General features: G+C 47.5%; 1 protein-coding gene across 2 annotated transcripts; it reads left to right on the top strand.

The window, feature by feature from the left end:
• The first annotated feature begins 31,916 nt into the window (after window positions 1-31,916).
• DYNLT4 (dynein light chain Tctex-type 4) lies at window positions 31,917-60,762 on the top strand. 2 transcript variants are annotated; one of them, XM_085602804.1, is made up of 2 exons: window positions 31,917-32,048; window positions 58,931-60,762. In XM_085602804.1, the coding sequence occupies exon 2, from the start codon at window positions 58,956-58,958 to the stop codon at window positions 59,661-59,663; it is 708 nt and encodes a 235-aa protein (XP_085458930.1). In that variant the 5' UTR covers window positions 31,917-32,048; window positions 58,931-58,955; the 3' UTR covers window positions 59,664-60,762. The 2 variants fall into 2 exon arrangements, with proteins under 2 accessions (XP_085458930.1, XP_085458929.1); XM_085602803.1 differs by lacking the exon at window positions 31,917-32,048 and adding an exon at window positions 32,373-32,637 and having other exon boundaries at window positions 58,931-60,751.
• The last annotated feature ends 11,327 nt before the right edge of the window (window positions 60,763-72,089 follow it).

Below are 72,089 nucleotides of genomic sequence, written 5' to 3'. Positions count from 1 at the left end.
GTCATCAGGATACTGCTGGACAACGGTGAAACCACAGCCCTCATCCTCCTGGACCTCTCCGCCGCCTTCGACACCGTCTGCCAACACACACTACACGCACGCCTCCACGCCGTAGGGATCTGAGACAAAGCCCTGGAATGGACCACCTCTTTCCTCTCCGGCAGAACCCAGAGCGTCCGCCTCCCCCCATTCCGATCCGAAGCCTCCGAGCTCATTTGCGGCATACCCCAGGGGTCCTCCCTCAGCCCGACACTGTTCAACATTGACATGGCCCGCTCGCGCATGTCGCCCGACAGCACGACCTCAACATAATCTCCTACGCCGACGACACTCAACTGATCCTCTTCCTCACCAAGGACCCCATCACTGCCAAAACCAACCTCCACGAAGGAATGAAGGCGGTCGCCGACTGGATGAAGACCAGCCAACTGAAGCGGAACTCGGACAAAACGGAGGTCCTCGTCCTCGGCTCCAACCCTTCAGCCTGGGATGACTCCTGGTGGCCGACAGCACTGGGGACAGCCCCGACACCCACCGACCACGCACGCAACCTGGGAATCATCCTCGACTCAATGCTCTCCATGACCAAGCAAGTTAACGCCATCTCCTCCTCCTACTTCAACACCCTCCGCATGCTCCGCAGGATCTACAGGTGGATCCCGACAGATACAAGAAGAACAGTCACCCAGGCCCTCGTCAGCAGCAGACTCGACTACGGAAACACCCTCCACTTGGGAGCCCCGACCAAGCTCATCAAACGACTGCAATGCATCCAAAACGCCTCGGCACGACTGATCCTCGACGTACCACATCACAGTCACATCACCCCACCTAAGAAACCTGCACTGACTGCCCGTCAACAAGAGGATCACCTTCAAGCTCCTCACCCACGCACACAAGGCACTCCACAAGACCGGCCCAGCCTACCTCAACAAATGACTTTCCTTCTACACCCCCAACCGCCAGCTCCGCTCCGCCGACCTCGCACTCGCCACCGTCCCGGGCATCTGAAGAACAACCACCGGCGGGAGGTCCTTCTCCCACCTCGCTGCCAAGACCTGGACCACCCTCCCACTGAACCTATGACAGACCCAAGACCTGCTGACCTTCAGGAGGCTACTCAAGACCTGGCTGTTCGATCAGTAGCGCCCCCCCCCCCTCCAGCACCTTGAGACCCTCACAGGTATGTAGTGCGCTCTACAAATGTTGTTTGATTGACTTATCAGCAGACTAGATGATGGCAACGCTCTCTAGGCCGAAATCTTCAAACAACTCCTACACAGACTGCAGACCATCTAGAATGCAGCCACAAGACTCATACTTGACCTCTGTAGGAAAGTAGGATCTGCTTCTTATGGTTACCCCCACTTTTTGCTAAATGTGATACTGTTTTCGACTAGTCTGACTTGGATCCTGCTAATCAGGACCCCAGTCTATCTGCTTTCTCCTTAAACTGTTATGCTATGTACTTAGGTACACTCCAGATTGGATACTGGGGTACCCTTGTCAGTCCCTAGAATATGGTACCCATGTACCCAGGGCATAGGTACCCCAGTGGCCTCCCATGGGTTGAAGCATGTATTATGCCACCCATGAGAGGCTATGCAAAATGGAACTACAGGCCTGCCATTGCAGCCTGTGTAAGTTGGTGCATGCACCACTTACTAAAGATATAGGCTTACTATATCTAAGGGTCACTGCACTCAACACCTATAAGTCACCCCTCTAGCAGGCCTTAATAATCCAGAGGGCAGGGTGCTTGGTTCTAAGTGAGAGTGTGCCACTGCATGAGCAGAACACCCCTGCAGCGTACGGAGTCCATTCTCACGGGTTGTCAGTGAGGCAGCCATTTGCGACATATAGAGTGGCATTATGCAATGTGTAATGACCAACTCTAAGATGGCTGAAACAAACCCTATTGTGTTTGGTGTCAAACATGTTGGAGTCATACTCCCACACCGGTAACCGGTGTGGGAGGTATAGCCGGTGTGGGAGGTATGATTCCACCCCTCAGAAGTGAGCTTTGTGGGGTCCCTGGTGTTCCTGGTACCAGCCCTCTAGTCCCAGACAGCACAAAATGGTTGCTGCTGACCAGAGACACATTTCTGCCCTCCTGCTGCTGAGCCAAGCTCGAGCAGGGGAAGGCAGAACAATAGGCATTCTGTCACAGGGAAGTGTGACCACCTCCCAGACAGGATTTAGTGTATTAGGGCTGGATGGGAGCGCTTGCAAGCGACAAACTCTGCATGAGGGGCACATTTGGTGTCCCTGTGCATAGTCCAGTTTAAACTAGTCCTGGGAGTTGTTGGCTCCCACTCTGGTGCAAACCGGACAAAGGAACTGGGAGTAACCTCCCCACTATCCAGACCCTGCCCTGGGAGGGTCCCCTGAATCTTGCCAACCCTCCTCCGTGGGTCCATAACGGCTTACCTGGCTGTAGGACCCTAGATTCAATGTGGACAAGATTCTGAACCAGAAACTACTGAACTTCGACCGTCTGGACACTTTGGACTGTGCTGGACTTCGTTTGTGCCCGACTTCATCTCCCTTTGAGTCTGAAGCATCGTCTGTGCCCGTGCACCATACAGGATCCGTGCTGGACCTGTGGAGCATCAACGACAACCGAAGATATCTCCCTTGGAGTGAAGGAGTCACTCTCCTACATTTGCAGGCACCGCAACACTGCTGTCTGGCCTGCTGACCCTGAGCTCCTATGGACTCCGAAGGCTTCAGCACCACAGGAGGTGTGCCTCTACGTCCCTTGAGGCCCGAGCTGCCCTCTCACCAAGTTTGAGGTCAGACTCCCTCGTGGGGGCTGCAATACCTGAACCCCTGTGCACCGTGTACATTTGCAAGTGCATATGCTTGTTGGCGTTTCCCGAACAAGTGCACTGGGCTCCGAGTAGTCCCAACCTCTGGCACCATTTCCTACCAAGAACTTGGACCTCCTCACACCGAGTGCTCCATGGGGCTGTTGTTTGGTCTCCTGTGCCTCTGGCCTGTGGGGTCATTTGAGGGTCAACTTTGCTTTTTTTGGTCTTCCCTGGTTGCACCAGACTGGCCCTGACTCCTGTGTGTTTGATGAGACTCCTGGACCATGCTAGTCGGAACCGTACACTCCCTTGACCTTCTGCATGGGTTGCCGTTGTCAAGGCTTGTTGATGCTCCCGCCAGACACCGACCCCTCAGCACTCGACATCCTTCGTGGGACAGCTCTTATCCAGCTCCTGGTCATCCTCGACATCTCCTGGTCCTCATAGCTGCAGAGTCAAGGACTCCATAAGTACACCTGAAGCACCCGACACCGGAGGGCATTCGTCTACCGAGACCCTGGTCACTCCTGAGTGACCTAGACTCTGTCCCCTCTGCTTTCAGGTACTCTTCAACAAGAATCCACCTTTAGATTCCAACTGACACTTTTCTTCCTTTCAGCAGCGGCTCTTCTTTGAAGTCCTCCATTGGGTTTGACAGCTGTTTCCGACGCCACTTAAGACCTATGCACCCTGCTTCCCTGGGATAGGTAACTTGGGTACCTCGGTATCCACGGGTGGAGTGGCTCTCCAACCTCCTATCTTCCACGGGGTTTCTTCGAAGTCCACTGGGAAGGGTCCTTAAACTCTAAAACTTCCACCGCAACTTTCCCATAGAATTGTACAGAGCACACGTTCGTGTTCTGACACTGCACCCATCTTCCGTGGGGTCCCTATCTACTCACCTTGGGTGGTTCCTAGGGGTCCCAGCGATTCTACGTCCTCTCGACACTGTCTTGACTCGAGTCGTGGTTCTTATACCACTTTCTTAGTATATGGTTTGGTCCCCCCCCGGAGCCCACTGTGTATTAGTGCTATTTACTGTCATTTCTGTGCTTATGTATTGTGTGCTTTATGATTATCTCCGTGTAGGAGATACTGTGTCGTACTAGATAGTGTTATATTAATAAATACATATTTTTATAACTACTGTGTGGTTCTACTTTCAATTAACCAATATTATAAGGTTGCATTCTGGCAAAAAAACTGCTTAACATTCCTTCAAGACTAAGCCTGAAGGCTGCTCTCCATAGCTAACACCTGGATAGCTTTCTAAGGTTATCTTTGAGCTCTTAAATCACCATAAGGGTTGTTTGGACTGGTGCACGGTCACCACACCTCATCTCAGGAAGCTTCACTGGCTTCCCATTCTCCTACATCACACCAAAGACAGAGAACAACCTCTCTCAACACATCAGAGCCTCCTCCTCACTTCTTAAGTTCCGCAAGAAGCTGAAGACCTGGCTCTTTGTAAAAGCAGCTTCGGACCACACACCTACACACCTTGCCCAAGCATGTGGGTGGATACCCTCTCGGGTGATTAGTGCACTATACAGAACAATATAACATAACTTTTCAGAACTGAAATAAGGATAATATTTGTGTGGAGCCAGAAATCCCTTTGGGTTGCGGGATGGGGGACATTGAGTTTCAAAGTATACATTTTAAAGTGCTACGGCCACGACTGGAAATGAAATTTATTCTTTAGAGTGTTTTGGGGTTCAGTGGAAAGGAATTATGGGAAATGTTGATGTAAATATTACATTTTAAAGCACCTTGTACAAGTAGCAGTCTGCCGACAGCCACATGGAGGTTGAGCTGTGCAAAGTTTACATTTCATAATGTGGAGTATATGCTGTTCAGGTGAAAACTAAGGGTAATATGTTCATTTTGCGTAAATATCGTCATTGTTCAAAAATATGTCATTTGCAACAATGTTAGTTGCTAACTTTGTTTTTTGATCATCTGTTTGAGACAAAAAGGAGATGGTTGACCAACAAAAATAAAAACCTTGCAAAATAAAGCATTGTAAGTGAGAAAGAAGTAAGTATCTCTACTTTATTCTGAATAATGGTCATATACCAGAATTGAATAGACAAGCGGCACTTGCATAAATGAACAACTTGCGAACACTCACTACACCTGGATTCCCTTGCTCTGACTAAACTTATACCTAGCCTTTACATCAGGATAATTCATACTGAAGCAAAACCTACATCCGGGTACCATAAATCAGACTCATGCCAGACCCACACTTCTGAGCATTTCATCCCTGGCTCAGTTTACACCAGGCTATCCCAGACTCAAAGTACAGGTGAGTTCTCTAGTCACAAACTCGATCCAACTCAGGCTTAGGCTAAACCACTACAGACCAGATATGCCTAAGCTAGGCTATTGCAGTGTTTCCTGGGGGTCCACTGCGTCTATTCAGGGGGAAGGTCCGTGGACCCATTTGACCTTCAAACATTATTTTCAGTCAAATAACATGAGCATTTTGAGCTAAGTAACCAGTGGCGGCTCCTCCGCTATGGCGGAGGAGTGTCGCCCCACTGCTTTTAAGCAGTGCCACCACAGGAAAAATAAAATAATAATAACTTTTCTTGTTGCGGCAGCTATGCGGGCGGGAGGGGTGCGGTTGCTCTGCTGACAGAGCAGGGGAGGGGAGGACTGGTTTGCACTCCCTAAAGTGCGCATGAATGTTTGGCCGGCCCTTGGAGCCGGCCAAACATTCATGTGTACTTTGCAAGTTCTCCATGTGGGCTGCATTACAGCCTGCATGGAGAACATGCCCAGCCTCCCATTTTCTGGCTGAGCACCGATCCAAGGTGCTCAGACCCAGGGCCGGTTCTAGGATTTTCGGGGCCCTGGGCAAAAGGGAATGTGCGAGGCCCCTGAAATTTACATAAGTGACACCTTCTGATCTCGGGGAAGCTGCTTTGTGCAGACTCCAACTGGGCTGTAGATCCTCCTCTCAGCCACCCAAGCACCTCTTGTACAGCCCATTTCGGACTGAAGGTGTGAGAATTGCTTGGGGGCTGAGTTAAACCTGTGTGGGCTAAAGTGCTGACAATGGGCGCCCTGCGGAGTCTCTGAATGGGCAGCCCGAGAGGTGTCCCCCACCCCTAGGCCTTCCCACACCATCCCTTAGAGGCCCCAGGAGGGGAGCCCCCTCCCATGAGCCCAATTGTAAAGAGACGCATTTCCTTCACTTTGATCGGCAGTGGTACACGAGGACTGGTGGGGTGTTGCCATTGTGCGGGGCCCCATCCTGGTAGGCAGAGTGCGAAGCCCTGGGCAGCTGCCCACGCTGCCCATGCCTAGCGCCGGCCCTGTTCAGACCAATCACAACACTGCATTGCAGCATTGTGATTGGCTGTCGGGAGGCTGGAAGCCGGTGCATCTGGCTTCCTGCCCTGGAAGCGGGGAAGAGGACTGAGAGGAGACGGCAGTGTCGACGGCAGGCAGAAGACAATTGAGTGTGTATTTTTTAATTTTTGTATTTCATTCTCTCCCTCCCCCCCACGACCCGCCCTCTCACCACCTTCAAATACTGGCCGCCACTGTAAGTAACTAAGTACTGTTTTACAAATTATCTTAGTCAGTATCTGCTTGCTCGTTCAGTGCACAGCATACAGAATGTGTGATTGCGCTCCAACCTGAACTGGGAATCCGCTTCTTAAAAAACAGTGTTGAATTGCTTATGAATTTCTAGAAAGTCATTCACATCTGCACACTAAGCGTTCAGGGATCTATGCACGTGCACAAGGTTATCTGCCCAACAAGCTCTTCCAGACTGCATGTACTCCCATCTACTGCTTTACATGGGCTGGCACCAGGGGCGTAACAATAGCCCTGCATCCCGCGTGGTGCACTGGGGCCCTGAATACCAGGGAGCCCCTCTGGCACTGTGCCTGGGCTGGCCGAGACCTCCTGACTGAGTTCGTAGCGTGGGGGACCCCCTCCATTCTCTTTGCCGGGGGCTCCGTAACTTTCATTACGCCACCGGCTGGCACTAACAGATGCCAAAACTAGCACCTGATCTGCAAGCTTTTATGCAAGTCTTTGACACCTTTTGATAACAAAACCCTGCACGGTCTCCATCTTTGTCCATTCCAAGCTCGATTGCTTCCTTGTCTGTCAGAGGTCAATGTCAATCCAGTTTCCACTTCTACTGAAAGCTCGCATTTCACAGATGTGCCTACTGATCTGGGGCGTGCCATGGGAGTTGCTTTGGGTATTCCCACGCAACATCCATGGAACGTGATGCATTCCCAGATTTACAACATTTTTTAAACCTGGGAATGCCTCAGAATCGTACGCCTCCACGTTGCAGCACGCATAGAAAGAGAAAAACACCTCACATGATTGTTTTTGTGTAGGACGGTGACCCTTCCTGCACAAAAACAACCTCCCCTAAAACACAGACACCCTTACACCATGGCACACGGGTGCCTGTGTTGGCGCATGGCAGCCAATTGTGTCGGGGGGAAGCACAGGGATACAACATATTATTGTAAATATGACGCATCCCTGTGCTTTGAAAGTGACGCAGCGCAGCCAAATGGCTTGCGGTGCCGCACTGTGTCACTTTCTTGTAAATAAGGCACTAAGGGGCATATTATCAAGCAAGGCGTTAAAATGATCACCGCTTTAGCGGCAGAAAACTGCAGCTAAAGCGGCGATAATGGGCTTGATAATATGCCCTGGAGAATTCCAATAGAAGCCCATGTTGACACCAGAACATGGGTGTTAGACCTGTCAGCCCTTTGGGTGGTCCCTCCTCATCATTATTTATTTTGTCCCACTTTTGCCTCAAACCCTGTTAGTATTTTTTCCTTTTTGGGAACCACCAGACTTTTTAGTATTGATGCAGATTCAGGGAGCCATTTTATCTACCCCTGGAACTTCTGTCTGAGGGCCTGAAACACAAAATGGTGGCCACCCATTGTCACCTGTGACATCACTGGAAACTACTAGCACCTTCCAGAACATTCCAGAACCCTGTGACAGTGTGAGGCAGGTTTAGAATGTTGGGAAGGCATCTCCAGGTTGGCAGTTGGAGTTGGCAGTTGGCACCTGACTGGTGAAGAGAGAGGAGCACAGAACTGAAGGAGGAAGGAGTGAGGCAACAGGGGTGGAAACTTGTGCCTGGAGTGGGGTCCAGAAACCCACCCTTGATACTAGTCCCTGCTGACTGAGCCCAGCCTGGAGCCCTGTGTGGGAGAAAGCAAGAAAAACCATCTTAAGGACCTGGACAGCCGGAACAGGCCTTAAAAGTAAAGAACAGCAAGATCCTGACCTGGTTACTGGTAACTTCCTGAAGTCCGACGTCGAGAAGCCTGGAGACCCGGAGCCCGAGGTGGAGAAGCGGCGCTGACTGGAAAGCAGACGTCGTACCCGGAGCCGCCAGAGGTCGAGAGAGGGCGCCGACGGAGGTCGTGGAGACAGCAGAGGTCGAGGAGGAAGTAACCTGAGGTCGAGTGTGCGGCGTCGACGGGGGAGTGAAGTCCGCCCTCCGGAGTCGCCGGAGACCGAGGTGAAGTGTGCCGGAGGTCGGGAGTGGAGATCGCACTCCGGAGTCGCCGGAACCTGAAGAGAATCGTGCCGGAGGTCGGGAGTGGAGGTCGCACTCCGGAGTCGCCGGAATCTGAGGAAAGGAGTACCGGAGGTCGGGAGTGGAGATCGCACTCCGGAGCCGCCGGAAGTCGACATTGAGCCAAGGCCGCCCGACGTCATCGAACCGGAGCCGCCCGAAGTCGACATCGAGCCAAGACCGCCCGACGTCATCGAACCGAGGCCGCCGACATCGAACCGGAACCGCCTCCCGGCGTCGACAAGAACTGTCATTGAGCCGAGGCCGCCGACATCGAACCGGAACCGCCTCACGGCATCGACACGACTCCAGCGGCGTCGGAACTTCATAAAAAGGGCAGTAAGTGGAATAGAGGGCGCCTAAGGCCCTGTGAAGCCCTAAGAGACCATCCTAGAGGCTAGAGAGGTGCTGGAACCAGCTTGATAGTGCCAGGGGTGAGCTGAGACTAATACAGAGGGGTTGTGTAGTGTGGGAGAGCCAGATCTCTAGATTCCCCCTTGATCTACCTCAGTTTAGGCCTCGGCCTTGTCCAAGCCAGGTAGTACACCCCTCAGGTCATCCAAAACTCTACAAGCTGGGATTGGGCCAAATCATCCCATAGTACCTCAGGAATGTGAACTGATTTTCAAGTGTCACTGTTGGCTTTTATTATTTATTGAGAGCACTGTATTTATTGTATTCATCCTATTTATGGCCTCACAGTATTTATTGCCTCACAGTATTTATTGTTTCACAGTATTTATTGTCGCACAGTATTTATTGTCTCGCAGTATTTATTGCCTCGTAATATTTAATTGCCTTTTATGTAATGCACTTATATTTATGCCTTGATTATTTATGATCGACCTTATTTATTGAATCGTTGAAGTATTATTTATCTGACTTACCCTTCCACAGGAAAAGCCTTGTGTACTGTGATTGTATTATTATTTATTTAATCAGCAACTAAGAGAAAAGAAGATAAAGAGATATATTTTCTGAATAATTTTTAAGGTGTAGTGTCGTTTTTGGAACGGATGCACGCATGGTTATTGTGTGGGTATGGCGTAAGCTTAGCACGGTGCCTGATCCCTGACCACTCGAGCCAAGCTACCACAGTGTATGACTGGGAGAACACCACCACCCTTCCGGTGTGGGAGTGTTTTTCTAACATAATTGGTGTTCAGTGGTGGGATAGAGCTGTGCCTACGTATACTCGACAATAACCGTGGGTAGTCCATCGGCCTACACCGGGAGTTTTCTCCAAGCGGACTTCCTAATTGTGAGTTTTTGTTTTTTCCAAATTTACTCTGGTGGTGGGAGGAGGTATTATAAAAGGTACCCCCCTGCATAGCTTCTGCAAATAACTGTCCTCTGACCTGAGTGGGCAAGATGGAGTTTGTACTGGAGAATTTAGAAACGTACACTGTGGCCCAACTCAGGGAGTTTTGTCAGCGGGAGGGGGTGTATTGTCCCCCAGGAGCAAAGAAGGGTGCACTCCAAACCAGCTTAAGGGCTTGGGGGGAGGCACGACGAGAAAGCAAGGCTGAGGAGGAGGACAGGGATAGAGAGCCCGACAGTGAGGGTGCTGGTTTGTACCAACCTGAGGTGGGGAACCTGTTAGCGGGGCCCAGGACACTTTCTAGGAAGCGTTACAACAAACAAATGATGGACGGAATGCTGACAATGCAGACATTCTCCCCCAGTCAAGAGATCTGGGTTAAATCCATCGTTCTTTTGCCCACTACGCCACCCCAGTTCAGACATGGCCATATGCAAATCAGTCTTGACCCTGTGCCTCATGGGAACAGTCCAGCCCGAACTGCCAAGCCATGTCTTCCCTGGACCGGAATCAAGCATCCTAGGACCGGTTTCTGGCTATCAGCCGTCATCAGCCAGGATAGCTTGACTCCAGTGGCGTAGTGAGCACGGGTCCCACGTCTGGGAATACCCATCCCACTTAGGGCGAAAAGCGTTACAACAAACAAATGATGGACGGAATGCTGACAATGCAGACATTCTCCCCCAGTCAAGAGATCTGGGTTAAATCCATCGTTCTTTTGCCCACTACGCCACCCCAGTTCAGACATGGCCATATGCAAATCAGTCTTGACCCTGTGCCTCATGGGAACAGTCCAGCCCGAACTGCCAAGCCATGTCTTCCCTGGACCGGAATCAAGCATCCTAGGACCGGTTTCTGGCTATCAGCCGTCATCAGCCAGGATAGCTTGACTCCAGTGGCGTAGTGAGCACGGGTCCCACGTCTGGGAATACCCATCCCACTTAGGGCGAAAAGCGTTACAACAAACAAATGATGGACGGAATGCTGACAATGCAGACATTCTCCCCCAGTCAAGAGATCTGGGTTAAATCCATCGTTCTTTTGCCCACTACGCCACCCCAGTTCAGACATGGCCATATGCAAATCAGTCTTGACCCTGTGCCTCATGGGAACAGTCCAGCCCGAACTGCCAAGCCATGTCTTCCCTGGACCGGAATCAAGCATCCTAGGACCGGTTTCTGGCTATCAGCCGTCATCAGCCAGGATAGCTTGACTCCAGTGGCGTAGTGAGCCACTTGGCAGTTCGGGCTGGACTGTTCCCATGAGGCACAGGGTCAAGACTGATTTGCATATGGCCATGTCTAAACTGGGGTGGCGTAGTGGGCAAAAGAACGATGGATTTAACCCAGATCTGTTGACTGGGGGAGAATGTCTGCATTGTCAGCATTCCGTCCATCACTTGTTTGTTGTAACGCTTTTCGCCCTAAGTGGGATGGGTATTCCCAGACGTGGGACCCGTGCTCACTACGCCACTGGAGTCAAGCTATCCTGGCTGATGACGGCTGATAGCCAGAAACCGGTCCTAGGATGCTTGATTCTGGTCCAGGGAAGACATGGCTTGGCAGTTCGGGCTGGACTGTTCCCATGAGGCACAGGGTCAAGACTGATTTGCATATGGCCATGTCTAAACTGGGGTGGCGTAGTGGGCAAAAGAACGATGGATTTAACCCAGATCTGTTGACTGGGGGAGAATGTCTGCATTGTCAGCATTCCGTCCATCACTTGTTTGTTGTAACGCTTTTCGCCCTAAGTGGGATGGGTATTCCCAGACGTGGGACCCGTGCTCACTACGCCACTGGAGTCAAGCTATCCTGGCTGATGACGGCTGATAGCCAGAAACCGGTCCTAGGATGCTTGATTCTGGTCCAGGGAAGACATGGCTTGGCAGTTCGGGCTGGACTGTTCCCATGAGGCACAGGGTCAAGACTGATTTGCATATGGCCATGTCTAAACTGGGGTGGCGTAGTGGGCAAAAGAACGATGGATTTAACCCAGATCTGTTGACTGGGGGAGAATGTCTGCATTGTCAGCATTCCGTCCATCACTTGTTTGTTGTAACGCTTTTCGCCCTAAGTGGGATGGGTATTCCCAGACGTGGGACCCGTGCTCACTACGCCACTGGAGTCAAGCTATCCTGGCTGATGACGGCTGATAGCCAGAAACCGGTCCTAGGATGCTTGATTCTGGTCCAGGGAAGACATGGCTTGGCAGTTCGGGCTGGACTGTTTCCATGAGGCACAGGGTCAAGACTGATTTGCATATGGCCATGTCTAAACTGGGGTGGCGTAGTGGGCAAAAGAACGATGGATTTAACCCAGATCTGTTGACTGGGGGAGAATGTCTGCATTGTCAGCATTCCGTCCATCACTTGTTTGTTGTAACGGTTTTCGCCCTAAGTGGGATGGGTATTCCCAGACGTGGGACCCGTGCTCACTACGCCACTGGAGTCAAGCTATCCTGGCTGATGACGGCTGATAGCCAGAAACCGGTCCTAGGATGCTTGAGTCTGGTCCAGGGAAGACATGGCTTGGCAGTTCGGGCTGGACTGTTCCCATGAGGCACAGGGTCAAGACTGATTTGCATATGGCCATGTCTAAACTGGGGTGGCGTAGTGGGCAAAAGAACGATGGATTTAACCCAGATCTGTTGACTGGGGGAGAATGTCTGCATTGTCAGTATTCCGTCCATCACTTGTTTGTTGTAACGCTTTTCGCCCTAAGTGGGATGGGTATTCCCAGACGTGGGACCCGTGCTCACTACGCCACTGGAGTCAAGCTATCCTGGCTGATGACGGCTGATAGCCAGAAACCGGTCCTAGGATGCTTGATTCTGGTCCAGGGAAGACATGGCTTGGCAGTTCGGGCTGGACTGTTCCCATGAGGCACAGGGTCAAGACTGATTTGCATATGGCCATGTCTAAACTGGGGTGGCGTAGTGGGCAAAAGAACGATGGATTTAACCCAGATCTGTTGACTGGGGGAGAATGTCTGCATTGTCAGCATTCCGTCCATCACTTGTTTGTTGTAACGCTTTTCGCCCTAAGTGGGATGGGTATTCCCAGACGTGGGACCCGTGCTCACTACGCCACTGGAGTCAAGCTATCCTGGCTGATGACGGCTGATAGCCAGAAACCGGTCCTAGGATGCTTGATTCTGGTCCAGGGAAGACATGGCTTGGCAGTTCGGGCTGGACTGTTCCCATGAGGCACAGGGTCAAGACTGATTTGCATATGGCCATGTCTAAACTGGGGTGGCGTAGTGGGCAAAAGAACGATGGATTTAACCCAGATCTGTTGACTGGGGGAGAATGTCTGCATTGTCAGCATTCCGTCCATCACTTGTTTGTTGTAACGCTTTTCGCCCTAAGTGGGATGGGTATTCCCAGACGTGGGACCCGTGCTCACTACGCCACTGGAGTCAAGCTATCCTGGCTGATGACGGCTGATAGCCAGAAACCGGTCCTAGGATGCTTGATTCTGGTCCAGGGAAGACATGGCTTGGCAGTTCGGGCTGGACTGTTCCCATGAGGCACAGGGTCAAGACTGATTTGCATATGGCCATGTCTAAACTGGGGTGGCGTAGTGGGCAAAAGAACGATGGATTTAACCCAGATCTGTTGACTGGGGGAGAATGTCTGCATTGTCAGCATTCCGTCCATCACTTGTTTGTTGTAACGCTTTTCGCCCTAAGTGGGATGGGTATTCCCAGACGTGGGACCCGTGCTCACTACGCCACTGGAGTCAAGCTATCCTGGCTGATGACGGCTGATAGCCAGAAACCGGTCCTAGGATGCTTGATTCTGGTCCAGGGAAGACATGGCTTGGCAGTTCGGGCTGGACTGTTCCCATGAGGCACAGGGTCAAGACTGATTTGCATATGGCCATGTCTAAACTGGGGTGGCGTAGTGGGCAAAAGAACGATGGATTTAACCCAGATCTGTTGACTGGGGGAGAATGTCTGCATTGTCAGCATTCCGTCCATCACTTGTTTGTTGTAACGACTTTCTAGGAAGGGCAGCAGTGCCTCTAGCGGTGGCTTGTCTGAAGTGGAGTTAACAGACCGGAGGGAGAAAAGACAGCTCACATGGGACTTAGCAAGGCTGGAGAAAGAGAAGGAGGAACAGAGGATGGCTCATGAGTTGAGGTTAAGGGAGATAGATCTCCAGATCCTACGAGTCGGGGCACACCCTATTCCTAATGGTGGCAGCGAAGAAAGAGAGTTCACCAGGGAACCCAAACCCTATTTGCCGAAAGACATAGTGGCTAGCTATGGTGTGGGCGACGATATTGCCAAGTGGCTAGCGGCCTATGAGGTCTCATTAAGGGCCCATGGGGTTCCAGAGAAGTACTGGGGAAGGGGATTGTACAGGTACATGCCTCCAGCTGGTAGGGATGCATTATTGGCCCTAGAGCAGGATGAGCAGACCCACTACCCCACCATGAAAGTGGCGCTCATACGAAAGTTTGGACTAACACCCGAGAAATACAGACAGAAGTTCCGGGGTAGCCACAAACTGGGCACACAGAATTGGGTGGACTTCCTGGATTATGCAAGGAAGGCATTAGAGGGTTGGATTCAGGGCAGTGAAGTGAGGAACTACGAGGGGTTGTTTGATTTAGTATTGAAGGAACACCTGCTCGAAAAATGTTTCCCTGAACTGCGTCAACACCTGGTGGATAGCAAGCTGACCAATTCCCGGAAGCTTGCTGAGGAGGCGGACATTTGGGCTAGTACCCGGGTGTCCACAAGGGGGACTGGAGGGGATACTCAAAAGGCCAGACAGGGCGCCCCCCAGAAGAAAGAGGGGGGGGGGGAAAGAAAAAGGAGTTCTTCAAAGGCCCCCCAAATAATTTCCAAGGTAAGGGAACAGGATTCACCCCTAGGGCTAACCCACCCAGAAACCCTAATCCTGGCCAGAGTCAGCAGCCAAGGGTTGTCCATTACTTCGAGTGCGGTGGCGTTGGACACTATAAGGGAGATGCGAAGTGCCCAAAACGACCACCCCCTCCCATTGGAGGAAAGGCCCCCGGAGTCGCTAGTGTAGTGCTCGGGGAGGAGATGCCTTTAATTAAGGGAAGGGAGTGGGCGGGTGTCACTTTAGTGTCCCTGGGAGAACGGGAGATGGTTCCTAAGATCCAGGTGCCCGCAAATACTATAAAGTATGGGCAGTGGGTCACCATCAACGGCCAAAGGGGGGAGGCTCTGAGAGACACAGGAGCCAGTATGACTATGGTGCGTAGCCAACTGGTGTCTCCAGAGCAGGTGATTCCCGATGTACTCCACCCTGCCGCGATGGCTGACGGCAGAATGGGCCACTATCCGGTGGCCGAGGTTCCCTTTGAATGGGAAGGGGTTGCAGGTTCACTTCGAGTTGCCGTAAGCCCTGCCGTGCCAGTCGGTTGTCTGCTGGGGAATGACATGGAGCACAATGCTTGGAAAGAGGTGGAATACCGGACTCACACTGAGATGCTGGGTACACCTGTCTGGGCCTGTGTGAGCACAGGGTCCGCGACTACCCGGAGAGGGAGTACGTTCAGGCTGGAGCCTGGAACAAAGGCCCAGCCAGCTGCCGATCAAGGGAAGAACCGAGGACGGGAGGAGCCAGCCTCGGCATCCGCGCCCCGTGTGACGGATAGGCCACCGGAGGTGGTGGACCAGGAGTCCGCGGGGGGGATGTTACCAAACTGGAGGACCTACCCATCCCGGCCGAGTGGCACGTGGAGGGAGGGCCGACCAGGGAGGAATTCTGCAAGGGCCAGAGGGAGTGCCCTACCCTTGAGGGACTGAGGCGACAGGCCGAAGCCCAGGCAGCAGGGAACGTTGAAGGGAACTACAGTGTTTACTGGGAGGATGGCCTCCTCTACAGTGTACCCAAGGCACCCCTACATGGATCGTCACGAGCCTTGGTAGTCCCTCAACGTTATCGAGCCTTCCTTCTGGAGTTGGCTCACGAGATCCCATTGGCAGGACACCTGGGGCAAGACAAGACCTTCGCCCGTCTTGTCCCACACTTTTATTGGCCTCAGATGAAAGTGTCGTCCGACACCTACTGCCGGACATGTGTGTCTTGCCAAGCCAGTGGGAAAACAGGGGTGAAGCTGAAAGCTCCCCTGGAACCACTTCCTGTCGTTAGCACCCCCTTTGAAAGGGTGGGCATCGACATTGTGGGTCCATTAGATCCGCCTACTACAGCTGGTCACAGGTTTATCCTGGTTCTGGTGGTTCATGCCACACGGTACCCAGAGGCTATACCTCTAAGGACCATTACAGCACCTGTTGTGGCTAGGGCCCTGATGGGAATCTTTACCCGAGTGGGTTTTCCCAAGGAAGTTGTGTCCGACAGGGGGACCAACTTCATGTCAGCGTACATGCGGGCCATGTGGAAGGAGTGTGGAGTGACCTACCGGTTCACAACTCCTTACCACCCCCAGACCAATGGTCTGGTGGAGAGGTTTAACAAAACCTTGAAAGGCATGATCAGAAGTCTGCCTGAAAGCCTGCGGAGGAAATGGGACGTCCTCCTACCCTGTCTATTGTTTTCCTACAGGGAAGTGCCACAGAAGGGAGTGGGCTTCAGCCCCTTCGAGCTTTTGTATGGGCACCCTGTACGTGGACCTCTCAGCCTGGTGAGAGACGGATGGGAAAGAACTCCCAGAAAGCTTCCCCAGGACGTGGTGAGCTACATGCTGGCCTTCCGAAGCCAAATGGCTAAGTTGTGGAAGCAAGCTTCTGACAACTTGGAGGCCAGCCAAGCCGTAATGAAGGCGTGGTATGACCACAACGCTCACCCGGTGGAATTGGAGCCTGGCCAGAAGGTGTGGGTGATCGAACCAGGAGAGCTTAGCGCCCTCCAGGATCGCTGGTCAGGACCCTTTGAGGTATTGGAGAAGAAGGGTAAGGCTACCTACTTGGTGGATCTTAAGACCCCTCGTCAGCCCCTACGGGTGCTGCATGCCAACCGCCTCAAACCCCACCACGAGAGGCCCGAAGTCATTTTGATGATGGTGACTGACGGAGCGGAGGACGTGGAAAGCGAGCCTCTCCCCGATTTATTTGCGTCTCAAGAGAAGGATGGGTCGGTGGAGGGAGTGATTCTCTCCCCATCTCTAACAGCAGGAGGACTGCTGCCAGGTCCTGGGACAGTACTCTTCGTTGTTCTCCCTTGTTCCGGGTAGGACTCACCTGTGCGTCCATGACGTGGACACAGGAGACAGCCCACCTGTGAAGTCCAAGATCTACCGGATGTCAGACAAGGTGAAGGCCAGCATTAACAGTGAAGTCACTAAGATGCTGGAGCTAGGAGTGATCGAACCTTCCAGCAGCCCCTGGTCCAGTCCGGTGGTGTTAGTACCAAAAGCCGCACCACCGGGTGGCCAACCGGAACTGAGGTTCTGTGTGGACTACCGGGGACTGAATTCAGTAACCAAAACTGATGCTCATCCGATCCCAAGGGCGGATGAATTGATTGACCGGCTGGGAGCTGCCCAATATCTAAGTACCTTTGACCTTACTTCTGGGTACTGGCAGATCTCTTTGACTGATGGAGCTAGGGAAAGGTCAGCCTTCTCCACGCCCAATGGCCACTACCAGTTCTGTGTGATGCCCTTTGGGCTCAAGAACGCACCTGCCACGTTTCAGCGTCTGGTGAACCAGATCCTCACTGGAATGGAGAGTTTCTCTGCTGCTTATCTGGATGACATAGCCGTCTTCAGTAACAGCTGGGAGGATCACTTGCGTCACCTGCAAGCTGTTCTCCAGGCCCTGAGACAAGCTGGTTCAACGATCAAGGCCAGCAAGTGCCAGATCGGGCAGGGGTCGGTAGTGTACCTTGGACACTTGGTGGGTAGGGGAGCGGTGCAACCCCTCCAGGCGAAGATCGAGGCCATCATGGCCTGGGAACCCCCCAAGACTCAGACTGAGGTCCGAGCATTTTTGGGCCTCACCGGATATTACCGCCGCTTCGTGAAGGGATACGGTACCATCGTGGCCCCCCTCACGGAGCTTACGTCCAAGAAGCAACCTCGACGGGTAGTCTGGACGGAGGCTTGTCAGCAGGCCTTCGTAAAGCTGAAGCAAGCCATGTGCGAGGCCCCGGTCTTAAGGGCCCCAGACTTTTCCAAGAAGTTCATTGTCCAGACAGATGCATCGGAACATGGCATTGGGGCAGTGTTATCGCAACTCAATGAAGAGGGTCTGGATCAACCCGTGGTCTTCCTATCCCGGAGACTACTTCCCAGGGAACAGAAGTGGAGTGCAATAGAGCGAGAAGCCTTTGCAGTGGTATGGGCTCTGAAGAAGCTGCGGCCATACCTGTTTGGCTCGCACTTCCTAGTTCAGACCGACCACAGACCCCTTCGTTGGCTGATGCAGATGAAGGGGGAGAATCCCAAGTTGTTGAGGTGGTCTATCTCCCTACAGGGAATGGACTTTCAGGTGGAACATCGGCCTGGAGTGGACCACGCCAATGCAGACGGTCTCTCAAGGTATTTCCGCCTTAGTGATGAGAACTCCCAAGGGGTTGGGTAGCTCTCCCCACTTTCAGCTGGGGGGGACGCGTGTTAGACCTGTCAGCCCTTTGGGTGGTCCCTCCTCATCATTTTTTATTTTGTCCCACTTTTGCCTCAAACCCTGTTAGTATTTTTTCCTTTTTGGGAACCACCAGACTTTTTAGTATTGATGCAGATTCAGGGAGCCATTTTATCTACCCCTGGAACTTCTGTCTGAGGGCCTGAAACACAAAATGGTGGCCACCCATTGTCACCTGTGACATCACTGGAACCTACTAGCACCTTCCAGAACATTCCAGAACCCTGTGACAGTGTGAGGCAGGTTTAGAATGTTGGGAAGGCATCTCCAGGTTGGCAGTTGGAGTTGGCAGTTAGCACCTGACTGGTGAAGAGAGAGGAGCACAGAACTGAAGGAGGAAGGAGTGAGGCAACAGGGGTGGAAACTTGTGCCTGGAGTGGGGTCCAGAAACCCACCCTTGATACTAGTCCCTGCTGACTGAGCCCAGCCTGGAGCCCTGTGTGGGAGAAAGCAAGAAAAACCATCTTAAGGACCTGGACAGCCGGAACAGGCCTTAAAAGTAAAGAACAGCAAGATCCTGACCTGGTTACTGGTAACTTCCTGAAGTCCGACGTCGAGAAGCCTGGAGACCCGGAGCCCGAGGTGGAGAAGCGGCACTGACTGGAAAGCAGACGTTGTACCCGGAGCCGCCAGAGGTCGAGAGAGGGCGCCGACGGAGGTCGTGGAGACACCAGAGGTCTGTGGTAAATTTAAATTACCTAGACTTAATTTATGCGGTAAATTCAATAAGAATAACTCAGTAAAAATAAGAGGCAGAATCCGTGGTATTTGAGGTTTATAAAAGGGAATTTATTCCTTACAAAGGAATGATGGTTCGAACCAGGCAATCGAGTTCTGTCACCACGAAGGTTCAGGAAGGGATCAGCAATACATTATTGACAGGTTATCATATTTATAGTAAAATGCATTACAGTAAAGACATATGCAGAAGGCGTTACAGCTGAGAAGAGAGATAAGAATACACATACGTAATAAAAAGGCGTTACAATAGGCGTGCATAAAGGCGTATACTAGAAACGTCATTATGATGATGACACAAGTGGGTGGATCCATAAAAGAATCCTGCAAAGTCAGCAGGAATACATGGCAGGGATGCGCGCGCAGCCGCATGACGTGTGATTGACGTGCAACTAGAGGGTGAAGGGGACTTGACATTTAGCCCTTCATGAGGAGACAGAAGTCTGGGATGTCAGGACAACCTAATCCCAAATCATATCTAATATCTTGTGTTTAAGGAACTATATTATCTGGAAGGAAAGGTCTTTCGGACAGAGCCTATTCTATACTGACTGCTAGTGCGTGTACAAGCGTCTAAGTGTCTACATGAGATGCGAGGGGGCCTGGGCCTACCATGGTAACGAAAGTCATGAATTACTTGCACGGAGACAGTAAGGCCGGGCCCTTTGCTCTGCAGCTGGAGGGATGTTTACCTAAACTACTAGACAGGGATGCATTTCTCGAGGAGCGGAGCAGATAATTTGAAGGCTGAATACAGTTTTGGCAAGCAACAGGCCGGGCTAGGCACAGTTAGCCGCGCAGGGAGTAAGACAAAGTTCATGGATACAGATACAGGTCCAGGCTGAAGCATTCAGAGGCAGGAGCAGAAAAAGCTCGATGGCAGAATTCAGGGCCTACCTTGCCAGAGCTGGAAAACGTGAAAAGTATACCATATAAAGACGGTGGCAAGGCATACTTAGGAACAGAATATCTGACCCATTCATGGCAGATCTGAAAGAGGACATATTAACGTTGGACACAATTGTATTTGCGTCTTCATAGCTTGAAGTGGAGGGAACATACATGTACTTGTAGCATGTACATGGAGCCGTTGGGGTCTAGATAGGGGACACAATTGATCATAAAAATTCCTATTTCCTCATTCCCTCCTTGTCCCCTACGGACCCTTCATGAAATATCGATCTTCAGGAATCCATCAATCTGTTCATGTAACATCATTTGCTCTTCTTTCTTCTTCCGGGATTTTGAATGAGAACTTGAACGTGGAATACACGATGTGGCACACAGGCCGCAAATCGCTGGTCCACATTGTAGACACAGGCAACAACTGAATACTATGAGAAGGCCAATACCTAGGAAGGATAGGACTTTCCATCCCCAGGCTGACAACACGCTCCAGAACCAACCGGACCATGTCCAGGTGCCTGGATTCTGATGTATCTGGTTTGCAATCTTGTGAAGACGAGTTATGGCCTTATATACGGATGGCGCGTTTTCTGGAATGAAAACACAGCAACTTGATCCGATGACCCTACAGGCTCCGCCCCTATCGGCTAGGATGACGTCAAGGACAAGACGATTTTGGAGAACAACAATCCGCATCGCAGACTGCTCCTCTGTTAAGTTGCCTAGGGCAGAGGTAGTTTCATTCACTACTGCTTCAAGGGTTCTGGTTAATCTACGTATCAGTTTACTGTTTGAGACAACACCTATGTAAGGAAAGAGACCTTTATTGAAGTCTGTATATTGTTCCCATGCTGTTTCAGTGTAGTCAACAATCGGGATATTTCTCTGGGGTCTATGGTGTACTAGATTGGTATTTCTATGATAATCAGGAGGGGCTAGAAAAACAGGTGGCAGAAGGAATGCAATGTAACAGGTACCATCCCAATCTAGAGGTAAACGTATATATGCGGTATGACCACATATGAAGTAGGAATGACGGGAAGCTCTAAATGTAGACTTGCCTTTATCACTGAATTCGATCACAGTAGTACATTTACTATGACCCAGGTGTACTGAACCATTCTTTCTTACACATAATTCACCTTTGACTGGTAATACTGACATAGCAGGCAAGACTAGTGCAGCTTCAGATTCAACATTCAGAATCATGAGGTTAAGTGTAAAATTACCTAATCCATATACTTCATTTTCTAGGTCAGTTCCTGTTCTTTTGGGAAGTCCCTCCTTGTTAGGATAACAGGCTTTAAGCAAAACTAAGTTCAGGTTTCCCCATACCCAGTTGCTCTGGTAAACTACAGTGTTTGAATCTAAAGAGTTAATCAAACTAAACCATGCTCCACAGGAACCATTGTGTGTGAACGGGTACGGAAAGAGAGGCAGAACTCCTTTGTATTTCTGATAGGGAGGGAGTCGGCCACATATCCAACAATTTGTAGCATTGCTGGTCTGATGGAAATGATGTAACATACTAATGAATGTGTTGTTGCGCAGCGCAAATCTATAGGACAACTCATGTGGAGGTAGTTCACTAAAAGAATGTTCGGCAGTAACATTGTAAGCAGAATGAGCACGCTTGAAAATAGGATAGTACATGTGCAACAGTATACTTGCAGCAATAATAAAAAGACTTAGAAAAAACATAATCAACAATGTCACTATACAGTGACTATGAAGTGATTTACAGTATGCATGTTTCTCGAGCTGTTTCTGTCTATTTCTCTCTCTAATTCGGTCTAGAGGATACATGTCAGAGACTTATTCAACCGATTCACCTTGGAGAGGACTTAAACAAACGAATTGTCTGACTTGCTAGACCTTAGTTTCAGTTTGTATTCCTGTGATTCGGTCTTTTCAACCAGGGGGAGTTTTGAATCAGTCTGTGGAAGGGGGCAGGGCTGAGAGTTCAAATCAGATGGTAGTCCATGAAATTTCTTGATATGGCTCGAGTGTAACCAACCCTTGCGACCCTCGACCTTCACTGCTGTCCTCGTGGTTAGAAGTACCAGTTTTGGCGTTTGCCAGCGAGGCTCCAACGGGCTCCTCCTGTCGAAGTTTCTTATGAAGACCAAGTCTCCAGGAACCACTTCATGGGGCTTCACCTCGGTGTTGTCGGGAAAGGCTGCAGCTACCTGTGAATGGCAAGATTGTAGTGCAGACATCAAGGAAGCAAGGTAATCTGTCAGCATATTACAATCAACATCAGTGATTTTACGAGGTATAGGCGTCCCCCACATATTTGGTGGCCTACCGAAGACCACCTCGTACGGGGATAGCCCTGTGCGAGAATGTGCTACCATTCTCATGTAAAAGAGTGCAACTGGTAAGGCTACTATCCAGTCGACGCCTTTCTCTCTACAGATTTTAGAAAGTCGTATTTTCAGAGTCTGATTATGACGCTCCACGAGACCTGCTGCCTCGGGATGTCGGACACAGTGGAATTTCCATTGATAGCCTAACAAGAGTGAAATGTGTTTCATTAGCTCGGATGAGAACGGCTGGCCATTATCTGAGTACACGATACGGGGCAAACCATACCGTGGGAAGAATTCACGAACTAACTGTTTGGCAGTAGTCGGGGCGGTGTAATCTGAGACGGGATATGCCTCTGTCCAACGGGAAAGAGCGCATACAACTACGAGGACATATTTGAATCCTCGACATCGTTCCATCTGGATATAATCCATCTGGAGGACTTCAAAAGGGTGATCGGGAGGTTGGAATCCACCCTGCTCTACAGGTACGCCTTTACCTGGATTGAACTGACAACAAATCATACAAGTTCGGACTTTCTGTTTGGCTGCAGCTCGTAAGTGTTTGTTGAACCAAATGTGTTGAATACTGTCTAACATAGCTTTTTCTCCTAGATGTGCTGGACTATGTATTGTGTTAATGATAACTTGAACCATGGAGTCGGGGAGAAACCATATAGATTTTCCCTTCGTCATCCATCCCTGATCTGTTTGGATCCCTCCTAATTCAGTCCATTTCTTTATTTCCTCTGGTGTAGCATGTGTCTGTATGTCAATTACATCAAGGGCGGGATCCCTAACTGTCATGCAGTGTGTCGGCGTCGGAACTATTGTCTTTGTCAAGTCAGTTGCGTGATTCCTATTCTGTGCTGTTTGCTTAGCTGTTCGGTCTGCTAGATCGTTACCCTGGGAAATAATATCGGTGACTTTTGTATGGGCTTTGCATTTCATGATAGATATCGAAGTAGGCAGATGTATTGCATCTAACAGAGCTTGAATGAGGGGACCGTGTTGAATGTTGGCACCGTGAGAAGTCAAATAACCTCTCTCTCGCCAAAGGACTCCGAAGTCGTGGACAACTCCGAATGCATAACGTGAATCTGTGTATATGTTAACTTTTCTATTCTTGGCTTGAATACAGGCTTGTGTCAGAGCAATAAGCTCTGCTGCTTGAGCTGATAATGTGTCAATACAATTTGTTTCAATGACTTCGGTGTTTGTCGTGACTGCATAAGCGGCCACTAACTCTCCTGTACTTGTTCTCATACATGAACCATCTACATAAAATGTCAGGTCTGGGTCTGGTAATGGGACATCTGTCAAGTCTTGTCTGGGTTTCGTCGTAATAGTAATGACTTCGATGCAATCATGTGCCAGTGGGTCTGTTCCACTTAATGGCAAAAGTGTGGCAGGATTTAATGTACTACAACGTCTGATTTCTATGTGTGGCTGAAACAATGTTAGTTCGTAACCTGTCAGTCGTGCTATAGTCAAGTGTTGTGTTTGTGTCCGGTTCAAGAGAACCTCTACTGCGTGTGGTACTTGTACTGTCAATTGATGTCCTAATACTATGGAATCACTTTGTCTGATCGCTAAAGCTGTCGCTGCGACTGATTTCAGGCACGCAGGAAGAGCCTGAGCTACGGGATCTAATGTGCTAGAAAAGTAAGCACATGGCTTGTGTGATCCTGCTTGTTCCTGAGTGAGTACTGACAAAGCAGTACCTTCACGTTCTGTAACAAAAAGTGTAAAAGGCTTACTGTAACATGGTGTCGCTAAAACAGGTGCTTGGCATAAAGCTTTCTTTAAGTCTTCAAAAGCTTGTGTATGTTCTGGAGTCCAAGGGAGGACAGTCGATTTCGCTGCCTCCTGGGTTGTCAACTGAATGAGTGGTTTTGCTAGAAATGCATATTGGGGAATCCACTGCCTACAGTACGAAGTGAGGCCTATGAAGGCCCGTACCTCCTTTTGTGTCTTGGGTGGTGGCATGTTTACAATTAACTGGACGCGGTCAGGTGTGAGCTGTCTCCCCCCCTTGGACAGCAAGTGCCCTAGGTACACAACTTGCTGGGCACAGAATTGCAGCTTCGAAGGGGACACCTTGTGCCCCTTGTCGGCCAGAAAATGTAAAACCGTCAGTGATGCTTTTTCACATTCGGGTTCGCTTCGGGCGGTGATCAGCAGATCATCGACATACTGAAGCAGTGCAGTGTTAACTGGCATGTGGATACTGTCAAGTTGTCTTTTCAGTGCTTGGCTGTAGATGCTAGGACTTTCTGTAAATTCTTGAGGTGCGCGTGCGAATTTAAAGCTTCGTCCATTTAAACTAAATCCGAACAAATATTGGCTTTCCGGATCGATTGGGACGCTGAAGAAGGCGTTCTTGAGGTCAATTACAGTAAAGAACGTTGCTTCTGAATCAATAGCTGTCAGTAATGAAGAGATATCTGGGACCACGGGATATTGTGGTACAATGCATTTATTCAATTCGCGCAGATCAATAACTAATCGATATACTGGGGGTGCTTTTGGATCGGTTCGTTTAAGAATCGGAATGATCGGAGAATTACATACATTGGAGTCGGTTTCTACAACCACTCCTTGTGCAATGAGCTCGTCAATGATTTGCAGTAAAGCCACTACAGCATCTGGAGGTAACTTGTATTGTCGCATTCGTGGTAATACCACTCCTGCTTTGAGTGTGACTCGATATGGTGTAATGTGCATACAACCTACATCAGTGGGGCCTTTTGCCCATAAATGTGCAGGTAGATTCTGTAACCGGTGATCCATGTCTCTTGACACGTAGTGACCTTTAAAGTCACGCAAAAATAGTCGTACTCCGTCCGGAGAACAACATATTATAGCTCCTAGAGCTTTCAATGTTTTTATACCTAACAAGTTTTCTGGGCATGATTTTGTAAGCAATAGATCTGTAGTCCGTGTCAACGGACCAACTGTAAGAGGAAGCGGTTGCGATACTTCGTTAATAGTAGGCTTTCCTGAAAAACCAAGGGAAATATTTTGTGAGCCTGAGAGGGGTGCCCCTGGGACTTCGTCGTGACCTATAGTTGTTCTGCTTGCCCCTGTATCAAGTAAAAACTTTCTGTCTTTCCCTAATACTTGACTCTGTACATAAGGGCCCTCTTGATCTACAGGAACCTCAATAAGGGGTAAGCCAACTTCCCTCTCTAGGCTATTTCATGTGTAGCGCTGATAATCTGGATAGTCATTTTGTGCATACTGGTACATCTGTTGTGTCGTGTTTTGTGTTGCGGCAATAGGCTGTGGCTGTGGCTCCACTACGGTCTGTTGTGGAACCGGCATAGGCTGTACATGTTGAGGTGCTTGTTGTTGGATCTGATCCTGTCTAGGCGGACGTGGTCTCTCCTTTGTTTTACCCGTAGAGATATTATGTTTCAGAACTGCACAGTCGTTTATATAATGACCTGGCTGTTTACAATAGTTGCATGTCCCTTTAACGGGAACCGCTGAATTACTGGACTGTGTCGCACCCTTTTTATGACCGTCAGCTGGAACTGACTGAGCGACGAGCATTTTCATTTTCGTGTCTTTCATACGTCTTTGTTCGTGTTCTTGTTCTTCTCTAATTCTATTTTGGTGATACTGTAACATTTGTAACATTTGTGAAGGAGTGTTAGCTTGCCAAGTGCTCTCAACTTTCAATACTCTGTTTTTAACCTGTGGCAGGGAATTCTCGACTAGTTTTGTTACAAAAAGATGTGGATATGAATCGCTACTTGCTTTCAGGCCGCTATTAATACCAAAACATTTTTCAAATCGGGAATAAAAATCACTAGTGTCTTCATCGGGTTTCTGTTTGCAAGCTGAGATTGCTCCCCAGTCTTCCTTTTTCGTAGTTAATAAACGTGGCAATACTTGTACTAATAATCCTGGTAATGCTTTAGTTTTGTCCCCAAGCCCTACGCCTGCAGTTCGGGCATTTTCTTCGTTTTCTAATACGGTCCAATCAATCTTTTGGTCTCCCACTTCCCATTCTTTTTCTTTGAGTTTCTCATAAATACCGGCAGGCAGTAATACTTTCAATATTTTCATAATGTCAGGATAGGTATAATCACCCATGAGTAACATGTCCTTTAGTTCACGGTGAAAACCTGCTGGATCTTTGTCATGGCTGGGCACTAATTTTTTCATTTCCAATAGTTCTATTTTAGTTATGGGCGTGTACACAAACACGCGTCTAAAAGTATTATCATCATTCCTGACTGGGTGTACTTCGCGTAAGGGATTCTGTCTGTCTATGTAATACGTTTTTCTTTCCATGGAGGGAGCTGGATCATGTTCTGGACACAAAAAGGCACTATATCTATGTCGGTATTCTAGAATTACTTTAATTAGATCGGTACCTAGACCTCTCCATTTATTCATGAGTAGTTCTATCAGTATATCAGGTAGAGGACCAGGATCGGAGTGTTGGCCTTTATATAATATAAGGAGATGTTGTATCATGTATATACTAGCTAAACGCTGTTCATCTGGGGCGAGATTCAGAAACGTGTGTGCTAGCGCATCATCACTGTATTTTTCAGAGCTGTCAGCCCATTGTACTGCTGACCTGGCTAATTCTTGTTCATCCATAGAATCGAGCACATGGTACCCCCTTCGTTCTCGAAGTAATTTATCAGTAGCCTGGAATAAGTGTTCAGGAGTCCTTGGATTTGAGATAGCTGTTTGAAAAATTCTGTTACATTCTGGACGCATCGGACGCATTGTATTATTAAAAGATCTTCCTTTTCCTACATAAGCTATCGTTTGTCTAGCTGGTAATTCTAATTGTCCTGTGTTCATTTCTGACTGTTCCTCCTCCTCTTCCTCTGATTCAGTTTTATCTGCTTCTAATCTTCTTTCATGTATTCGTTCTACTTCTTTTCTGATCTTTCGGCACATGACTTCTATATACTTCTGTTTATCATGTTTTCCGTCTGCTATATTCTGACCCCATCTGGTAAGTACATGCATTTCCTCCGGATCTACCTCAGGCCTATCTCTGTTTCTGATCAAGCAGTTTATAAAAAAGCGTAACAATAATTTTTGCATGTCTACTTTCTGGTATTCCATGGCCTCGCCAATACTTTCAGGACCTTGCCCTGTTTGGACAAAGCGATATATTTTGTCTAGATGTTCAACCATTCCTGGTAATGTCATTAAATAGTTTGCAACTCGTCGTAAACGTACTGATGATAGCAACATTCTGTCATGTTTACCTGGCACTGGATCATATCTACAATCTGTAAGAGGCTCATTAAATATATTGTGATTAGCTGTTTGGGGTGTACGTTGGTGTGCTAAATCCCTATAAGTCAATCTAGTTGCTGGCGGTGGCGTGGAAAAACCTCCTGTCGCACCTCCTGAGGTGCCAAGTCCAAAAGGATTTGTTGGGTGTAGGGTAGAGAGTGTGGATGCAGGAAGGACTGTAGAAACAGGTGGAACGGTCTGAACGTGAGGAGGAGTTTGTTGCTGCGGAGGTGGGGGCAGCTGATCTTGGGGTTGAGCGTCGTTAACAGGTGGTGTGCGTGGCTGCGCACCATTAGCATATTCGGGGGCTGCATCATCTAAATAGGAAGAAAGGAAAATGTCCTTTGCGGTCTTGGGATGTACTTTAATCGGGAGTAATGGAGGTGGCAGATCTTTTGGTACCTCCAGGGTGGCCTTAGGCAAACCCTCGGCCAGAAGAGGATACATACCATTCATAAGAGTGTTTCGTTGTCTGTCTACTTGTTCTGTTTTTACTCGGATACCTTCGTCAATTAATATGTTTTCTCGGGCTCTTTCTGAATCTTCCCTACTTTTCTCTTCTTTTCTGAGCGCTTTCTCTGTGCGTCTATGCGATTCTTTACGCCATAGTTCAATGGCATCTTTCTGTGACTGTCTGGCTTTCTTTTTCCATAATACTTCTTCTACTCTCATGATGCAATCTGCATCCCATGTTCCAGCAGCGGGCCATCTCTGACTCTCTGCTAAATCCTTGGTGTAGTCCACCCATAGATCAAGATATAATACGGCATCTAGGCCATGTTTATGGTACATAAAGTACCCTGGAGTGTCCCTAGGTGGAATGGGAACAGCTTCCTCGAGTATCCCTTTTCTAGTTTTTATCTGTCTTAATTTTGAAAATAACGGCATCTTGAACCTTGCTACTTAATCTCGGTCTTGAACACAATAATTACAATAAACACAATAATGAAGATCGAACAATCACTCATACCACGACATTTAAAACATATCAAAAACTTTTTAGAAACGAACAATAATAATTAGAATAAAACTAGTTAACTGCATAATACTAAATATACTGTATGTACAGCTAAACAGTACAGATACACTGCTAAAACAGTGCAGACCAGGTCTGTGTACCCAAACCCGTCTTGACCGGCACAAACTAATGCGCACGTCTAGATGCGTCCCCAGCAACGGTACTCACCGGGAAGCACGGAACGGAAGGCCTCGGAAGTCTGGACTGGACTAGACCAAACTTGACTGGACTCGACTCGTGACTTAGATACTTCGGAACTTCGGAATCTGGTGGGCCTCTGTATACCTCGGATCTTGCTCTCTCAGCTAGGCTCTGGTCGGGATTCTCCGCACTCCTCACCGCCTCGTCTGGGTGTTGATCGCAGCCTCAGTCTCCCCCATTGGCCTGAGGGAGGTACAGGAAATCCTGCGGGTACGCGTAATTGTCCGTCCGGCTGTGGCAGGAGACCGGGTCTGCAACGCACCTCCGGCGCGTGGGGTGTGAGAGGGGTCCCTGTTCGGGCGCCAATTATGTGGTAAATTTAAATTACCTAGACTTAATTTATGCGGTAAATTCAATAAGAATAACTCAGTAATCCGTGGTATTTGAGGTTTATAAAAGGGAATTTATTCCTTACAAAGGAATGATGGTTCGAACCAGGCAATCGAGTTCCGTCACCACGAAGGTTCAGGAAGGGATCAGCAATACATTATTGACAGGTTATCATATTTATAGTAAAATGCATTACAGTAAAGACATATGCAGAAGGCGTTACAGCTGAGAAGAGAGATAAGAATACACATACGTAATAAAAAGGCGTTCCAATAGGCGTGCATAAAGGCGTATACTAGAAACGTCATTATGATGATGACACAAGTGGGTGGATCCATAAAAGAATCCTGCAAAGTCAGCAGGAATACATGGCAGGGATGCGCGCGCAGCCGCATGACGTGTGATTGACGTGCAACTAGAGGGTGAAGGGGACTTGACATTTAGCCCTTCATGAGGAGACAGAAGTCTGGGATGTCAGGACAACCTAATCCCAAATCATATCTAATATCTTGTGTTTAAGGAACTATATTATCTGGAAGGAAAGGTCTTTCGGACAGAGCCTATTCTATACTGACTGCTAGTGCGTGTACAAGCGTCTAAGTGTCTACATGAGATGCGAGGGGGCCTGGGCCTACCATGGTAACGAAAGTCATGAATTACTTGCACGGAGACAGTAAGGCCGGGCCCTTTGCTCTGCAGCTGGAGGGATGTTTACCTAAACTACTAGACAGGGATGCATTTCTCGAGGAGCGGAGCAGATAATTTGAAGGCTGAATACAGTTTTGGCAAGCAACAGGCCGGGCTAGGCACCGTTAGCCGCGCAGGGAGTAAGACAAAGTTCATGGATACAGATACAGGTCCAGGCTGAAGCATTCAGAGGCAGGAGCAGAAAAAGCTCGATGGCAGAATTCAGGGCCTACCTTGCCAGAGCTGGAAAACGTGAAAAGTATACCATATAAAGACGGTGGCAAGGCATACTTAGGAACAGAATATCTGACCCATTCATGGCAGATCTGAAAGAGGACATATTAACGTTGGACACAATTGTATTTGCGTCTTCATAGCTTGAAGTGGAGGGAACATACATGTACTTGTAGCATGTACATGGAGCCGTTGGGGTCTAGATAGGGGACACAATTGATCATAAAAATTCATATTTCCTCAGGTCGAGGAGGAAGTCACCTGAGGTCGAGTGTGCGGCGTCGACGGGGGAGTGAAGTCCGCCCTCCGGAGTCGCCGGAGACCGAGGTGAAGTGTGCCGGAGGTCGGGAGTGGAGATCGCACTCCGGAGTCGCCGGAACCTGAAGAGAATCGTGCCGGAGGTCGGGAGTGGAGGTCGCACTCCGGAGTCGCCGGAATCTGAGGAAAGGAGTACCGGAGGTCGGGAGTGGAGATCGCACTCCGGAGCCGCCGGAAGTCGACATCGAGCCAAGGCCGCCCGACGTCATCGAACCGGAGCCGCCCGAAGTCGACATCGAGCCAAGACCGCCCGACGTCATCGAACCGAGGCCGCCGACATCGAACCGGAACCGCCTCCCGGCGTCGACAAGAACTGTCATTGAGACGAGGCCGCCGACATCGAACCGGAACCGCCTCACGGCGTCGACACGACTCCAGCGGCGTCGGAACTTCATAAAAAGGGCAGTAAGTGGAATAGAGGGCGCCTAAGGCCCTGTGAAGCCCTAAGAGACCATCCTAGAGGCTAGAGAGGTGCTGGAACCAGCTTGATAGTGCCAGGGGTGAGCTGAGACTAATACAGAGGGGTTGTGTAGTGTGGGAGAGCCAGATCTCTAGATTCCCCCTTGATCTACCTCAGTTTAGGCCTCGGCCTTGTCCAAGCCAGGTAGTACACCCCTCAGGTCATCCAAAACTCTACAAGCTGGGATTGGGCCAAATCATCCCATAGTACCTCAGGAATGTGAACTGATTTTCAAGTGTCACTGTTGGCTTTTATTATTTATTGAGAGCACTGTATTTATTGTATTCATCCTATTTATGGCCTCACAGTATTTATTGCCTCACAGTATTTATTGTTTCACAGTATTTATTGTCGCACAGTATTTATTGTCTCGCAGTATTTATTGCCTCGTAATATTTAATTGCCTTATATGTAATGCACTTATATTTATGCCTTGATTATTTATGATCGACCTTATTTATTGAATCGTTGAAGTATTATTTATCTGACTTACCCTTCCACAGGAAAAGCCTTGTGTACTGTGATTGTATTATTATTTATTTAATCAGCAACTAAGAGAAAAGAAGATAAAGAGATATATTTTCAGAATAATTTTTAAGGTGTAGTGTCGTTTTTGGAACGGATGCACGCATGGTTATTGTGTGGGTATGGCGTATGCTTAGCACGGTGCCTGATCCCTGACCACTCGAGCCAAGCTACCACAGTGTATGACTGGGAGAACACCACCACCCTTCCGGTGTGGGAGTGTTTTTCTAACAATGGGCTTCTATTGGAATTCTCTGCGGCATATTATCAAGTCCATTATTCGCGCTTTAGCAGCAGTTTTCTGCCGCTAACGCGGTGATAATTTTAATGCCATTCCTTGATAATATTCCCCCAAATGTCGAGCTACTCCATCGTGGCCTACATTACGTACCACCGGTGTTACACTGCTCCAGAGTAAAACCTTTACCAACCTATTTTCCCAGAGTAAATTCTTCCAGGTCGCACCTGGGGGAATGTGTGTGAGAAAACTGTAGGGTGAGGAATCACCGCCCAACTCAGGAGGGGGACAATCGCCGTTTGGTTTCGTCCCAGGTTTACCCCGGACTCCAGGCCCGAGACTGCTAGCAGGGCATTCTGGGACAAGATGGCGGTCTGTGTCTCAAGCTGAGAGAGCCTCGATGGAAGGGGGGGCCAGGGCTGCCTTTCACAATCGGTTGCGTCGGCTGCTCCATCACCCCATCCAGTCCGACATCTTTCATCGTCCTTAATGCTTTGGGTACGTCCTGATTGCTTATTCCAGGTAGTGCGAGAACATAAAGCCGAGAGATGCTGTGTACATAAATAAACCCCTTTTGTTAAATAATTAAAATAAAATCCATTCAACTTTCAAAGAACACAAGGACAAGGGAAGTGGAGAGAGAAGAAAAGGAAGGCCGCAGCCCGGAGGCGACGGTAACGCAACACTGTCCTTTCATCAGTGCTTGGCAGATAGACGTGCATTAGTGGCCCGCTATGGGGGATTAAATGCGCATTTGAGATGCAGCAGGGCCCCGGTGCGGCCTAATCCCGGGTGCATCACGCAGCCGAGGAGAAGCACAACACACGGGGTTGTCAGAGAGACGGTGCCGCTGGGTGGTGGCCAAGTGCCCAGGGCCTGCCATGGAAGCGCCCTTCCCCCACGGACAATCATTTACTGCAGTCCGTGGGCTCACTAGTCCAGCGGTGCGCGTCCGTGGGAGCCACCGACATGCCCGTGCACGTGCGCCCCCACGCCCCCTCCTGGGCCCTGGGTATTAAACCCCGCTCCCCTGGGCTGCCCAGGATCACAGACGGAGCAGCTGGCATCACAGGGCCCAGTCCACAAGGTAAGCAGGGGAGTCCGGGAGCTACCACACAAGGAGATAGGTGGAGGGTTTATGTGCCTGTTGCGTAGATTTCCGATTTGTCCCAAATCCCCGTGACATCGCATAGTCGGTTAATAATGTACTCCTGGGGGCGTCTTTGTGTTACCGGTAGGTGAGGTGAGTGGTTGGAATCCTAGCTAGATGGCTCCTAGATGTATTGACCCTACTGCCAAGATCAGTGTGTAGTTCAGCTCAGGAACTCCAATCTAGCTATGAGATGTGTATCTGCTGCAGATATCCACGTGTGACCTGCCCAGTGGCTCTGTTTCCAGTAGGATAGCTCAGAGGGTTAATGTATGTGCTGGAGATATCTTTGCAGTGTAGTTCAGATGTCCCAATATCAGCAAGATTGCACTGGGGGCTGCACAATTGGGACAGAGAGTGTTACTTTTTCCATTGGTAGGAAGGTAGTTCAGAAGGGCTAAAGTGCCCGTCGCAGCTGCCCTTGAGAGCCAGGGATCAGGATCCAAGGAGGGCCAGCTCAACATGTCATCCTTGCAAGTTCGAATGAATAAGTGCCATTTTACAGGGACTAGTTGCAGCTGTTGTGCTGCCCTAGGACACAAGCCAATGTGTTATTTATAGTTTGCAGGTAGTCCCTTTTCTCTTCATTGAGGGCCCTGCACACTGTCATGACTGGAGACAAATGACAGGGCTAGATGTTGGGGTACATGACCCCATTATCGAACCATTTAAAGCTGTAATTTAGGTGTATTCTTGTTTAATAGATCGTATGTTAGTGCAAGGCCCTTATAGAAGCACCTCTCCTTGCAGATGGGGGTGGTCTGTGGTGTTTCATTCAAGTACCGGTGAGGGTGGCATAGCGCCACCATCCATTCGCTGCAGCCCTCAAGGTGATGATCAGCTGAGACCTGCTGGACAGTATTCAGGTCTTCTGGGCAGCAGATCTGAAGCTGTCATTCTGCCCTCCTTCTTGGGTGCAAAGTATTTCATAGCCTTAGGCCCCATCCTCTGAGGGATGTCATGGTCTTCCCTGCACAACGCAGCGTACTACTAACCACTATACGATCACGGCGATGCTCTTGCCTTGGTTTAGGGTGACCAGACAGTCCTGGTTTTCAAAGGACTGTCCCGGTGTCCTGACGCTTTTATTCATTTTAAGTACATGTCCCGGTTTTTGAGACAAAGGTCATTTCATCCTGCAAAGGAGAATGAACAGGTATGCTTTCATTAAATAATTGATCTGTTTCAGGCAACAGCAGGTTGACCTCGGCTGCATACATGCTGCACCAGAGGTGAGACATAGAGGAGAGGAGGGCAGGGGTAGTCAGGGCAGAATAGGCTAGAAGTCTTGCCATAGCTAATGTTATGTGAATGTACCACGCGCGGGCGTGCAGTTTTTCCCCCTCAAAAATCGGGACAGGCCAGACATAGAAGTAAGGTTGATGCGTTAGTACTACTTTTATGTCTGGCCTGTCCCATTTTTTGCTTTTCAAAATCTGGTCACCTTACCTTGGTTGCTAGTGTGTATGTGCATGGCCTATGAGAGGTTCCTGGTTGGCATGGAAAGGGAGGCCAACATCTGTACACACCCACATTCGATGGACAGTAGATATTATACCGGTGCAGAGGAGTAGGGGTGCAATACTGGTATCCGTGGGGAGCTTATGGGGTAATTTTACAGCAGGGACTGTGCTTTCAAATGAAAGCAGTCTGACGGTCTGGTTTTGCGCTTGTTGCAGCCTCTTTTGGTGTATTTTTTGGGAGATGTAGGTTATACAATAATCGAGTTGCGCCGTATGATTGGTATTATCCGCCTCACTCCAGTTGTTCTTATGCAAACGTCTCATCAACACCATTCCAGTTGCCCTAACACATGGGAATTATCAGCTCCACCCCAGATGACCCTTTTGATGAGTTTTGTCAGCCCTGCTCCAGTTGACCCATACCATGAGTCTTGTCAGCTCCACTCGCCCCATGCCAGGGTCTCGTCAGCTTCACTCCAGTTTTTCCAAAACCTGCGTCTCGTCAGTTTCACTTCAGTTGCCCCAAAGCCCGGGTCTCGTCAGTTCCACTTCAGTTGCCCCAAAACCCGGGTCTTGCCAGTTTCACTTCAGCTGCCCTGTATCATGGGTCTCATTAGCTCCACTTCAGTTGCCCAAAAACGTGGGTCTCATCAGCTTCACTCCAGTTGCCTTATAACATGGTTCTTGTCAGTTCCACTCTGTGGTTAGTTTGTAGGACTTTACAGTCTTTCAAATCACAGAGGGGTGGACATTAGTGACCATGACCATTTAGTTTGTTCAGTAATTCTGTATCTTTACTGTTAGGGCTGGGCTGTCCCTGGTGTGGTGGCCACACCAACAATCTTGTCTTTGCTTTGGTACCGCCATCTACCACAATTTCCAGGTGTGGCTGGGATGCTAAAGGTTCTTTATATTTTAAATCTTTAGATACACAATTCAGTCAGCCATATCTCAGAGTGTTGTGTTTTTGTAACCGTGCATAGCGATACAAAGAAAAGAAGCAGCCATGTCTGCAATCCCCTGAGTAACAACATGCCCTTGATGTACCACACAAATCCACCCAAGCATCTAATTGCACTATTCATCATAAGTCATTAGTAAACAAAACACTAGTCTGGTGTAACCTCTCCGACAATATCCAATGTGGCTCACCTTTAAACCACATGAAACACAACCAAAATAAACACAACCAAACACAATGTCAAAAGAACACTTTGGTCAATGAATGCCTGACCCATAATGCGCACTCAGATACGGCAAGCTCTACAGCGCTTTATGCTTGTTAATGAAGTGTTGTGCAGTGCACATAACATGTCATTGAGTGATACCTTTGAATGTTTCCTGCATCTCAGAATAGGCCCCAACTCTATCAGATTCTCCATCAATGCCCCTCAGAAAGGCACTGAGAGGGACAAGGGGGAGTCAAGCGAGCTTAACCAATGGGACGTAGGGAAACAGACTATGTCAAATAATCTCTCAGAAGCTTCCCCTCCGGACTCATGCCACAACACACATGCTAGATCTCCTCGGCATAACAGAAAAGAGCTGCCCACAGGCCATTGGAGGAAGAATTGTCCCTCACTGTGAGAGGCAGCGCCCCCTCTCTTCTAATGGCCTCTGAGCTGCTTCAGTCTGGGGCGTTATCTGTTCTTTCACTGACAATGATACTCGGGGGGCTATGTATCAAATATTCACACAAGGCAATACACTAAGCCACCTTGCTGCATGAAAGGGAGAGGACAGGAATGCACCCTATTTAACATTATATGGTGCATTCCTGTTGTGTGCCTGTGCTGGTGCACAAACTGCTGCCTAGCGTCAACGCAGGCACACTTGCACCATGGTGCAAGGGGGCATGCACTGTAGGAAGAATTGTTATTGTGCAGGAAGGGACACCTTCCTGCACAAAAAAACAATATTTTGAGGCTTTTTACTCGTTCAATGTGTTCCGCAGAATGCATTACACATAGAAAGAGGAAAAAACAAGGAGAAATAAGCATTTTGACGCATACCCAGGTCTGCCACTAATGTTACATTTTCCAATGCACCAAAATCCATGGGTTGTTGCATGGGAGCACCCGCGCTCCACCTATGGAACGCTTACCTGGGGAAGAGTAACGCAAGGCAGCAGCATGTGCTGCCTTACTCCACATTTACCAGACCACACAGGGCGATGCAAAGTGGCCTTGCATAGCTTGGTAAAAAACATTCTAGCTTTTGCGTTGCCCTTGCTCCCCCTTGCGTTGTGCAAGTGCGTCGCAAAACCATGATGCCCCTCAGTGTGTATCAGGATGAGGTATGGTAGCCGCTACGTGAAACGCCAGGTGCTCCATCTGCTTTTTATAGGAATTGCCTCCTCTTCTTCGACTCTTTGGGCAAATATAGACATGCTTTGAAGATCTCTGTGGGATTACAACACTAAAGGGCATATATACTAAAAGTGCCTTGTGTGCTCAAGGCCAACACAAAGGCTTAGTAAATTTGGGCCGGAGAATTTACTGGGACATATCATACACTCGGGTCACCAGTTCTCCAGAGGACGCTAGAAGCAGTCACTGTGCAGGAGCCTTCAATGGCGCTCCTTTGTTTGCTTTTCCCCTGCAATCCATTTGACTAAATCCTCCTCCTCTTAATTTTTAGTACAGCACACTGACATACCTTCCACATTATAGTACTGGTTCCAGTATTTCTATGGCTGGGCTTTGCTTTCTCGCGACACCGTCTCATGTATGTTCCCTGGGTGTTACACAGAAGTGACCGGCAGTCAGCGAGCTGCCCTGTCTTTGGCTACCATGTTGCTTCCCTTCAGTGGCACAGCCGGGGAGTAATAGCCCTGAGTGGGGTCTCCATGACTGTGACAGACCATGGAAATCTAAACTCTGTATTTTATTTTTTATTTTTGGAGTTTTATATAGCGCTTACAGACCCAAAGGGTATCAACGTACTTTACAGCTGCATAGAAGTATAGAAACATAAACATCAGAATATAGGGGCAGATTTATGAGGTTTTGCCGTAGGGAAGCGCAGCAGGCCTTCCTGCTGCGCTTCCCTACGGCAAAAGAAAAGGGCAGGGATGCGCCCTATCTATAAAATGCGGCGCATTCCTGTCCTTTTCCCCTGCGCCGGCGCACAATGGGCTGCCTGCGCCAACGCAGGCACCTCTGCACCATGGTGCAAGGGTGCCTGCGTTGCGGAGATGAATATTTTTGTACAGGAAGGGAAACCTTTCTGTACAAAAATAATCACAAGAGGTTTTTCCTCTTTGTATGGGTGCTGCAGAATGCAGCACACATAGAAAAAGGAAAAACGAGAAGAAATAAAGGGGGAGGCGGAAGCTTTTGGCGCTGCCTCAGATTTACGATTTCTCGTAAATCTGGGGCAGTGTCAAAAGGCCATGGATGTTGCTGGGAACGCCCCCCGCAACACCCATTGCACGCCCCTTTAACGCAGAACACTGCGTTAAAGGGACTGATATTTATGAGGCAGCATTAAGCCAAAAAAAGTGGCTCAGTGCTGCCTGACAAATATCACGCAGGCTTCTGCGCCACGGAACGTCACAAAAAGTGACGTTCCGATGGCGCAACGGGCCTCATAAATCTGCCCCATAGTGCCTAGTATCTAGAGTACTGGAGGTCACATAGATCGTGGTCATTGACCAGATGCATAGAGATGATGTTTGAGGAGAAGTTCTTTTAGTTGTCTATTGAAGTTCGTGAAGGAGGGGTTAGTCCTGATGTGGGTAGGGAGAGATTTCCAGATTTTTGGGGCATTCCCTGAGAAGGAGCGGGCGAGGGCTTTTTGTTTATGTCTTTTTGGGGAGATTAAGAGGAGCGAGTTGGAGCTTCTTAGGTTTCTTGATTGTCCAGCTTTTGTGAGTTTGGCTGCTAGGTAGTTCGGTTTGCCTGTGTGTAAGGCTTTATGAGTGAGACATGCAGTTTTGAAAGCGCAGCGTGCTTCGATGGGAAGCCATTTTAGTTCCTGTAATGCAGGGGTGATGTGCTCGTATTTCTTGGTGCCTGTGACCATTCTTGCTGCTGCGTTTAGGGTGGTTCTCATGGGGGCAATGTGTGTTTTAGCCGTCCCAGTCAGTGTGGCGTTTCCATAGTCAAGTCAGGAGAAAACTAAAGATTGGGTTGTGATTTTTAGGTCATTGGGGGGGTAAGAAAGGTTTGATTTTGTTGAGGAGTTTTAGGTTGTAGAGGGCGCCTTTTGCTGTGGAGTTAATGTGGGAGCTCATATTGAGACTTGAGTCTAGAGAGATCCCTAGGGATTTCGCTGCGATTGCTGGAGTAAGTTTGCAGTTTAGAGAGTCAAGGTTGTTTATCCGTTCATGGATTTGAGGGGGTTGTTCGTGATTGGAGAAAACAAGGATTTCAGTTTTTCTTGGTTGAGTTTGAGGGCGTTGAGTGTTAGCCAATTTTCTACTTTTGATAGTGTGGAGTTGAGTCGGAGGATGTCATTGAGGGAGGATATCTCGAGGTACAGCTGGGTGTCGTCAGCATAGAGGTGGTAGGTGATGTTTGCTTGTTTTAGAATGGCGGTGAGCGGGTCCATGTAAATGTTGAAGAGTGTGTGGGAGAGGACTGAGCCTTGGGGGACACCTCTATTTGAGGAGGAGGTCTCAGACATTGAGTTTTTGATTTTTATGAATTGGGAGCGGTTATGTAAAAATTAGGAGAATCATTTTAGGACATTGCCATCTGCTCCGATACGCTTTTGTAGGGCGTCTAAGAGTAGCTTGTGGTCTACCGTGTCAAAAGCAGCTGATAGGTCGAGGAGGACAAGTAGGCAGCATTTGTTAGTCATCGGTTATGTTCAGTAGAGCAGTTTCCGTGCTGCATCCCTTTCTGAATCCGGATTGGTGTGAGTCGAGTAGGTTGTTCGAGTCCAGGTGTTGGTTCAATCGGACGAGAACACATTCCTCCATGATTTTAGCTAGAAAAGGAAGGTTGGTGATGGGCCGGAAGTTTTTGAGGTCATTCGGGTCAGCTTCTGTTTTTTTTTAGAAGGGGGGTGACTTGGCCTTTTTTGAGGCAGTCGGACATCATCCGTTGCTTAGGGAGCTGTTGATAATCTTTGTCCACAGTGGGGTTAGGGTGAGGTTGAGGTTCTTAGACAGGGAGGCGGGTAGGGGGTCGGCATAGTGGTTGGAGGGTTTGGAGTTGGCAATCACATTGGAAATGTCCTCTTCGGAGAGATGTTTGAAGTCCTTCCAGCATTTGGGGGAGGATGGGTGTCTAGGGTACAGGCTTGTTTTGGAGGTTAACAGAAAAGGGGTCTCGCCTTCGGGGAGCAAGTCGTGAGCTGGGGTTGGGTTAGGCATGGTTATGGGTGAGGATTTGCTGTGTTGGAGTTGAGGGTGCTGGACTAGGGAGAACTCAATGTTGGTGATTTTGTCATTGAAGAATTTGGCCAGGTTGTTACTCTGAAGTTTAGAGGCAGGGGGTTTCCTTTGGTGGGCTTGGAGGTCTGTTTCTGGATGATGTTGAAAAGTTCATTGGGGCGGTTTTTGGCTTTGTCTTGTGTGGGCCAGAAGAAGGAGGCTTTTTCCATGATAATGTGTTTTTTGTAATTGCTGCGTTCTTTTCTGAGCTGGAGGAGGTTGGTTGTGGATGGGTTTCCTCTCCAGAGTCTCTTAGCAGCTCTAACTTTTCTTCTTTCGGATTTGAGGTCTTTGTTGAACCAGGCTCTGGAGGGGATGTCTCTGATTCTTTTCAGTTTCAGGGGGGCTAGTTGGTCTAGAGCAGTTGTCATGGTACTATTGTACAGTGTAGTGAGCTCGACCGTGTTAAGGTTGTCTGTAGAGGGTGGGAGTAGTAAAGTTATGGTTTCTTAGAGGACAGGGAGGGGGATGGCATTGAGGTTTCTGCTCCTTTGATGGATAATTTGTGTTTTGACTGGGGGAGCTACGGTTTGATTGATGTTGAATATAATGATGTGATGGTCTGACCAGTCGATTGGGAGGATGTGATTGATGGTTATTGTTTCGTTTTTGGCCATGATTGCATCAAAGGTAGAACCTTTGTTGTGGGTTTGACCCTTGCAGTGTTGGGTGAGCTCAATTGTTAGAAGCAGTTCATTTAGTGACTGTATAACAGTGTCCTTTTCATTAGTCCAGGGGAGGTTGAAGTCACCCAGGATGATGTTGTCGGTGTTGGCTAGGGAGCAATGTGTAAGTAGGTCTGATATTTCTTCTCCGAAGGCAGGAGAATTTCCTGGGGGGGTGGTAGATGAGATGGCATTTTCTTACTTTGTTGTTTTGGCGTGTTATGATGTGTGTTTCGAGGTATTCGAAGGTAGAGAAGGAGTGGGGTTTAAATTCAACTAAGTTGATGTTGTTCTTATGGATGATGGCAATGCCGCCACCGCGTTGGTCAATTCTGTCTTTTTTAATGATGGAGAAGCCAGGGGGGACTAGAAGGTCAAGGAGCGGATAGGATATTTCATTGAGCCAGGTTTCTGTGAGGAACGCAATGTCAATGTTGTGATTCAGTATGGCATCAGCCGGCTCTATTGCATGCTTGACTGCGGATCTGCAGTTAGTAAGCATACAGTTTATCTTGCCACTGTTGGAAAGGTTTTGGGAGGAGGGGGGAGTGTGGGGAATGGTTGTAAGTTGTGAGGGAGGTCTTGTAGCTCTAGGTTGGTTGTTGGCTCTACCTATTCCGGTGATTCCCTGTATGCTGGAAGGGGGGTTTTGGGTAGTTCTGGGGTCGTAGGTTTTAGCGAGAGTCACTGCTTCTCTCAGAGACATCTCGGGATTCGCTCTTCTTGGTCTGAGAGATTGGGTGTTGCTAGGGGTGGAACGCCAACTGGTCGTCTGGTGATTGGGCAGTTGAGGTGGCTCACTGATGGTTGTGGGGGAGGGGAGTATAGGGTGTTGGGTGGGGACAGGGGGGCTTTGGTGTTGAGAAGGATTGTATTTATGCCCTGCGTGATTGTGTTGATTTGGCTATGGAGAAGGAATAGGTTTTCGGTTATGGTTATGAGGTGCCTGGGGGTCATTGCTTAGAGGGGGTTGAGTTGTTTTTCTATCTGTGTGAGGCGTACAGTTAGTTCTGCCATTGATTCTAAGTTTGGGGTAGGGGAGGGGTTGGGTGGCAGATTTGACTGAGGGTGTAGGTTGGGACAGGAGTGTCGAGGGGTGGTAGGGTTAGGGGGAGGGGTTGGGGGAGATTCAGCTGAGGGGGTAGGTTGGGACAGGAGGGTCAAGGAATGGTAGGGTTGAGGGGAGGGGAGGGGTTAGGGGGTAGATTCGGCTGAGGGTGAAGGTTGTGACAGGAAGGACGGGGGTGGTAGGATTAGGGTGTAGGTTGAGACAGGAGGGTCGGGACTGGTAGGATTAGGGAGAGGGAAGGGTAGGGGTTGGGGGTAGATTCAGCTGAGGGTGTAGGTTGGGACAGGAGGGTCGAGGGGTGGTAGGATTAGGGGGAGGGGAGCAGTTGGAGGGCAGATTCGACTGAGGGTGTGGGTTGGGACAAGCACGGGAAGAGAGATTGGGGTAGGTGTATTGGGTGGGGCGAGGGGGTGGGTCAGGGCTCGATGTCTCTAGGTGGGAGGAGTGGTTGGGGGGATGGGAGTGGAGGGTAGAGCGGGATCTGGCGAGGGGGTGGGGTGTAGGTCTGAGGCGTTCAGTAAATGAGGGCTTGCGTCAGGTTGCATGGTCATTCTTTCATGGGTCGGGTTCTGGGGTGGGTTTTGGGAAGGGGTGGAGTGGTTGTACAGAGTAGAGATGGAGTTTCACAGCTTAGGGAAGGCGAGTTTAAATTGGTGCAGGTTGAAGTCGTTGGCTTGAGCCATGACTTTGCCATATCTGTATCTGTTATGGTGGCATTGACTCTGAAGGTAGAGGACTTGGAGATAATCAGTATTTGGCCATGGGGGATGTTGGTGGTTTTGGTAATTTGCAAGTGGTTAGCTAGGTTATTTCTCCATTTGGCCTGGTGGGGGTGTAGAAGATGAGATCTGTTTTTGTCTTACCTTTGGAGGAGGTATGATAGAGGTCAGCTAAGAGTGTTTCAGTATGTTGTTTGAGTAGTCTGTGTTTAAAGATTTTGGCGGCATTAGCTGAGAGGTTGGGTGGGTAGGTGATGGAGAAGGAGTGAGGGCCGTGGGATTCAGGTTGGTGAGAGTAGAGGAGTGGGGGTTAATGGGGAGTTCTGGTGGGATCTTATGTTGGTTGACATCTTCCTGATTAAGGGGAAAAATAGGTGGGGTTTCTAGGTTGATGGGTAACTGCAGGGATAGTGGCCACAGAAGGGTTGGGTATGGGACAGGACTAGGGTAGAGGGTCATTCAGGGGGAGGTGAGGGGTTCAGGTGGGTCCTTGGTTTAAGTAGGGTGAGTGACATTGGGCATTTTCAGGTCTCGGTCCGAGCTGATTGGGGGGTTGAAGGTGTAGGAGTGTGGTCATATGGACCATTTCTGGGGAAGGTAGACTGGACTTCATTTTTAGTATATTAGTGATAATATAAGTAATATATACAATATAAATGTATGTAGGTAGAAAGTAAGTTTCCTGTACTTGTTCCCAGCCCATCGATCCTTCAGTGACAATTAAAGAGGGTCAGAGCCGTTCCAAGATGGCCACCATTTGGTCGGGGCTAGTTCGTCTAGTAGATGTAGTCTTTTGTCAGTTTCTAGTTAGCCTATCATATGTAGTCTTTTGTCAGTTTCCAGTGTTTTGTCCTCTTTCTCTTGCCATTTGTCACCAGGGTGATGGGATGGCAGCCATTTTTTAGTGAGAGGGAGAAAGGCAATGTGATTTAATTTGCATGGAGACCACTATATTTGCCGTTATGAAACATGTTACAGATCAGATGCATATTACTTTGCTGTTTGACGTTGACTATGAAGGCACATCTAAGATCCACTCTAGCTTGTTGACCTTGTTTTCCTAGGTTAGCATATTACGGTGTTTGACCAAGGGAAGCATTCCACATGAATTGGTTCTTATTGGTGGAGCAGTTACCAATCTGAATGTTGTTTGTGTCTTTCTTGTGCATGCAGAGGCATCTATGTATGTATTTTGTGGAGATGGCTTGATTACAGCTGCTGCCTGAATCCTTCCAAATGCTCAGGTGGATTCAGGTGTTGGGCTCACATTGAATTGGAAGTTCACTGGAGAGATGACTCTTTTAACTAGATCGTATAGTCTTTTTATCAGTTTTTCTTAATCTGTAGTCCGCGGACCTTTGCCTATTCAAAGGGTCCGCAACTGTTTATAAAATTAAATAAAAATTAGCAGATTAATAAAGTTTATAGGCATGGAAAAACAAAGTTGCAAATAGAGAGGTTTAAAACACTTGGCAAATGTGTAGGAATTTGAAATTGTAATCTAAAAATTAAGTGGTATCCTTATCTTGTGTGAGACCAATGCAAGTACAAGAAACAGAATCAAGTATAGGCGATTGGTAGCCGCAGTTAAAGCAGCAATGGTATGTGTAGACAAAAAGAGAGCATGCATTGGGTGCAAAAAAGCACATTGACCTGCTAGAGTCTAGCATATTGCTTTGTCTTTTAGGAACAGAACAAACATTTTTAAAATCCCACTTTTTTGTTAAAAAATACATTTTGCTTAATTTTTGTTTGTGATTTAAATAAACTATTCTATAATTTGTGTATTTGGTTGATGAGTACTTCTTTATGTATGTTTGTTTGATGTTTTGAGTTTCAAATCATAGAAGTAGCTTTGGTGTGGGTCCCCGGCTTCCAGCAGTGATTCATTGTGGGTCCAAATACATCAAAAGATTAAGAACCACTGCTCTAGATGGAATAGATGCTACATCTTAGACGCGCTCCTCTATATTTGTTGGATTCTCTCCATGCAGAAAAGTTCTGTCATGGTAATGTTTTTCCGAGATGCTGCTGGAGGTTCAATGTCCTGGGAGATCTTATGGTCTTGACTTCCAGTGTTGCATGCCGTTGACAGTTCTGCAAGGATCGGGGCAGAATTCTTCCATCTTCTAAGTCTCTCTGGAGGTCTCATCAAATACCCTCCTGGGTCTCCCGTGTTTCTGTCCCCAGTCCGATCGATAATTCTGGAGTGAAGTGTCATTTTCAAGGAGCGTATGGATTTGTGAGGTGAAGACTTTTTCAATTAAAAACTGAAGTTGAGGTTGGATATGAAACAGACCTTGGATTGGCTGAGTATTTTGTGTCTCTCTTGGAATTTTTGTACTTGATGGCTGAAAACTAGGGAGCATATTTACAAGTCCCCAGCGTAACCCGAGCATCACTTTTTGTGATGCTTTTCTATATTTCCAAGGTGGCGCTAAGCCACTTTGCGTGGCTTAACACCACCTTGTAAATATGCCAGTTTCCGTGGCAGTCCTCTGCAGCAAAGGGGCATGTAATGGGTGTTGCTGTGGGTGTTCCACCACAACAACCATTGCATTTTGACGTTGCCCCAGATTTACAAGGCTGAGGCAGCACCAAAAAAAAATGCCATGGAATCCCAGGCATTTAGAATGGCACAACCAGTGGCGGCTGCCACATACAAAAGCTAGTGGGGCCACGCTCGAGGGGGAGCACGTGGAGGATACAAAAATAAGACAAAACTTACCTTAAGTTGACGGCCGCATCGTACCGGGTGCTTCTTCTACTGTGTCCCAGCAAGCACTAGGGCTGCATCAGACTCCCTGTCCTCTGCAGCAGGGATTGGTCTGAGCAGGCTAAAAAAGACACCCTGCTCAGACCAGGGAGTCTGTGGAGTTTCTCCAGCCTGGCTACTCAATGCAGCCAGGTAGGAGAAACCTAAGTGCACATGTGTGCTTTGGTCGGGCTGAGATGGCCGGTCAAACACACATGTGCACTTAGAGAGTGCACATTGCACTCCTCCTACCCCCTCCCGGGCCTCGCTCCTCCCTGCATATGCTGGCTAAGCCAGATCCTTAAAAATAAAACGATAATCAAATATAATTTTCTTTTTTAGCTGCTGGCTCTGCCAGCGGGGCGCTGCTCCCCCGACTTTGCAGAGGAGCCGCCCCTGGGCTCAACGAGGAGAAGTTATTAATTTCTTCTCATTTTCTGCTCTTTCGACGTGTGTTGCGTTCTGTAGCACACATAGAAGGTGCAAATCAGCATTATTGATTGTTTGTGTGCAGGAAGGTGTCCCTTGCTACACATAAATAATCATCCCTCCAGTGCAGAACCCCTGGCAATATGGCAGCAGGTTGCCTGCGCTAGCACTAGGCACCTTTATTTGCACCAGTGCTATGGGAAACACAGGAGTGCGCCTTATTCTTGTAAGTACAGGGCTGGCCTGCGTTTTGATAATGTCAGAGCGTGGCGCTGTCAAATTTGGCGCTGCTCCGCCCTCTGACATTTTCTTGTGAATATGCCCCGTTTTCCAGAGTTTGTTTACAATGTACACTGTCATTTCTCAGCAAAACTTGTCACTTTGCCAGAAAACCATTGCCAATAGTTTTGTTGCTGCAAAACACTACGGCCCCTGTGTGACGCAACACAGTTTAATGCTGAACACACAGGTCTTTAAAATTGTAATTAAATTGACACTGTGTTTTGCATCACATTGTGTGTTGTGCATGTGCCTGCACAATAGCAACTGGGGCTTGGATTGTGGCCTCAGGATCAGTCACAGACGAGCACTCACTCAAACAGCTGGATCCCCCACATGCTGAGTATAGAGCACTTTGGAAAGGAAAAAGCTGCTGTCTTCATCCAAAAAATGCCAAACAAGCATTGACTTGCTAAGACACATAATGTGAATTGATGGTATGTGACTCAACTCTGAGCAGGCACTCTTCCGCTGACATGTTTATGCATCCCTCTCAGATGTAGGTTTGAAAATATTTATGAGAAACTGAAAATATTTATGAGCTGCACATATTAATAAACAAACATTTGCAATGCAATAGGTCTCGCATTTACGAGAGTTTGAGCTATTGGTATTGTAAATTACAATGCCTTTTATTTATGTGTTGTTTTGCGAGACCTATTGCATTGCAAATGTGTTCGGTGCCAGTGCTATAAAAAATGTAAAAAGCGCTAGAAAGAGCGTGTCTAAAGCTATTTGAGAAAATAGTGCTCAGAGGCTGTAATTGAATTCTACAGAGTAACAACACACATAACAGGAGGTGTCAGCAGGGGAGGTTACAAAATGAGACATGGCGGTACTGAGGAGGGTCTACTAAGCCTACTGACCAATGAACAGCCACAGTGTACAGTGGACAATGACACAAGCCAATGAAAAATATGGGCGGTGAGTGTGCGGAGCATCAAGTCCCTACTTGAATACAGCATGCCTCGCAGAGCAGCACATGCACTGACCAGGCTTGACGTAAAAACAATGCCTTGCAACATATTCAATAAACACATTAGTACATGGATCTCTGTTTAGTGAATGGAAGACAAATAGAGTAATGCTTGATTGCCATAAGCACGTGACGCTAGCCAGAGCAATGGTAATAATTATAAGTTATTATAGTAGCATTTCATACCGCATTGCTGTCATCCATAAGCGCTCAGAACAACAGGTTTTACTAATATCTATTGTATTGGTACTGAATAGCACAAGTCAAAGATGGCCGCGCTGTTTGTATTCTAATGTACTAATATTAATTGGACTCAATAGCAAACAAAGGCACAAGTCAAAGATGGACGCGCTGTTTGTACTCTAATGTACTAATATTAATCGTACTCAATAGCAAACAAAGGCACAAGTCAAAGATGGACGCGCTGTTTGTACTCTAATGTACTAATATTAATCGTACTCAATAGCAAACAAAGGCACAAGTCAAAGATGGACGCGCTGTTTGTACAATACTTTACTTATATTAATGGTAATAAATGATAAAAAGCAAACAAAGGTACAATTCAAAGATGGCAGCACTGTTTGCACTCTGAAGTACTTATATTAATGGTACTGAATAGCAGACAAATGGACACGCCCGAGATGGCTGTGCTATTCGTTCTGATTTGTACCGCTATTTATCTGGGCAGATTAATGAAGGGACTAGCAAGAGAATTAATGCAGTGAAAAAGAACGCTTCAGGTGAAGGTTATCACGGGTGTCACGGATATCGTCCATGACTTTTAATGGTGGTGACCATAAGCCAACAGTTCCCAAACTGTGGGTCAGTCGCGAGCCAATACAGCACACATAAAAGCAGCAAAAAACAAGAAGAAATAAAGCGTTTTTTCTTGTTGTGCCCTGTTAAGACCAGGTTTCCCAGGTCTTAAATTTGGCGCTGCCTTATATTTACGCCACTCTTGTAAATATGGGGGAGCGTCAAAATCAATGGGTGTTGCGGCGCGACGCCCACCGCAACAGCCATTGTCCTCCCCTTTCACGCTAAGCATAGCGTGAAAGGGGGCCTTATTTACAGGGACGCGATAAGCCGCATAACGCTGCCCTGTAAATAAGTGAAGCCCATATTGCCAACACAACGTCCAAAGTCCAAAAAAAGTGACGTTGTGGTGGCGATAGGGGCTTGTAAATATGCCCCATTATCAGTTGGGTGCTATTTAGGTTCACCAGTAAAAATGTCTGTGCAAAGTTAGTTGCCGTTGGAATAGAAAATGTGCTGCCTGTAAATGGCCATGCGCTACCATACGATGCTTTAGTCACATTCTAAAATCACCCGCCTGAGGTCCATGAAAGGTAGGTGAGTCGCAAAGGGCTGTGGTTCTAAAATCTGAAAAGTGTGGGAAGCACTGCTCTAAGATCTATTGCCTTTGGCCAATGAGGAGTCGGTGACTGAGGTTGGTGATGGAACCAGGGCTGCTGTGAGGGCTTTCAAGATCCTATCTAGCAGCAATTGAGAGTGTGCACGAAGGACAAATTATTTTGTTGAAATATTTCCTTGGTGTTGCCCTTTATTTCCCAATAGCTTTGCAATGAGTACCGCACGCTCACAACGATGAGTGCAGTCCATTTTGGAAATTCGCACTTCCGCGACAGTACCTTTCGGAAGTGCTTTTAAAGAAGGCGACTCCAGCCCCATCCGTAAGAAAAAGTGTCATCTCACCACGGGTAAGGGGCTTTGACAATCTTCAGCCTTCACACCCTCCTGGAGTGATCTTACTAAGAGGGAGTAGGAATACACGCGCATCCCTACAACACGGATTGACTGGGATCACGAGGAAGGCATACATGTGATGGACAGGTGACGGAACAAACTTCTTCAAAGTCTCCAACAACACAAAGACTACGCAATGTAGAGCCTGTTGACCCAATGCTGTGCTCCCCTCGCCCTGCCGGAGGATGCAACAGGTGCCGCGGATCCCATGGGCATGTGTGCTGTGGTTGCGGCAGCAGTTGTTGGAACACCCTCGCCTGTTCCGACAGCTGTGGGTCCACGTTGACATCAGATGGAGCACTAATGCTCTTTGATCACATTTTTCTTCAAGGACACATCTCAGTGACCCACACTCAAAGCGGCCCATTGTAACTGAATAGCACTCAGGGCTGGCTTTAGTGCGGGTGGCGCCCGATGCAACAGTGTTTGTTGGGGCCCCCCAATGAACTCTTTCGCTATGGATTCCTTCACTACCACTCTTTACCAGTGCTCAAGTCTCCAAAGCCCCTCTCTCTCACATACCTTTCTTTCATAGCGCCACTCATGCCCGTGTAGGGGGGTCAGAGCACTTTACATCACACACATTACACAGAGACAATGAATCATACGTGTGTAAATCTGAGTATAGGAAATGTTACATAACACAGAGAACTACAAGGTGTAGGAGACACATGTCGTCCATACTGGTAGGCAGTATAGTTTAAAAGTGCTTTGTATGGAGAAGCACAAGCCCTGAATTTAAAATGTTACATCATTGTCTTTACTAATAAGAATTGATTTCTACCCAAATGAACCCTTTTTGCGACATTAGGAGAACGAATGACTGGGTAAGAAAACATAACGTTGTAACCTATACCTTGCAGTCTGCATGCAGCTCTTTGATGACAGTTAATAGGTCACAAATCTATATTAGGTTTTTACCTGATAAACTGCGAGTAACAAAAGAATTTCTGTGACAAAAGCAGTAACCCACTGACCTATTTACATTGTAGACACTTCTGTGATCTGCATGGGACACATTCTTTACAGCAGGCATATTAACCCTCTGCGCTACCTTATGATGAATCAAAAATGACACTCGACAAAACTCCAATCTCTCTCCAACAGACCCATTAATCAATCACCCTAGTTATCTTGACATTTTTACTGTGCCTGAAAATGTTTGCTGGCAAACAAGCTGCAGCAGGTGCTTCTACATTCACAATACATGGCGCCCACCACAGCCAGCACCCGGTGCCGTGGCACCGGTCACACCGCTCTAGAGCCAGCCCTGATAGCACTTGGGAGAAACCACAAGATGACATGCAATACTTTATAAAAACGATGAATAAAAATATAGAATTCTGTTGAGGAAATCATTTAGTTGAGCAGCATGTCATCTTCCGTCAGAATGAGACTCGCTCTTACGAGCAATGGGTCATCTTTTTTTGTAGGTAGATAGATATCTTATGGTAGAAATGATTTACAATAGGTGACTGGAGCAAAAAGCACCAGGCTTATCACCACAAATTGGTGACATAGGGGCATATTATCAAGGATGGCGTTAAAAATTATCGCCAATAGAAGTCCATGTTCTGGTGTGAACATGGGCTTCTATTGGAATTTTCCAGGGCATATTATCAAGCCCATTATCGCCGTTTTAGCTGCAATTTTCTGCCGCTAAACCCGCGATAATTTTAACGCCATCCTTGATAATATGCCCCATAGTTATGGGCCAAACAGATAAGAAAAACAGGTGCACGGGTAAGGGGGATCAGCCCCCAAACGCCCCTTGTCGGGTAATACCCTTTTCTAAACAGGAAATGTGTTACCCAGCACTGCAAAGAAAACAATCACAAATCACAGTGTTGAGAATTCAACTGGTATCATTTAGTGGTTCATGTTTTGATGAAACAAAACACACGAGTCCCAGAAATGGTTATCGTTTACTTCTTTAGTGTTCATCTTCTTTTTAAAATTACTTCATTGATTGCAGCCATAGCCAATGCGTTTAGTCCCCTCTTGGGACTTCTTCAGGGCTGAGTTGATTCCATATATCGATTATCAGGTCGAGCCTGGGCAGTGCATGCACTGCTCTGTGAGGCATGCTGTATTGAGGTATGACATACAAGCTCCACCCATCTTTTCAATTGGTTCCTGTTACTGTCCTTGCGAAATCGTTACTTTTCATTTGTGAATAGGCTTAGTAGTCCCTCCTTGGTACAGCTTTGTCTGCATTTGTTAACCTCCCATAACGACTGGACTTTTTACTTGTGTTGTTACACGGTCTGCTTTATAAGTCGGTGAGCACTATTTTCATTAGTGAATAATGCGGGACAATGGTGGCTGCTTCTTGTATTTGCAGCGAGCCCACACAGTACTCGTGGGACAACGGCGGCTGCTTCTTGTCTATGCAGTGCATTATGTGTGCTTTAACTTTAATAGTGGCTGCCCCCACACACCACTTGCGGGACAATGGCGGTTGCTTCTTGTTTTTCAAACTTTCAAGCTGAGCGCGGCACCCGCTTCCGGTACATCACACTTTTTGGGGCAGATTTATGATGTTTTGCCGTAGGGAAGCGCAGCAGGCCTTCCTGCTGCGCTTCCCTACGGCAAAAGAAAAGGGCAGGGATGCGCCGTATCTATAAAATGCGGCGCATTCCTGTCCTTTTCCCCTGCGCCGGCGCACAATGGGCTGCCTGCGCCAACGCAGGCACCTCTGCACCATGGTGCAAGGGTGTCTGCGTTGTGGGGATGAATATTTTTGTATAGGAAGGGAAACCTTTCTGTACAAAAATAATCACAAGAGGTGCTGCATAGAAAAAGGAAAATAAAGATATTTCTCCCCGTTGCGCCTCCCTTACGCCTCCCCTGGGGAGGCGTAAGCTTTTGGCGCTGCCTCAGATTTACGATGTCAAAAGGCCATGGATGTTGCTGGGAACGCCCCCAGCAACACCCATTGCACGCCCCTTTAACGCAGAACAGTGCGTTAAAGGGACTGATATTTATGAGGCAGCATTAAGCCACAAAAAGTGGCTCAGTGCTGCCTGATAAATATCACGCAGGCTTCTGCGCCACGGAACGTCACAAAAAGTGACGTTCCGATGGCGCAACGGGCCTCATAAATCTGCCCCTTTATTTTTTAACTTTTTTGCTGAGCTTGGCGCCCACTTCGGGGACACTGCGCTTTCTGTTTCAGCTTTTTGAATTTTTTTTTTACTTTAATGCTGAGCGCGGCGCCCACTTCTGGGACACCACGCTCTCTGATTTAGCTTTTTTTAAAAAAAAACTTTAATGCTGAGGGAGGTGCTCACTTTAGGGACACCGCGCTCTCTGTTTGAGCTTTACCCAACGGCACGTTAGGGAAAGCTGAACTAGAGAGTGCGGTGTCCCTGAAGTGGGCACCACGCTTAGCATTAAAGTAAAAAAAAATTAAAAAGACCACAGAAAGGAAAAAAAACGCATTCGCAATCCAATTGGCCTCGCATTTTCGAAACATTGACCTATTGGTATTGTAAATGACAATGACTTTTTATTTTTGCAGGTTTTTTAAACACATAAATAAAAGGCATTGTCATTTACAATGCCAATAGCTCAAAATCTTGTAATTGCGAGACCTATTGTATTGCAAATGCTTGTCTTATTCTGTCATCCAGTGGTTCAACCATTAAACTGAGGGGCATATTATCAAGGACAGCGTTCAAAATTATCGACGGTTTAGCGGCAGAAAACTGCCGCTAAAGCGGCGATAATGGGCTTGATAATATGCCCTTGAGAATTCCAATAGAAACCCATGTTCTGGTGTGAACATGGGCTTCTATTGGAATTCTGAAGGGCATATTATCAAGCCCATTATCGCCGCCTTAGCGGCAGTTTTCTGCCGCTAAACCGGCGATAATTTTTAACGCCGTCCTTGATAATATGCCCCTGAATTCTTTAATGAGTCAAACTGAGAAACTCAATGCCAGTCAGGATATATAGTGGTGTCCAGGGAACTGGATGTCTCTCCTTTGAAGTTGACATACTGTCACCACCAACCATCGAATAACGATGGGGCATATTAGCAACAACTTGCGCTAATTATCGCAAACCGCGCTTAGCGCGATTTTTTTTATCGCCTCCTATCGCTGGATTCTATCGCGGAGATAATGCAGTATTACCAACGTTTATCTCCACGGTGATAAAAATCCAGCAATAGCGGCGAATCCCATCTTCAACGTTAGATTTCCAGCGATAAAAATCCTATCGCTAAGGTAAATCTCACTATTAGGCAGGTGGGGACTTAGCCATAGAATCCACCTCCCATTGACTATTATGGCTAAGTCAGGTTTTTACCAAGTGTAAAATCCTGGCCCTAATCGCGGTTAGCGTGCGTTTTTTTTATCACGCGGCGGGTATTGCTAATAGGCGATAGCTGTGTTAGCGACTGCTTTCAGTCGCTACCAGTTTGGGTACGCCCACTTTGCATGTCATTAGCAATAAATATCGCTGACATGCAAAGCGGGCCCCAAACCAGTCACTATTGCCTGGAAGCTGACGCTAACTGCTGTTAGCGACAGCTTGGTAATTGGGCGATACAAAAATCGCCTCTTTATCGGTAAAAAGTGCCGATAGAGCAGTGATCTGGACCTTGCTAATATGCCCCAAAGAGTTAAGCAAATTGATCTATTCAATGTCCTGATGAAAGCTGTGGTCTACCTGCACATGGTAACAAGGTGAGAGCAGAGCGGCGGAGCCAATCGCCTAGAGTTTGAGTTATTTAAATGCTAGTGACCCGAGGTAGCGTGCTTCTCCCTACATCCTTAGTTTATCCTCCCTTAGTGTACTACGCACGCTACCACTGGAGCAAAAGATGCTGTCGGCTTCCTTGGAATCAATCCGTTCGCTGTGACACTGTCATAAAAAACATTTTGTGATGTGTGTGCTTGATTAAGAGAGAGTCACGTGAGTGGCCAGCAACCCACATCAGCCTCTAAAAGTATAGTTTTGCAAACTTTTCATGGAATTTCACCCGAAAATTGGCTGGGTACTGAAGTAAAAGGTGCCCCCATTAGTGAATTGCAAAGCTAAATGGGCAGGAGGAAAAAATAGAGGGAGTGTATGTTTCATGTTGTGATATATTGGAGAAGGATATGTTTCATGTTGTGATTTATTGGAGAGGGATATGTTTCATGTTGTGATTTATTGGAAAGGGATATGTTTCATTTTGTGATATATTGGAGAGGGGTATGTTTCATGTTGTGATATATTGGAAAGGGATACGTTTCATGTTGTGATATATTGGAGAAGGGTATGTTTCATGTTGTGATATATTGGAGAGGGGTATGTTTCATGTTGTGATATATTGGAAAGGGATACGTTTCATGTTGTGATATATTGGAGAAGGGTATGTTTCATGTTGTGATATATTGGAGAGGGGTATGTTTCATGTTGTGATTTATTGGAAAGGGATATGTTTCATGTTGTGATATATTGGAGAAGGGTATGTTTCATGTTGTGATATATTGGAGAAGGGTATGTTTCATTTTGTGATATATTGGAGAGGGGTATGTTTCATGTTGTGATATATTGGAAAGGGATACGTTTCATGTTGTGATATATTGGAGAAGGGTATGTTTCATGTTGTGATATATTGGAGAGGGGTATGTTTCATGTTGTGATTTATTGGAAAGGGATATGTTTCATGTTGTGATATATTGGAGAAGGGTATGTTTCATGTTGTGATATATTGGAGAGGGGTATGTTTCAGGTTGTGATTTTTTGGAGAAGGGTATGTTTCATGTTGTGATATATTGGAAAGGGATATTTATCATGTTGTGATTTATTGGAGAGGGATATGTTTCATGTTGTGATTTATTGGAAAGGGATATGTTTCATGTTGTGATATATTGGAGAGGGGTATGTTTCATGTTGTGATATATTAGAGAAGGGTATGTTTCATGTTGTGATATATTGGAAAGGGATATGTTTCATGTTGTGATTTATTGGAGTGGGATATGTTTCATGTTGTGATTTATTGGAAAGGGATATGTTTCATCTTGTGATATATTGGAGAGGAGTATGTTTCACGTTGTGATATATTGGAAAGGGGGTGTATGTTTGATGTTTGATGCTCTGACATACGGGAAAGGGGATGTATATGTTTGATGCTGTCATATTGGATAGGTGGCTAGGGCTCACTTACCGCACGGGCACCGGCAAAGGGTGGCTGTGGAGTCGCCCCTGCCACGACAGTGCACAGACGGTTGGTGTTTTTGTTTCCCAGTGTTGTGTGCGTCTCCTGGAAGCAAGGTTATGTCTACAGTAAACACACGTCTGGTTCTGCCCATGCCCTCCAGGTGTGCAGGTGAGTACAGTTCACCGGTTACCTCCCCCCGCCTGCTTCTGTTCAGCCCGTGTTGTTTTCCAGTCCTCGGGTACCTTCAGTCATTGTGAGATACATCAGGCAGATGTTTGCAGACTGTGCCCGGTTCTGGGCCCCTGCGCCTCTCATGTCTTGCATGGCATATAATCCTAGTGGGGCACAGGTGTGTCACTCCTCAAAGCAGAGGTGGGTCAGTGTTGGTGCACTGCTCCGGTGGGGTGGGGTGGGCCTCTCAAAGATACAGTGAGCCAAGCCCTGCCAGCTAATCTTTCTGACTCTGGGATTCACAAAGGCCTGGACTCCTGCAACAGCCATAGCTTTGTAGAGTACGCCTCTTGCTACAATCTGCTCACGTAAACCTACCCAAGAAAGTCATGTGGGTATGTGCGTGGGTACATTTACCTTTGGTTTTCTTCACAGGGAGTATAGAAACTCTTTCTCCTACACTCCATTGAAATATGGGGGTTTTCACGCATGCCAAATATTTCACTACATTTTCGAAAGCAATGAGAGACAAAAAACAGCACGGAACAAGGTAAAATAACAAGTGTCTGTGTGTGGAATTGAAAGGGTAAAAATACTAACAGAACATGTTGTAATAATTCCTTGCAATAAAAAAATATGAGGTGTTTCTTTTCTCTTTACCACTGAAAAAGGACCTACCCCTGCCTTTAAGGCAGCCTCGCGTGCATTTGCCAAGAGGGGACCTACCTGCAAAATGTATGGGGGTTCCATTAAAGTATCTGTTAGTGGGTGTTCACTGCATTGTGCACCTCCCCAATTGTAATCCCTCTTACAGCCCCAAACCCTAAACCTACTTTGGCTGGTGGTGTTCTGGACCAGCTGAGTGCTAGCTTCAATGTAAGTTGTACATGTGGTGCTGTTGTGGGTGTTAATAGTGGTGGGTCCTGGGCATGTCCGCAGCGACCTCTGCAAGGGATATGTGCTATCCCATGGACTACTGTAGTGTCCTGTCTCAGTGTTGCTCTGGACCAGCTGAGCACTAGTCAGAATGTAAGCTCTGCAAGGGTATCGCGCTATCCCGTGGACTACTGTGGTGTCCTGTTGCTGTGTTGTTCTGGATTAGTTGAGTTGAGTGCTGCGTTGTGCATTTGATAGTGTTGCAGGTGTCAATGCTGGTTGGCCCTGGGCATGTCTGCAGCCACCGGTGCAAGGGTAACGCGCTATCCCTTGCACTACTGTGGTGTCCTGTTGCTGTGTTGTTCTGGATTAGTTGAGTTGAGTGTGCGTTGTGCATGTGATAGTGTTGCAGGTGTCAATGCTGGTTGGTCCTGGGCATGTCTGCAGCCACTGGTGCAAGGGTAATGTGCTATCCCTTGGACTACTGTAGTGTCCTGTCTCAGCGTTGTTCTGGATTAGTTGAGTGGTAGTTGGAATGTGCGTTGTGCATGTGGTGTTGTTACAGGTGTGAATGCTGGTGGGTTCTGTGAATGAGTTGGTGTGAGTGTCTCTCTTCTCAGTTAACTGTATGGCTAGGGTGCAGTATTTGGATTCTTGTAGTGTCCTGTCTCAGTGTTGTTCTGGATTAGTTGAGTGGTAGTTGGAATGTGCGCTGTGCATGTGGTGGTGTTGCAGGTGTGAATGCTGGTGGGTCCTGTGAATGAGTTGGTGTGAGTGTCTCTCTTCTCAGTTAACTGTATGGCTAGGGTGCAGTATTTGGATTCTTGTAGTGTCCTGTCTCATCGTTGTTCTGGATTAGTTGAGTGGTAGCTGGAATGTGCGCTGTGCATGTGGTGGTGTTGCAGGTGTGAATGCTGGTGGGTCCTGTGAATGAGTTGGTGTGAGTGTCTCTCTTCTCAGTTAACTGTATGGCTAGGGTGCAGTATTTGGATTCTTGTAGTGTCCTGTCTCATCGTTGTTCTGGATTAGTTGAGTGGTATCTGGAATGTGCGCTGTGTATGTGGTGGTGTTGCAGGTGTCAATGCTGGTGGGTCCTGTGAATGAGTTGGTGTGAGTGTCTCTCTTCTCAGTTAACTGTATGGCTAGGGTGCAGTATTTGGATTCTTGTAGTGTCCTGTCTCAGCGTTGTTCTGGATTAGTTGAGTGGTAGTTGGAATGTGCGTTGTGCATGTGGCGGTGTTGCAGGTGTGAATGCTGGTGGGTCCTGTGAATGAGTTGGTGTGAGTGTCTCTCTTCTCAGTTAACTGTATGGCTAGGGTGCAGTATTTGGATTCTTGTGGTGTCCTGTCCCTGGTGTTGTTCTGCTAGTGATGGGGTGCTGATAAAATCAGGTCGTGTTGATGGGTTGATGGCCATGTCTCTGTTCGAGGTTTGATATGCGAGTGTTGCGCAGCAGTCTTGGGTTGACCTCCTAAGGTGTGTCTGGTCTTGTTTTGCTCTAGTTCAGTCTTCATGTTTGCACCTCTTGTCACAAAGTACGGGTTTAGTGAGGATCAGGAAGGCCAACTGAAGGTTGCGTTGAAGAAAGTATCCTAAGATTGGTGAGGCGACAGGTTGTAGAGTTACCTGTTCCCACTCACCAGTACCAGTGTTATCAAAGCATTGTAGTCAATAATTACCAACTCCTAGTAATGTAACTATTTTCAGCATACAAAAGTACATAAAAGTCTAAAACATGAACAGTGGTGTGTGTTTACTTTGCGAAAAGCATGATAGATGGAAAAACAGACTGACAAGAACAATTAGATTAAATACATGCAGATTATAATATAGACACAGCTCAGGACAGAGAGAAGGTCAGCCCTGTCCTTAGGAGATGAAAATGTAGGCTCAGAAAAACATAATTTTAATACTACACATGTTTGGCTGTTCTACAAACCAAGGGGCATATCAGCAACAGACGGCGATAAATATCACAAAGCGCACTTAGCGCTTTTATATTTATCGCCGTCTATCGCTGGAATTTATCGACCGGTTAGCGCGTTATCAACAACGCGTTACTCCAGGGCGATAATATTCCAGCAATATCCAGGGAAATGGGCCAACATCAACATAATCCACCTCCCATGTTAGGTATGCCTTAGTCAGGAATTTAACAGATGTTAAATTCCTGCATTAAGGCATAATTAACGCGATGATTATTATCCCTAAGGCTCTTTGCTAATATGGCGAAGCTGCCTTAGCGATAATTTCCCATGTAGTTTTCCCAGCCACGCCTACTTTGCATCTCATTAGCGATGTTTATCGCTGAGATGCCAGGCGTTGGGAATTCGGCAGCTAACATGCGCTAATGCATGTTAGCGCTGCCTTGTTTATAGGGCGATAGGAATATCGCCACTTTAGCGGCAAAATGTGCCGCTTAGTGCCCTTGATGATATGTCCCCAAGTTGTTTCTAGGTGCCTATGGCAGAAGTTATTTTACTTGCACTTGGCATACGGTTACCCCATTCCACTGCCAAGTAGGCCGGGAAGCTATCAGAAATCCATATGAGGGCTGTTCCCAGGAAATCAGCTCTGACTGCCCCTTCAAAATGCTCTCATATGGGGGCATAGACATCAAACATTCATGGAACGCAGCAAGCCACCTTGATGCGCTGCAAGAAAGGGATATGGCAGGAACATCATACGGTGCACTCCTGTCCTGCACTTTTGGCCGTCTAGCTCCGGTGCAGGCACCCTTGCACCTTGGGTGCCTGCATTGTAAGCAGCATTGGTTTTGTACAGGAAGGGCCACATTAGTGCACAAAATCAACCCTGAGAGGCATTTTTCTCTTTCTAGCAGTACACATATAACGAGGAAACCATTAGGAGAAATAAAGATAATTCTCCTTGTTACGCCTCCCCTGGGGAGGCATAGCATTTTGACTCATTCCCAGGTCTACCACTAATGGTAAATGTGGCCCAAACCCATGGGTGGATACGTGGGAACACCCAAGCTCCACCCATGGAAAGCATCCCTGGGGCGGAGTAACGCAAGGCAGCGCTTTGCGCAGCGTTGCGTTACTCTAGATTTATCAAGCCACGCAAGGTGGCCTTGATAAACCTGACTTTGTTTTCCTTTGCATTATGTTGTGTGGCACAAGGGCGACGCAACACAATGATAAATATGTCACTTTGTGTTTCAGAGTTGTGGTTAAGCGAATGGCAAGCTGTGGGTCAGAGAGGTTGACCGTAACAGACCATGCTTCATCAATGTCAAAAGAGGAATGGAAGGGTTGGTGTGGATGGGTGTGCGGAGAGGAATCCCATAGATTTACACAGTCTGGTTGTCATTGGATGTTTTCCCACCCCTAATTATCATCCCCATTTAATGAAAATCATGTTATGTTTCTCAGATATAAGCCCGAGTCGTCTCTGCATGAATTTTGACCTGTGACCTTCAAGTTTCACACAGATCTCAGCAGTGAATGCTTTAAGGACTTGATAGGATGTTAAACCCACACTCTGTTATCTTCTTTCAGGTAATTTCATCTAGCAGACGTGGCCATGGAAGGGAAGTCTCTCCCTCTGTCTCAAGAGGCCCTGGCCCAGTTCAACCAGGTGGTGGCAGCAGAGAGCCCTGGAGCCCGCCCCAGAGCCGCCTCCCTCTCCACGCGTCGCAGCTCCCAGTCATTGGACATGCCTCCGCGGCCGCTCATGCGCATGAAGAGCATGGATGGAAGGCCACTAGTCCTGTCGAGGAGAAGCTCTGTCATGAGCAATTTTAACATGCCTTTCTCACGCAAGAACTCACTCTCGATGCCTATGGGCAAGCGACTGTCCCTTGGCCCGTGGATGCACTATGGCCGAGTCAGCTTCAGCGGCCTGCCACTCAACCAGCCCATTCGCGAGATCCAGTTTGAGAACACCTACAAGATGCAGCCTGACGAGGGCTGCCGGTTTAACACCTCCCAAGTGCAACGGGTGCTCGAGTCCACGCTTGCCAGCCACCTCGGCGACACAAAGTATAACCCAGCCACAACTGGCCAGCTGTCCCAGAGTCTCTCAGACCTCATCCGCAGCAAACTGAAGGAGCACTGCCCCCCACGCTACAAGCTGGTCTGCAACGTCGTGGTGGGCCAGATGGGTGGCCAGGGTGTGCGTGTGGCCAGCCGCTCCCTCTGGGACTCTGAGAATGACAACTTTGCTTCTGCCTCTTTCACAAACCCGTCTCTGTTCGCCATTGCTACTGTGCATGGACTTTACTTTGATTAAGGAATCCATGCCATTGCTACTGTGCATGGACTTTACTTTGATTAAGGCATCCATGCCATTGCTACTGTGCATGGACTTTACTTTGATTAAGGCATCCATGCCATTGCTACTGTGCATGGACTTTACTTTGATTAAGGCATCCTTAACCTTTCGCCAGCTCACTACGCCACTTCAACGCTTACTCAACATGGCTGCCTCAGGAATGCCATGGGAAAACTACTTGCATATGGAAGGAAAGTCTTTTCTTTGTGTTTAATTTTAATAAACATGTTTTGTAAAATTATCTGTGTAATATCAACAAGTAGCTGCACTTCTAAGCAATGATTAAGAAAAACAAAAAGCAAATTAGATGGGTCCTGTGCTTTTGGTAGGAGTCGGCTGCTGATGCTGTAGAAGGCTGTGGTTTCTGAATACCAAGGGCACCTACTCTTGACGACTCCTCATGCCTCGTTCTTCCACCACCCTACATTTCCTGTCTCTTTGTCCCACTCTTATGGGCTCTTTCTCCAGTCTTGCTTTTTCCTGTTTTCAGTCTTTTCCAATCTTTCTCTTTCTCCTTCTTTCTGACTTTTCTTCATTTCTCTCTCACTCTGGGTCAAAGTCTCATGATGGTAAACCCTGTCCAGTTGCTAAACATGAATGCTGGTCCCCACCACCTGAACAAAGCAAGCACATGACTTTATAAACCACAAAAATGGCTGTAGCCTGTACGGTGTCACAACTGAAATTGTTCTGTGGTTGTTAAATGTAGAATAAATCATACAAACATTATATTATGTACTAAGAGTATATAGGTGACCTTGCATTATGTTACTAGTGTGCCATCTAGTTTTCTGCAGATCTATACAAACCCCTGTAGATTGATCTTTCAGTTTTATTTCAACTGTAGAAGCCCTTGACATAAAAAAGGACCATATTATGTAGTGTTCAGTCAAACATGCTATGGCAGGGACCTGGAGTGTTTCTGTTCACCAGAATGGCTGTGCTGTTACAAAACCTTACAAGTTTCATGAAGGCATATACTGTGTAGAGAACCTAAAGGTGCACAGTACAAGATCTGAAATTTACAAATGAAGTTAGCAGACTGCTCAGGGGCGCACAATCGCAGAAGTTTTTGTTAAAAAAGAACACGCCTACCCCCCTACTAGGAACGTAAAAAGGCCTTTATTGTGCCCTGCTGAGGAATCCTACTGATAATCTGCGCCCAAGACATCAGGCCAGTCTCATGTCCATCTTGCTTGGACTGGATAACATGCCAGGATATTTGCACCCAGAGGTCACAAGGATGAAGCTCACCTATGTCCATGTTTTCATCTAGTTTACCCGCCTAAACCACCTGACGTCATGGCTTTGAGGGGCACCAGGCGGATAGGACCACCTCCCAGGGCTTACCTTCTGAGCACTGTGCTCTCTCTCTTCACAGACTGTCTGGAGCCCTCTTTTCTAACACTTATGGCAAGGAGGAACCTTAAGTGGAATTGTGTTATCCAACTGGAGCAGAGAATCGAAGCCCACAGTCTTCCAGTGTCTGCTCAACTCCGGGACCAAACCCACCAGAGTAGTCTGCTAACTTTCTGCAGAAAGCTTTAAGCGAGTGCTTTCCCCCACAGCAACAAGATCACCAAATTCTGTTCCAACCAATGTCCCACTTGCTCTAAACATTCTCCTATTCAGGGGAAGCCTTATTATTTACCTATTAAGTTCCCACATTTCCTTGAAGTTGTTCCTCCGGTACCAGTGCTACCGCCTCTCATGGCCTGTCTTCAATGATGTCATTCCACCACCCTCCTGATGATGCACATGAAGGAACCCCATAAGTTTAGTCATTCCTTTGAGAAATGGAACCCGACGCCCTGTCTTGAAAGCAGATCAGTGCTCCATTGCCACGTCAGTTAGAAATAAACACAAAAATAGCTTTTGTTGTTCCAAATGTCAAAAACTGGAGAATGAAAAGTAAGTACATTGTTCCGCAGGAAAAACATTTATATACACAGGTGGGCCTAGGCGACAGGTTTCAGAGGACCTGGACGCCATTGCATGTGGCTATCTGATGGGTGTGGCGCAGCGGCCAGAGCGGCTAACTCCAGAGCATGGGCCTCACAGTTGGATCCCCGGCGGCAGCTCAGCTCAGCATCATGTCCCTCTGGATATAGCTCACTTAATCTACCCGAGGGCCCCCAAGCGCCTGGACACCCTTATGGGTGATCAGTTCACACTTTACAAAAAATGTGGGGAAGGATGGAGACAAAGCCGAAAATGGTTGCTAGATTGTGTGGTAGCATTTTCTGCACTGACGTAGAAGGAGAAAAGGATTTGAGATTTTCATTACAAAAATATTTCTTATCCGATCATTGATTATGCTTGGAGACGGCTATAGAGAAACACTTTGGGTTAAGCACCAGACACCTTGACATCTTCTTTGTCAATAAGCACTTTAATAGGATTTAGACACTGTGTCTGAGGCTCATGGTTTTGTCACTGTTTCCTTTAAAACTTTGTGATTATAAGGGTATGACCTATTTTTAGATTGAGAAAATGAATATGAATTACATCTTGTACAACTGATTATACTTCTGCTTTTTCCACTGCTTGATATATAAATATATATTGGACCATATTACACTTCACCGGTTATGTGTTTGTTATATTCCATGTTTATTTTGGGGGAGGTGGCTTGAAAAGCTGTTTTCTTCAAAGTGAAGTTAACAAATGGACACTGATTGGAATAAGAATGTTTAAGTGTTGTTTACCTTTCAGGAATACATTTTTGGGAAAACAATGGCAAGGGCGGTGCTGCTCTTAACCACCACATTGCTCTGTGCCTCACCTGTGCCTGGAAACGCCGAACCGCTGCTGCCTGGACGGGGTGCCTACGCTGTGTGTCTCCCCCGCCGCCTCCACGACATCGCAGGCCGCTGTTGGGGGAGACTACAGCTCCCGTGAATCACCGTTGCCCCGCCCACTTCCTGGTGTTAGCGCGCCCGGAGGCGCTTCAAAAGCCGCGGCTCCCTCGGTGGAGCGGGGGGTGCTGCTCTTAACCACCACATTGCTCTGTGCCTCACCTGTGCCTGGAAACGCCGAACCGCTGCTGCCTGGACGGGGTGCCTATGCTGTGTGTCTCCCCCGCCGCCTCCACAACATCGCAGGCCGCTGTTGGGGGAGACTACAGCTCCCGTGAATCACCGTTGCCCCGCCCACTTCCTGGTGTTAGCGCGCCCGGAGGCGCTTCAAAAGCCGCGGCTCCCTCCGCGTCGCGGGACGCGCGCGGGCGGCGCCGGGCTGAGCCCGGGCAGAGGGCGGGCCGTCTGTGGCCGTCCGGGGCCGGAGGAGGCCGGGCAGGGCCACGTCCCTGTCATACGAGCTTTGAGGTCAGCGTGTTACCCCACCATCATCGGGTGCCACATCGACTGAAGGTATAACTTTGTGTTGCATTTGTGGGGACTTTTGCCATATTTGTAGTGTACTTTGCTGATATTTCTTCTAGCGGGACGGGTCCAGAGCCATAATGGGTAAAAGGAAAATGACGGATGCTAATGGCAGCGTGGCCAAAAGAAACAAGGCCCGCAAACCTACTAAGAAACTTACTCCATCTTCTACTCTACAACGTATTGAATCCTTAGTCGACGATTGTACTACGCTCCTGGATCCTGATTCAACTATTGTGTCCTTGTCTCCGTCTTCCTTACCTGCTACTAACTCCTGCCCAGGACCCGTCACTATCCCCCAAATGTTCACAAAGAAAACTGCCCCACCTTCCTCTATCGCACAAACATCAACAGCTCTGGACAGCACCCAAAACCACTCTACTATTCTAGGATCAACTACCGAAGCCTCAAGTTCTTGTGTTTCTGTGGTTAACAGGGTACCTCTTGAGCCCACTGTCATTCTGTGCAAAAACCGCTTTGAGGTTTTATCTGATTTGGGTAATGACTCTGCAGATTGTTGTGACTTTGATCCTAGTTTACCATTATCTGCCGTCCCAGACCATTCTGGGGACGGAGTTCCTGCTCCTGGATCGCCCCTGCATATGGTCAGCCAACAATGGGTGTCTGTTGCAGACCCAGCGCCGGGCCTACTTATGGAAACTATTAATGCACTAAAACTTGAAATTAGTGATCTAAAAGTGCTAGTCAAGGAATTATTATTAGAAGTTAAAAGACCCTCTACACAGCCCCCGCACCCATCAATTGCACCAACAAGCATTGTTCACTACCCTCACGCATCATGCACTTCTTCTTCTACTACTACTTACTCTAGTGTAATCATGCCCACTCAACCGCCAGTCCAACCTCATCAAGCCAGTTTAAACTCTATATCATCTGCTAGAGTTGGGGCTGGCTTATCCATTTCCAATAAAAGAATGCACTCAACGTCGCACGACAATGCTACAACTAATCAGTGTCATCTTTTTTCAAAACCTGCAGCCCCCAACTCACTCCGTAAATCCTCCGAACTGCAAAATCATAGGGTCAATTCCCAGCCCATTGTCCATATGGTGGGAGTCCCCAAGAGTAATAGGTATGAGTGTGAAGAATCTTTAAAGAACAAAGTTACGCATTGGATCCGCCACACTAGAGGTTGTCGATCTATCATCAGAGATGACCTCGTGAGGGCTCGCAGACTAAGACCTAATAATTCCCCAATGGACACTATTGAATTGACTTTAGCTAATCATCACCTAGTTAAGGGCCTCATTGCACTAGAGTATAGATCCTCCTCCCCTGACTCTTCTTCTATTCAGTTTAAACATCCGTCGACACTGAGTCATGCCCCTGTGGGGTGGAGTAGCGGGTTGCCTTATCAAAGGCTCGAGGGAACATCCTCACTTGGACAAATTGACTGACTAACAACTGTGTCCCATATGTCCCTACCTCCTACTGAAGCAACCCACGTTGCTCTCATCCCCAACCATAGATTGATCCCCTTAACCCCATCACCCATCACTCCCAACGGGGTTAGGGCGGAAGGTGCATTAACAAGGGTTGTTCCAACTCTGATTTCATTGGACCCCCTCATTCCCCCCTCTCCAGTACCAAACACGACTCTTAAACTTATATCGTGGAACATTGCGGGCTTGAAAGCTAAACTTACACTCCCCGAATGGAACAGGCTTATAGCCATGTATGATATTTGCATATTTCAAGAGACCTGGAGTGTCACACCTTTATACAAATCAGGCTTCTCATGCTATTGCGTCCCTGCGGTCACTACTGGCCGTGGACGCCCTTCGGGGGGGCTTATAGTATGGATTAATATAGCCCTTTCCTGCAGAGTCAGACATGTTCAATGTTCATCTCCGGACGTGCTGCACTTAACCCTGAATGGGTCGAAAGGGGGGCCAACTATTGAGCTCTTTAACATCTATATTAGGGGTACCCAAGGAGGATCCAAGTCCCCTACCGTCACTATCCTAGAAGAGGAATTTTCCTCTTGCCCCCTGAATTCATTTATTCTGGCTGCCGGAGACCTGAATTGTACGTTTGAACCTCTTGCCACCGAAGACATCTTGGATGTTGCAGAGGAAGATACTAGGTGGGGTATACCCTCCCTCTCTGTCCCCCCAGTAACGAGATGGTCACCAGTAGTAATCAAATTGAATGCTCTGGTTATGGAATATGGGCTGAGAGCTGCTAATGGCCGACTTCCCTCCGACCTTCATGCAGCTTCTACTTTCAACAGAATTTCCAGCCCATCAAGAATCGATTACATTCTAATTGACCGAAGACTCTGGCATTATGCAGTGGATATGGTCATTGTCCCTACCATTGACAGTGACCATAATTCTCTTTGCCTGACTCTAAAGAGTCTATGGACCCCTGATCAATCAACCTCTGATCATCGTCCGACATTGTCTACAAGAGATGTTATTCCATCTAACTGCAAAAGATATCTCAAATGGCCTAAAGTTGCAGTTGACACCCAAAAACTGTCCACCATTAAAGAAATACTGCTATTAAAAACGGCTGAACTTAGGCAAGCCTGTGAAGATGTTAATGAGAAATCAAGGGCCGCGTTCATCCATGCAGACACCATTGAGTCTATTGGGTCCCTTTTTACATCTCTTTCCTCTAACAACTCCCATAAACCTAAAACACCTGGTTCTTGGTTCAATTCAGAGTGCAGATCCAGTAGAAAAATGCTTGTATCCGCTATTAAATCTAAGGATTGCATCCTAATCAAGAATGCTAGGTCTACATACAGGAAGGCTGTTGACAACGCAAAGCGTGTATGGGAAGAATCTCATTGGCTGGCCCTAAAGGATGCCAGCCTAGCAAGGGATGGGACCACATTTTGGAACCTTTGTAGATTCTCCCAAGGCCAAGAACCTGATACAATTCCTAATCACATTACCAATGATGAGTGGTTTACCCATTTTTCGACACTTTATTCGGATGACAGTGCACAAAGTACAGGCGCTTTTTCTGTTATTATTCCCACAGACCTAACCCCGTCCGACATCGATTCCTTTACTGAAACAGAAGTCGTGTCTGCTATTAATAGATTAGTCCCAGCTAAGGCTGCAGGCCCAGATGGCCTACCTGGAGACTTGTTCCACTCTGACCCCAAGTCTTGGGCTGTCTATTTTACAATTTTATTGAATGCCCTTCTTAAGGGATTACCCATCCCCGAGTCTTGGAGGGGGGCAGAGGTCATACCCATATTTAAGAAGGGTTCCAGGGAGGACCCTGCTAACTACCGGCCAATAAGCCTCATTGACGTTAGTCAGAAGGTGGTTGGCAGGGTCCTGCTGGAGCGGATTCTATTATGGGTCACTGACAATGACATCTTATCACACTACCAGGCTGGGTTCAGGCCATTCACGGGCACGATTGACCAGGTCTTTAGGCTCCTATTGCTATACTGGAAAACCGTGCAGATTGGTAAGGGCAATCTCCACCTAGCCTTTATCGATCTGAAGTCGGCCTTCGACCTAGTCCCCCGTGACCGTCTATGGTCTGTCCTTTATGATTTGGGTCTTCCGCCCTATATCCTCGACCTCCTGGTACGCCTCCATGAGGGGAATTTTGACAGGGTGAGATGGGGCAGTCAAGCACAGCGCACCGGTAAGATCCCAGTCAGTAGAGGAGTCCGCCAGGGCTGTGTACTAGCGCCCACTCTTTTCTCCCTTTTCGTGAACGGAGTGGTGAAATGTTTGCTAGAAGTCCCGGCGGACGCTCCTGTTTTGGCGGGGGAAAAAGTCCCCACTCTTTTATTTGCTGACGATACCCTGCTACTGTCTAAGACACCAGCAGGGTTACAGAAGCTTTTAGACAGATTTTATTTGTTTTGTTCAATGAGAGGTCTGGTCATTAACATTTCCAAAACTAAGCTCCTCTCTTTTAAATCTCGTAAATCATCTAGTGTATCTATTTTTTCTGATGGAGTCCCCCTAGAATACGTCAAATTATTCGACTACCTAGGTATTAGGATCTCTGACAATATGAGCTGGAAGCCCCACATCCACAAAATGCTGCTCAATCATAAGCGGGCTGCGGGGGTAATTGCCAAAGAACATCGCTCCTCGAGGAACAAGCCAATTACTCCCGCATTAATGATCTATCAGGCCAAAGCATTAGGTTCGGCCATGTACGGAGCCCAACTGTGGGGGTTCGAAAACACAGATGAACTTACTTTGTCCGAGAATAAATTTCTAAGAGAACTAGTATCAATGCCTAGGGGTACTCCTTTGAAACCTTTTTTCAGTGATCTGGGTAGGCGTTCAATTAAGGACATTGCTAGGTTACGCCCCCTCCTATTTTGGGCTCGCTTATGGCGTACCCCGGAGTTGAAAAAATACACTGAGGGCTTGAGAGAAATAATGAACATATCTGGCTCCCAAAAAATAAGCTGGCTACGTAATATCAAAAAATCTTTTACCCAGCTTGGCTTCAACGACCTTTGGGAACATGGAGCCCCTGTTAGCAAGGTTGATATCAAAAAAGCCTATTGGGCTTGGATCGACAATCGAGATCTTAGCAGCCCAAATCTTGGAAGACTAACTGAAACTTATTATACCTTTAAGCAGACAGTTAATTTTGAGCCCTTCCTTGAGTTTATAACAAAACCTAGGGACAGAGCATTGTACTTCCAATTCAGACTTGAGACCCTCCCTACTCGCGAATTTACTAGCAAATGGAAGCCTCCCTACCAGACCCCAGCCACTTGCCCGATATGCCCTGAAAAGGTCGAAAGTATAGCGCACATTATGTTCGAATGCCCAGCGTATAGTAATCCAAGAAAACGATGGCTAGCCCCTGCCTGTCGTCTCCTAGGCATTTCGAACTATTGAGTTGCTTTACGTATTTTGCGCTCTGACACAAGCTTGGTCCTAGTCTGTGCTGTGGCAAAATTTCTGGGCTGGTCCTGGATTATCAGAAACAAACTTAATAACTGCACTAGTTGATATAATGAATTGTCCTTTTTATATGTCTTTTTAAATCACAGTTTTAAACCATAGTTTTAAATTAGTATTTTTAACATGTTTTTTTAAAATGGTCATTAAGCCATCATCAGGAATTTGCTGTAAAATTTGTTCCATAAATGAACTCTTATTTTTGTCATGCTTTTCTTGTATATGCTTTTATGATAATTTTTATCGAAATAAAGCTTTTTGACTTGACTTGAATAAGAATGTTTAAGTGTTGTTTACCTTTCAGGAATACATTTTTGGGAAAACAATGGCAAGGGCCAGCGGCTTTATGCAATTCTGTGGCTGCAGCGTTTATGTCTTAATTTTGAATTAACTGCATTTGCCTCTTAATTTACCACATAATTGCAGATTTCAGAAATAATTTGGTCCTCCAAGCTGTGTAACCCTAGTAGCCCTGGCAGTGGTAAAGCTCTGCATAATGCTTCAAGGAATGCAATTTTGATGCTGGAACCCAGATTTCAGAAAACGCACACCCCACATTTCTTTAATTTGAAAGAGAGAGTACCTGCACTTTCAGTTCTGTTGCAACAAATTAAATGTGAGTGTACTGTCAATGCTGAGGAGAATAGAGTACCAGCACTTCTGTATTTACATTTAAAACACTGAGGGACATATTCATGAGCGGTTTAAGTCACGTTCGTATCACTCAACGTGGACATGCGTGACGCAAACCTCTAAGTCAGATTTTTACAGCAAAGCCACTTTGCGTGGCTCTGAGTGGCCTTAAAAATCAGGAGTACGGCAACGCAGCGCAAATTGGGGCATTGCGTTACTCTACCCTGGGAAAGCTTTCCATGAGGGTTGCGTGGGTGTTCCCATAGAACTCCTGAGGTTTTTGATGCATTCCCAGATTTACAAGGACTGGTAAACTTGGGAATGTGCCCAAATCTTACTCCTTCCCAGGGAAGGCGAAACAAGGAGAAATATCTCTATTTCACCTTGTTTCTTCTTCTTTCTATGTGGCTGCAGTCTGCGGCACACATGGGATGAGGAAAATGCCTCCCTTGATTGTTTTTGTGCAGGAAGGTGCTCCTTCCTGCACAAAAAAATCCTGCATGCAACACAGCCACTATGGTGCAAGGGTGACCGCATTGGCGCTAGGCAGCCAAAAAGGCGCCAGCACAGGGGAAAGGAATGGAATTAGCCGGATGACCTTAAATATGCATTCCTCCCCTTTTCCTGTCACGCAGTGCAGCGCAGCAAGGTGACTTGCTGCACTGCATGACTTTCAAATAAATGAGCCCCTGAGTATATATTCTAATTATGACCATAGTTGAGTGTGGGAGGGGCAATGACTCACAAGAGGAGGAGCCGTGGAGATAATGCCCCTACACTCCCTCAACAATGGTAATAAATAGCATTTTACGTTCTACGCATTTGCGTATATAGTTTATTTAATGGCATTTTTTCATTTGTATTTCTTTTAACAAGAGGTATGTAAATGTAACCAGAATACATGGGTTTATATCTGTGCAATAAGGTAAAACTGCATTGAAGTGGCTTTGCACGTAACATTCACTTTACGAAGTACGACTTTACAATCTGTATAGTAGTAAACAGTGTTTGTCTACGGTCAGTTTTGCTGTATTGTGGCAATAAACTGTAATTCGATTTTTTGCACTGCATTAATAAATGTATGAATGCATGTTTATTAGTACACTTGCTCTAAATGTGCCATTGGGCCACATTTTCACAGCCCTGGCATAAATTTACATAAGTATATAAATAGATCTAAAAATTACCTAAAATAGATCACAAGCCTGGATCTCTAACGTCTGGGACAAAGTGATCTGGTATGTTCGGATCATATAGTATCGCTGCTGGGAAAAGTGATTCATGGTTATCAATATTCCCCCAAAAAACTATATGACCAGCACCCCAGGAGAGGAACCACTTTATCCTGGGAGTCTTTGAGATCCAGGAGAGCCATAGTGTTGGTTCCGTATTCTGGGTCACGCACGGCCCTACCGAAATCTCCTATTTATTATTTTGAAGAAATCTCTTATTTATTATTTTGATAATTTATTGATCATTTCCTGTAGAAAGTTAGAAGTTATCAAACACATTTGTATATTATTTGATTTGCATACAACATTGATATATCTATAAAATGGATAAAGTGTGTCTTTGCCTAAATATATTTTATTTTTTAAGTGAACACAAATCACTTATTAGCAAGCTTCAATAATCTTACTGCCCAGCTGAAGTCATGCTGCTACATGTGTGACCTTTCACCTTGCCTCAAGACCAAAGGCAGCTGGTAGGGAACAGGGGGGGGGGGGGGAAGTTAGGGGCAGCCGCCGTCTCTCCTGAAGCAGGAACAGGAAAAACCCAGGCTTCCTGACTGCCCTGACCAATCACGATGCTGCTCATAGCAGGGTTGTGATTGGTCTGAGCCCTGTGGTTCAGCGTTCAGAGAGGGAGTGGAAGCCTGGGCATGTTCTCCACACAGGCTTTAATGCAGCCTGGGTGAAGAACATGCAAAGTGCGCATGACTGCGGGTCAAACAGTCATGTGCACCTTAGGTGCAACATCAGCCATTCCTCCTCCTTAAGATGCAGGGGCCCAGCCAAGGGCCGGGCCAGCTCAGCTCAGCCCCGCAGGCAACTCCAGTATTGCTCCGTTATTATTTTTTCCTTTGCACTGCTTTAAAGCAGTGGGGCGTCGCGCCTCTGCCTTAGCAGATGCGCTGCCGCTGCTGAAGACCACATCATCTGTGCGACAAGTCACGTGTTAGCCGACACTCAAGGGAGAGGATTTTTCAGGTACTTTCTTCGGCGTGGGTTGTCTGTAGCTCTCACTAACCACAAGAATTTCCACGGTCATCTCTGCTGTTTTTCTACGGCTTACTCCTAGAAATACAGGTGTAACTCACACTCAAGTTGTAAGACAAAACTACTTGTAGGAAAAGGGTGTGAAGGACACCTTATTTTACCACTCACCTATCGTTGGTATTTACAATGTTCTCGCGGAAGGGCCACCAGATATTTTATTATTTATATACAATAAGAAACTAGCCAACCAATGGCTTTTTAGGCGAGAAAGGCATCAACCTGCTAGTGTCTCTCCCTTTACAAAACAAATTTACTGTCCACTCAAATATGGATTATAGGAAAATCATGCCAATGGTTCATTCTGGAGACATATATTTGCGGTGTTTGATTTGTGCCGGCTCACGACCTGGTCAACATTTCTAGGCATGTCTTTCAATAAGGACATCGTGTCGGACGTTGGTGAAAAGGGGTCTTCACATGGTGGCCAGTGGTAACTCAAGGCTCCGTTGAGGATTGGTCACTGCTGGCCGCAGTTGCCGAAGCGAATCGGAGGTGAACCTGGTGGTCTGAGTATTCTGAGGCTTGCTGGCTTTGTGATGGAGCTAGCCATGTATTCATGAAGAACATTGGGCCATTGAAGACTTTGCAGAAGGAACACATTATTTTAGGGTAGGGCTTCTCTCTGGTGATCGGTATGGGTGCTTGAGGGCTCATCAACAGTACTTAATTTGTTATATAAATAAAAAAAAGTAAGTGCCAGGGCCTTTCTCGGGAGGCCATAACACAAAATGGAGCTCTAGGGGCAGAGAACAGGTCGTCCCCCACTCTTAAGTCTCTATACAGCAATTGACCTGTTCCCAAGGTGAATATACAGTTCATGCATCTATACCCGTTGTCAGGTATTTTTAGACAATCTATACAGCATGTGGTTACACCATGTATGCTACTTATGGGTATGACTCACCAATTAAGGAGAAAGAAGAAAATCATACGAGGTAAAATAGAAAGAATGAATGTCTCTATAACCCCCAGGTGTGTGTCTCTAAACACCCAATTGTGGTGAAAAAAGTGTAGAGAAGGAGCGAGGATGCCTCACGGTAGCAACACCAGGGAGGTTTAAGCAGGAAGGTACTCGCCTGCTACCTCAAGGTCTCATCATCAGCTAACCTCGCTCCAGAAATAAGATTGTGTAAAGGAAGAAGAATGGGTAACAACCCAAAA

This window comes from Triturus cristatus, chromosome 4_2, assembly GCF_964204655.1.
Source record: "Triturus cristatus chromosome 4_2, aTriCri1.1, whole genome shotgun sequence".
Taxonomy (NCBI): Eukaryota; Metazoa; Chordata; class Amphibia; order Caudata; family Salamandridae; genus Triturus; species Triturus cristatus.
Note: the sequence above shows the minus strand (reverse complement) of the source record. Positions and strands in the feature narration are given on the sequence as shown.

Excerpts from the sequence above, each read along its gene's own strand:
- DYNLT4 (XM_085602804.1), top strand. The coding sequence starts at position 58,956 with ATGGAAGGGAAGTCTCTCCCTCTGTCTCAAGAGGCCCTGGCCCAGTTC.